This window comes from Rhinopithecus roxellana, chromosome 5 (assembly GCF_007565055.1).
Source record: "Rhinopithecus roxellana isolate Shanxi Qingling chromosome 5, ASM756505v1, whole genome shotgun sequence".
NCBI classification, from domain to species: Eukaryota; Metazoa; Chordata; class Mammalia; order Primates; family Cercopithecidae; genus Rhinopithecus; species Rhinopithecus roxellana.
In genome coordinates, this window is record NC_044553.1 from 498,131 (window position 1) to 570,219 (window position 72,089).

Below are 72,089 nucleotides of genomic sequence, written 5' to 3' on the forward strand. Positions count from 1 at the left end.
TTCTCTTCTTGTACCACATCCACAGTCAACTATGGATCTTTTTATGCAACTTTAAATTCACTTTTACTCTATAGAAATTATAGAACTGGAACTATATGTATGAACTTGTACTTGTTTGCCTTATTTTACTTATTCAGGTACTTGTTATTTTAAGCATGGTGTTGAGTGTATCCAGCAGTACTTGATTGTAACAGTGGGTATTATTCCAGTAAATGAATTTTGCACAATTTGTTTATCAGTTAAGCTGCTGACTAACACTTGGATCACTTTTGGTCTCTGGTTATAATAAATAAAGCTGCTACTTAGCTTAGAGAAGTGCCCAGCTGAGAAACACATGGTTCTTATTTTTACCACAACATTAATGGGAGTCAAAGTGGAAAAATTGCACATTAATCAGTTTGCTTCAATACATCAGATAATTAAAGTTGGGGAGCTCTGTGTGTGTATGTCAGTTCTTGTGTTTTTGTGTGAAAGAGAGAGAAAATGGAGGAGAGACCAAGAAAAAAAGAAACCTTACATGTCTGGACCATAACGTATGAGGTACTCTAGTAAATACAGGGCCTTAGTGCTTGATGGACAAGGTCCACATAAGATGGAGAGAACAGGCCGGGCGCGGTGGCTCAAGCCTGTAATCCCAGCACTTTGGGAGGCCGAGACGGGCGGATCACGAGGTCAGGAGATCGAGACCATCCTGGCTAACACGGTGAAACCCCGTCTCTACTAAAAAATACAAAAACTAGCCGGGCGAGGTGGCGGGCGCCTGTAGTCCCAGCTACTCGGGAGGCTGAGGCAGGAGAATGGCGTAAACCCGGGAGATGGAGCTTGCAGTGAGCTGAGATCCGGCCACTGCACTCCAGCCTGGGCGGCAGAGCGAGACTCCGTCTCAAAAAAAAAAAAAAAAAAGATGGAGAGAACCACTTGATGCACCCCCATATGGGTATATATTAGTGTTTACATAAATGCCATTTTCTAATCATATAAATACTCAGACAGATTAGAAAAGGTGTAGTGGAGGGGTCTGGTGGTGAAATATGATGGTGAAAACAACCCACATCTACAGCCCCTTTTCTGCCCTGCTTCACATGCCCTGATGCTGAGCCTTGATCCTGCTCATCCTAAGTCCCAACAGTCATCCTAAGACCCCGAGTTTCCCCGAGTGCCCCCGCTGGTCCTATGCACCTCTGCAGGAAGGTTTGTGTCTATGCTCACAATGCAGTCCCCTCATTGTTTCTTTTGCTTAAAAATGCATAGTTATGTATTCACTAAACACAGAGCTCAGTTGTAAGAAAAATTTTTTCTTGGATATGGATATGGACTCTTGAGAAGTGGGTTGTAATTTGTGCTCCCTTCACAACCCATGCACCTGATCCACTCCTGCCCATCTTCTCGGGGCAAGCAGATATAATTCTAGCAGGAAGCACTGTTATGATGGGGAATCCAGAGAGTGCAGGTGAGGGAGAGGGTCTGCGAGGACGTCTCAAGCCAAAAGTGCTCTGAGAAACATAGGTGGTGATGTTAACAGGTTCTGGACAACACGGTGAAATTCCCAAATACACATATTTTTGTGAGAATAAAGAGCTCACTTTTGTCCAATTTGTGAGTCTCCTAGAACAATTCAGTAGATTTTGAGGTTAAATTCAAAAAAAATTATCACATATTTCTTTTCTCAAGCTTGCAACCAAATAAAAAAGACAAACTTCTGTTAGAAAAGTGAACATTGAATTATTATCACTATGTGCGACAATGATTTTTAGAATAGGATTGACCTGTGATAACCTAGAGTGTCCTAATTCTTAGCCCACAATTAGACGTGAGCAGCAATCACAGGGAGTGAAACACCCGACAGTGAAGCTGCACCTGGGGGTCTCTGCAGGCCCCGAGTTTTACAGGAACAGCTCCTCCCTCAGACTCAGAGTAAGGACAATTTCTGGTCTTTATCTGGGGGAGGTGAGGGTGAGTGTGTGGAAAATATCGAAGTTATTCTAATCAAGATCTCTGCACATGGAGAGAAAGCAAAGCATATGAGAAACAACTGGTTTCAGTTTAGATCGAACAATTTCTCATGAGAAGGGCAATGTCATGTCTGGATCCTGCACAGAATTAAGAAATAATGAATTTGGGGTAAAGTTGAAAATTACAATTGTTTGCAGACTGTGTTATTAATTATCTATGTTATCTGAGAAAACGAAGTAAAAATCATGTTTTTTGTATAAAAATCCGCAATGTACTGGCCCTGAGAACGCACCTCCAATCCCTCCAACATCAGGGAGCCCAGTAGCCCAGGCCGCCAGCTGCTGGACTGCACTCTAACACCCATCACCTGGTGTGTGCCAAAGTCACCCATCCTGGGAGCTCCTCCAAGGCAGTGATGGCGCTTGGTGGAGGCACTAAGGCATGGCTGCTGCTGGGACACGTGGGAGTTCCCTGATGGACAACTGTGCTCAGGGAGGCACCAATGGCCTTGCCGGATTTATCTTGGACCACAGGGTCGTTAGGGAAGCTCCATCAAACTCCTACCATTCTCCAGCACTACTTGTGAGTCTGGCAATGTGGGGTGACAGTGTCTACAGCCTCACCCGGCCGCCCGTGCATTTTTCTGCCTCCAATATTTACCTCTGTTTTTGGGACATATAAGAATATTTCCTCCTTTAAATTAGTTTTCTAATCCAGGGACTCACGGTGGGCACAAAGAATAAATATACAGAGGCTGAGAGGGGAAATGTTAGAAGCAGAGGAAACTACAGACCCTGAAGGAAAGCAGCCCTTGCCCTCCCTCCATCTGCACCTGCCCTGGGGCTGCACCTGGTTTGGGAGTGCTGAGTGTCCCCTTCAACCCACACTCCTTTCTTCTTTTGCAGGAAATTTTGTGTCTGGACTCACACTGATGTGTCCTCACTTGGGACCTTATGTACAGCCATAGAGGGCCATGTCCTCGGCTCTCCAACTGTTCATTTTCAGATACAGCGAGTTCTTATCATTGTCTTTGGAGATCAAGAATCTGCCCTTCACATAGTCTACATGGTATATCCGACTTCCATCATATTTTATATCTATTACTCCCTCCAGCCCTGGAGGAGGAGACTCCCTGGAGTGTTGTGAACCCAGCTCATTCAGAAGCTACTGCAGGCGAATCTGGAGGCTACACAGGAGAGACTCAGGAACTTCCCAGGTTGTCTCAGGTCCTCCAGGGACTGAATCAGCTGCACCTCACACTGAACACCTGAAAATACGCACACATCCTGGTCAGAAACTGCCAAACATATCCACTGTTTCTCTCACTCATATCCACTCATTCTCACTCACTCTATTTCTCTATGAGTCACCTTTTAAAATAGCAACAAGAAAAATTCAGCTTAGCTCAATCCCCATAGAGTCCTCTGTGTTCAGTCCTGATTACCAGTTAGAAACTCCTGAGAATCCCAGGGCTGCGGCTCTTCTCCCAGAGCTGCAGGTCAGGAATTGTTTTCACCAGGAGAGGGAGAGTCCTGTTTTCATGCGTCCTCTTCTATAGTAAGCTCCAGGTGCGGGACGCCTGACAAGAAGGCAGTGCCTAGAGCAGATGGCAGACTGCCATTGTTTAGTGGCAATGGTAGCATTTGGAAAAATATTACTTATAAATTGACTGTGCCATAAAACTCATTTAGCAACTATGATTTTAGTTTTTACACATGTGTACAACTACAAATATAACTGCATTAAGGAAACTGTAAGAGATATAGAGAAATAGAAAACAATAAAAAAAAAAAAAAGAGAAGACCTTAATACCTCATGACCATAATGTATAGCAAATCCAGAAAGAAAATTCTTAACATGCCTCTGAACTTGAACAACACTATTGAACAATTTTACCTGAAAGACATGTATAGAATCTTCCAACCAAGAGCCACATAATTCACATCCTTCTCAGGCACACATTGAACATTCTCTGTGATATGTTGTATGTTACATCATAAAGTGAGACTTAACATTTAAAGAAGTAATGCCAGCCCTTCTCTAACTCCTTCAAAAACTGTGAGGGGTCAACCTTCCAAACTGTTTTTTTTTATATATCTAAAGAAACTTTATTTATCTGTTTCTCGGAGATAACACTGCAAACAGTCACAGATATGCATACAATACAATTATGTGTTGGCTATTTACAATTTACAGTAGTGATTTTTCCTCTGAAAAATATAAGTACAAAAGCTAAGTAAACAATGAGGTTCTGCCATTTGGGATTTGTTACAGTGTCATCGCTTAAAACTGGCCTTTCACAAATATTCAACAAATCAACCTGAATAAAATAGTCAATTAAATGATTTATTTTTTCTAACTTATTAGAAAAAAAATCCACCAAGTTTCACCTCAAAATATATTGCACAAATATAAAAATAAACCTAAAATTAAATAGGAAAGGTAAGTGGTTCTTCAAAAAGAATGAAAGAAAGGAATATAATGTAAGCCCATAAGCAAGGTTAAGTCATTCTAAATATCTTTTAAACAACATAAAATTCTTCCCAAGAGAAAACTGAAGAAAAAACTATCACCATTTCTCCACTGATGAAACGTATTTTAAAGGCAGTCTGCAGTATACCTTCTAAACTCTTTCTATGAGGCTACCATTATAGTTTTACCAGTAATAGACAAAGGCATCATGAGAAAAGAAAACTACAGACCAATATCATAAGTAGACATAACTTAATCCCCGATGATAGTAAACTAAATTCTAAAGTCTTTTAAAAGACCATACACCGTGAGCTACTCAAATTTATTCTTGAGATGCACAGTTGATTCAACATCCTCAAATCAATCAATTTGGTACACCACATTAAAAAACTAAAGAAAAAATATCTCAGTAACATTTCATCAGGACACAGAAAAAAAATTTTAAAAATCGGCGTTTCATTATAAAAACTCTGAACAAAGTAGGAAGACAAGAAAACAACTTGTACATAATAAAAGCCGTTAAGAAAAGTCACAGCTGTTATTATGCTTAATAGTAAAAGGTTAAAATGTTTTGGTCTAATATCTGTAACAAGGCGAGAATAGAGCTTGAGCATTTCACTTCCAGGCCTCAACATTTATTATAAACATCGAAAGGTATTGGCATAAATGCATATAGAGAGATTTGATATAAACCCACATAAGAGAGATTCGATATAAACCCGCATATTGATGACAAACTGATTTTCAGCATGAGAACTATCAATATAAAATGACTAAATTATAGTGTCTTCGAAAGAGGGTATTATGAAGACTGGTTTTCACATGAAAAGAATTAAGAATTTTAGGTTAGAATAAACACAAAAATTCACTCTAAATGTTTTAAATATTTAAATGTAATACCTGTAATTGTAAAACTCCCAACCTTTAAAAATTAGCAATCTTTTTCAGGATTTTACGTTCAAAGCCCCTACAAAAAAAGCAGAATTGAACAAGTGGGAGAATAGATTTCAAAAAAGATTCTGCAAAGCAACAAAATAACTACAACTTACAGAATTGGATAATATGCCATATGTCTGAAAAAGTTTAAATGTTCGAATATAAAAGAAACTTTTACAACTCAATAGCAAAAATAAAAATCGCCTCATTTAAAAATAATCCATTTTACACCTTTAACAATGTAAGAACCTAGAACTCATATTAAGTGTTTTCCTCCATGGGTAACGGTCCGTCTTATGGTGTACTTGGCTGGACAATGCTTTGTAGTTATTTGATCAAACACTAATCCAGGTGGTGTTGTGAATTTTGTAATAAAGGTTATTAAAACCGTAATCAGTTGACTCTGTGTTAGGTAGATTATCATTGCTAACCTGCTTGGCCCTGATTCCATCAGAGCAGACCTGGAGAAGGTCAAACGCCATAGTGATTAAGCAGCTTCAGCTGTTTCTTTGACTGCCAGCCTGCACTTACTGATGGCCGGCCCTGAGGATATTGGACGTTTCCAGTCATCCCCCAAAACTGACTTCCCCTACATCTCACAGGAAAGTGGTGTGTACATCTGCAGCTTGTCACACCTAAATATCAGACAGAAAGAGATTCTCCAAAACCAAATAATATTTATTTGAAAATGAGCATTGCAATGGGAATATGCATGGGCACATTTAAGCAGGCAAATGAAGACAAGTGTTTTTTTTGTTTGTTTTTTTTTTTTTTTTTTGAGACGGAGTCTTGCTCTGCCACCCAGGCTGGAGTGCAGTGGCCGGATCTCAGCTCACTGCAAGCTCCGCCTCCCGGGTTCCCGCCATTCTCCTGCCTCAGCCTCCCGAGTAGCTGGGACTACAGGCGCCCGCCTCGTCGCCCGGCTAGTTTTTTTGTATTTTTTAGTAGAGACGGGGTTTCAGCGTATTAGCCAGGATGGTCTCGATCTCCTGACCTCATGATCCGCCTGTCTCGGCCTCCCAAAGTGCTGGGATTACAGGCTTGAGCCACCGCGCCCGGCCGACAAGTGTTTTAAAAGAAAATCGAGGAGGCTTACACGAGCTGTTTTGAGACAATTATCCTGGGATAGAAAAATAACAAGGGTGGAATCAGTTTAAAGATGGACAGGGACTGGCAGGGCAGATATCCCCACAATATCCGTTCTTGTTATCAGGGATGTGCGCATGAGAACCCTCTATTCATGACCTTCTCCAGCTTCACCTGTAAAGATCATAACACAAGTGGCTCCATTTTGATTCCGACAACTTTCACACCCTCTTCCTCACGCCACTAGTGAGGAATGTTACTGTGTGAAGATTTTTCAGAACAGGATTAGAAACACACCCGTATCCCACATTAACCAAACAAGCTTGTCCCCTTCAGTCCCCACCGGGAACTTGCATTTCCAGATGAGTCTCCAGGCAACACAGTGGAGGGTCCTGAGTGACGAGGAGTGAAGAAAGTTCCACCAGCCTCTCCCGCGTGACTGCGGCAGCCACAGTCTGAGACCCACCTGAGCGCCAGGAAAGGGCTTGAGGCCTGGAATTGTGACCACAGGGAAAATATCTTCCTTTTCCAGAAAGCAGGAAAAGCAAATGGAAAAATGAGAACAACGACTACAAAAGAAAGTCAATGGATTAGGGACAAAAGCAGCACCAGATCAGCGCAGATGCTGATTTGCCTACCTCAGTGTCAGGAGAAGGGCCAGACGTGAAACCTGTGAGGTTCTGCATGACACTGACCCTGGCCCAGCCTCTCTATTGTCTGTGACCAGGATCCGTAAAGACTGTTCTAGTCAGTCCCTGTCCTGGGTCTCACTGGAGAAGACTCACTAGGAAGCCCTGAGCTTACTCACTGCTCTGATCCTGGTGACCGTGGCTTGAAGAATTTTCATCCCTGCAAGCTTCAATCTGCATTTTGTGCCGGTGAGAATAGCTCCCTATATTAAAATAATTCCTTTCAAATGCATAGCGAAGACATAGTTAGGCACAGATTCCTAAACTTAAGAGGTTCCCTGGGGAACTGTCAGAAGCTGAAGTCCCACATCCTGACAGGAAATCAGGCTGCGTGTGCACCGGCCTCTGGGTTGACTCTGATCGGTGGGTCCCGAGCGCCCCCTGGTGGCCCGGCGCGCCCCTGCAGGGAGGTTTGTGTCTGGGCTCACACCGACTTCCCCTCACTGTGTCTTTCGCACAGTAATACACGGCCGTGTCCTCGGCTCTCAGGTTGTTCATTTGCAGATACTAGCAGTGTTCTTGGAGTTGTCTCTGGAGATGGTGAATCGGCCCTTCACGGAGTCTGCGTAGTATTTCTGACTTCCATCAGACCATATAACTGCCACCCACTCCAGCCCCTTCCCTGGAGCCTGGCGGACCCAGCTCATGCCATAGCTACTGAAGGTGAATCCAGAGGCTGCACAGGAGAGTCTCAGGGACCCCCTCAGGCTGTACCAGGCCTCCTCCAGACTCCACCAGCTGCACCTCACACTGGACACCTGCAAACAGAGAGACACCAAGGTCAGAAACTGCCACACATACCCACTGTTTCTCTCACTCATGTCCACTCCCACTCAATCTGTCTAGTTCTCCATGAATCACCTCTTAAAATAGCAACAAGGAAACCCCAGCTCAGCCCAAACTTCATGGTGAGTCCTCCGTGTTCTGTGCTGATCACCGAATGGAACACCACGGACTTCCAGGGCTGGGACTCCTCTCCCAGAGCTGCAGGGTCAGGGCTGGGCTGGTTTTCATCAGCAGAGGGAGGGCCCTATTTGCATGTCCCCCACTATATAGCAAGCTCTGGGGTGGGACATCTGAGGAGAGGGCAGGGCTCAGTGCAGATGAAGTGACCTGGGGGAGACTGGAATAATTATATCATTCAGGAACATATAATTTTATATTATGTGGTTGTGCATTGATTAACATTTACCTCTCATAATCTTATTTTATTCTTACGTATTTACAGTATATATTTAATGCAAGTTTCAATGTTATATTTGATAGAAGATAATTTACATAGCGAACACAGCAGTTGTGCAGTATGTTTAAGATTACACATCTAAAAAAAAGTTAGTCCAATTATCTGGGACTGTGCTGTATTCACCAGAGGAGGCTGCTCTCCTGAGACAACTCCAGGGCAGCGTGGTCCACACCTAGTGAAGTCTGCATGATTCCCCATCTGTTATGTCAACTTTCTGTAATTTACCCTAAATATGTAGAGTGAATCACATTTCATGTGTATGTTTTCAGAAGTCAGTCATATTCTTTGTGTTAATATTGGTCTGTTTATTGCTCCATTTTAGTCAAATATTATTTCATCAGTTTGTTATTGCTTTATTCAAGTGCAATTAATAAATAATTAATTCAAATTTATAGTGAATGATTTGAAAAATGTTGACCTATGTTTGCAACCATTTACTCAGCACGTCAACCAGGTTTTGAATAATTAAATTAATCCTGAAATCTTTCTCTTATTTCTCTGAAATTCAACTCACATCCCCATTACTCCTAACAGCATATTCTCAGAAAAACTGAAATCTTCTCCATGTTAATTTACAATAGTGGCAACTTCTAAAATTTCTACAAATGTGTCATATAAAATTTACTGTTAATTCCTTAGTTTCTTTCACTAAGCACAATTACTTGAGAATTTAGCCACGTTTTTATATGAGTGAGGCATGCCTTGATTTCAAGCTGCATTAGATTCTAGTACATAAATATATGCCAAACTATTTAATTATTCACCTGTAGCCAAATGTGATTTCTTCTCACAGTTAATGGATTTGATAGAGAAAAGCAGCTACTAACCACGGGAATGTAAAAATGAGTAAACTATACTCTTATTCTGACCTCATTAACAACAAACCTGAACAACTACAAATAAAAAACAAAAAATCTTCAACATATCTGAGTTGAAATCAGAGAGAAAGCAAACAATAAACACAACCTGAAATCTGAGGCGAGAGGAGGCTGCAGAGAGAACCAGGACCCATATATTAGTGTACCTGGGGCAGATATCACTGGATGGTATCTAAGATCGGAACAGACTGGCTTGGAAATATTCAGTGAGTTGCTTGAGGATGCATATGCTCTTAGTATTAGATTTTGAAGCTGCTAGTGCTTGAAGAATTTTTCTACAGAATTATTATTAATATTCCTGCTGCACTTCATGCAAATAAACAGGCCAAGTTTAAGACTAAAGTTTATTTTGCAAATAACTCAGTCTTATCATTGTTTGCTTCTAACAAAAACCAAAACTGGAAGGAGAAACATTGTATTTCAAAACATATCACACACTTGTCTTTAAACACTAATCTCCTCAGTTGTTTAAGCATTTGCCTGCATTTTAGAGTAAGTCTGCTTATTCCTGAGCGGCAATCAATGATCTCTGGCTACAGCCCAGAAGAAACAAAAAGCGATGGGGAATATAAAAAATCTGGATCAATATTTTAATTCTAAGCAATTATCCTTCAAATCATGCCAGGTGATGGGAATAAATAGGGTGCCCCTAACCTGGCGGTTTCTTTGGGAAAATAAATCCCAGGGAGCTATCAAAAAAGCCAAGCCCCATGCACCCACATTTCAGCAGGCATAACTACAGTCACCAGTTATCTGGGCGTGTCAGCAGCCTTGGAATTGTTTTTCAAACTCTTTACCAACTTATTTGGTTCTGACACATGTCTTCTGATAACTCGATTTGTCTCTTCTCATTTTCAAACCATCAAATTCCAAACAGTCATGCAACTGGAGCCTGGGATAATGGCTTCCTTTTCCTGGGGTCACTTAGATAGGCCTCCAAGAGAGATCTTCCCCAAACAGCATCCCCCATCAGCTGGAAGCAGTTAAGATTGGTCTTTGGCTCTATTCTAAGGACAGGTAGATATACTTCTTCAAAGAGGAAAATGATAGAGGTAGCAGGCAGAGTATTCTCCTAGGCAGACAGGAGAGGGTCCCCATAGAATCTCCAATGCACCAAGGTCTTTGTGCACAGGGGCTTGCCTAGACATGCCTGCAGTGAAAATTGTTAAAGTTGTCTTTGTCTCTGATAAAATAGTTGTAATACCTAACCTTGTTTTAACATCAATAGACTCCCCCTTAGCTTCCTAACCTTGTTTTAATATGAATAGACTCTCCCTTAGCTGAGAAAACCTGACAGACTCCATTTGGCTCCTTCATTTGCAAGACATCAAGGACTCCTTACCCACCCCCTTCCTCAAGGAGTTAACTTGTGTAAGCTGACTCTCAGCACATCAAAGAGTCCCATTAACTGATAAGGCACTGTGGCAAGCAATGTCCACATTCCCCGGAATTCGCTAGGGAGATAGCACCCCTGTGTTTGTGTCCCTCAGAGCCCCCACACCTATCACCTTGTGATGAATTGAAAGCCCCTGCACCTGGAATTGTTTGTTTTCCTGTAACCATTTGTCTTTTTAACTTTTTGTCTGTTTTACTTCTGTAAGATTGGTACAGCTAGAATCCCCCCCTCCCCTCTCTAATCCAAAGTATAAAAGAAAATCTAGCCCCTTATTCGGGGCTGAGAGAATTTCAAGCTGATAAATATCATGTTCAAGCAAATGCTAACAGGCAAACAAAAAGCTAACATGGAGCTAAAAAATATACAGTGATTCAATACAGCAAACACTCTAGCTCAGCCCAGTTTACAATATTATCTAATCAAGGAGGGCATTGTCATTGTTCATGCAAGACAGTCAATCCCACTCGCAAACTTCTGGGAATGTTTAAAAAATGGCATCTCTACATAAAAATTATCAATTTTTATAAAATGTAAAACTTCCTTGGCCAAGGGTTCTCCCACTAGCACTATGGAACCATGGTCCACTCCTCAGGGTGCATCAGTTATTACCCTATGACTTGGCAGCTAAAAGGCCCATATGTTTATAGACTTTACCCCTAGAGATCATGTTTGTTCTATGGCATGCATGTGTTACAAAATACTGAAAGTGATTCCTGTGTGAAAGACACTCTAATAATGAAGAGTTTAAGGCGGCCTTTTTATTACGTTTTGTCCAGAATCCCCTGTGATCTTCAGCAAGGGAATTAGAAGGAACATCAGCAGAAAATACTGCTCTTGAATCATATCAGAAGGAATCTTATCAGATACTTTAAACTAATTCACTTCAGAAAACGTTCAGGCAGTTAATTATTGGGTTCGTATTTTACAACTAAAGACTCAGTGCAGGCCAGATGCAGTGGATCATCCCTATAATCACACCACTTTCAGAAGCAAAGTGAGGGAACCCCCATGAGACCTGGCAATCGCAGCCAGCCTGGGCAGCATAAAGAGAGGCTATTTCTATGAAAAAACGTTTAAAAAATAAGGAGGGTAAGGGTGGCGTGCCCATCTACTTGGAGATACTCAGGAAGCTAAGATGGAAAAGTTATGTGAGTCGGGAGCTCAAATTTACAGTGAGCTATGATCACACAACCATATTTTGTGCAGCAGAATGAGAGCCTGTCCCTAAAAACAAACAAAAAAGAATCAATTAAGAATTTTACACAACTGTAAAGCTACTCAAATAGGAGATGTTAAACTGAGCACCCTCATAGGTCCTCTGGTGTTTCTGATGTTTTTAAGCAGATGGCTGACCTAAGACCTGCAGAATAAGCTGATAGTCCTTGATTGTGAGAAACTTCTACCCAAGACATTAGACCAGGACCCTGTCTAATTCCCCATCCTCTCCTTCTTTTTCTCATTATTCTTTGCTTATATTTCTAAAGTCATCTCATTTCTGTAGACCTGGGTGTTGTCCACCCATACTGAACCCTTATCTTCTTTCTTATTAGTTACTTTTATTCTTGCTATGTAGAATAAGTTGTCACACTATTTTTTGATGCACGACTGCTGATGACTTAAGGCTCACTCCTCCAGGACCACAGTGGTCCTGCTGTACAGAGCACCCTCTGGTGTCCTGTTTTTCTTCGATGGTTCCTGAGAGGCCCTGGTGACCTGAGTGCCTCTACAATGGTCTTGAGTGGCCCTGGTTTCCTGAGGGACTCTGGGGTCCTGAGCAAGCCCGGCTGTCCTATGCACCCCTACAGGGAGATTTGTGTGTGAGCTCGCACCGTGGTTCCCTCACTGTGTCTGCTCTTAAAAATGCACGGCTATGTGCTTGCTGCTCACGTAGCTCAGCTGTTGGAAGAACTGATTTATGGATGTGGGTCTGGGGTTGGTGACTGGACTCTTGAGGAGAGGGGGGTAATGCATGCTCCCTTCACGACCTATGCACCTGATCCACTCCAGTACCTCCTACGGGGGGCTGATGGATCCAGCTCCAGCGGGAAGCACTGTTTATGATGGGGAATCCAGAGACAGCGCAGGTGATGGAGAGGGTCTGTGAGAGCTTCACCAGGCCAAGCCTGCACTAAGAAACACAGTTGGTTGCATGTACAGGTTCTGGATAACACGCTGAAATTCCTCAAATACACACATTTTTATGAGAATGAAGAGCTTACTTGTGTTCAATTTTTGTGTTTCCTAGAGTAATGCAGTGGATTGTGATGTTAGATTCACACAAATATATTGTCACATTTTCTCCATACTTGGAACCCTATAATAAAGAGAAACTGATGTCAGGAGAATGGGCATTGAACTCTCTCTGTCCATGATAATTGTGATTTTAAGATTAGGATTCAGATGTGATCATATAAAGGGTGTCCTAATTCTGAACCCACAGTTAGAGCTGAGCAGCAATCACAGGCATTGGAGGTCACTGACACGGAGAAATACCTGACTCTCTGAAGCTGCACCTGGGGGTCTCTGCAGGCTCTGAGTGGTCCAGGAACAGCTCCTCCCTCAGACTCAGAGTGAGGACAGCCTCTGCTCTTTCTCTGCGGGAGGTGAGCGTTAGTGTGTGGAAAGAACCTAAGTTACTTTAATCAAGATCTCTGTACTTGGGCAGAAAACAAAGAATATGAGAAAAAACTGATTTCAGACTTGCTAGCACAATTTCTCATGAGGAAGGCAATAATATGTCTGGAGTTTACACAGAATCAGGAAACTATACATTTGGGGTAACATTGAAAATTACGATTTCTTTACAGATTATGTTCTTAGTTATCTATGTCATCTGAGAAAATGATTTAAAATCATGGTTTTTATATAAAAATCCATAAAAAGGGTGCTGGCCCTGAAAATGCACCTCCCGGCCCTCCAGCATCAGGGAGCCCAATAGACCAGGCAGCCAGCTGCTGCACCATACTCTAACACCCGTCACCTGGTGTGTGCCAAAGACACCCATCCGGGGAGCTCCTCCCAGGCAATGGCTGTGCACAGAGGAGATACTGAGGCGTGGCTGCTTCTGGGACACAAGGGAGAGAGATTCCTGATGGACCACTGTATTCTGGGAGGCACCAATGGCCTCTCTGGACTTAACTTAGACCACAAGGTAGTTAGGGAAGCTCCATCAAATTCCTACCCATCTCCAGCACTAGTTGAGAGACTGGCATTCTTGGGTGACAGCGTCTAGAGCCTCACCCAGCTCCTGCGCATTTTTATGCCTCCATTACTTACATGTGCCTTAGTGACAAAATGAAAATGTTTCCTCTTCTTATAATAAACTTTTCTAATCCAGAGACCTCAGGGGTAGCCACAGAATCAAATGTAGAGAGGCTCGCAGGGAAACTGTTGCATGCAGAGGAAGCCACAGACCCTGAAGGAAAGCAGCCCGTGACAACTAGCTGCACCTGCCCTAGTTTTCTGTGGGTTCTGAGTGCCCCCTTTAGCCCAGCCTCCTCCCATATCATTGCAGGAAATTCTGTGTCTGTGTTCACATTGACGTCTTCTTACCTCGTGCCTCATATACAGTAATACACGGCCATGCCCTCTGCTCTCAGACTGTTCATCTGCAAATACAGTGACTTTTGGCACTTTCTTTGGAGATGGTGAATCTGCTCTTCACAGATTGTGCATAACATATCTGATTACCATCATACTATATATCTACTACTCACTCCAGCCCCTTCCCTGGAGCCTGGGAAACGGAGTTCATTCAGTAGCTGCTGAAGGTTAATCCAGAATCTGCACAGGAGAGTCTCAGGGACCCCCGAGGTTGTCTTGGGTCCTCTCCAGACTCCACCAGCTGTACCTCACACTGGACACCTACAAACACAGAGACATCCTGGTCAGAAACTGCTGGACATATCCACTATTTCTCTCAAATTTTTTCACTCACACTTCATCTCTCTAGTTCACCTTTTAAAACAAGGACAGTGAAAACCCAGCTCAGCCCAAACTCCATGGTGAGTCCTCTGTCTTTAGACCTGTTCACCAAATGGAAACCCCTGAGAATCCCAGGGCTGGGGCTTCTCTCCCAGAGCTGCAGGGTCCAGACTGGGCTGGTTTTCATCAGCAGAGGGAGAAACCTATTTGCATGTCTCCTACTGTACAGAAAGCTCTGGGATGGGAATCGTGAGGAGGGGCAGGGCTCAGAGCAGACAAAGTGCCCTGGCGGAGATTGGTAGTAATCTTATCACTCAGGAAAACGTCATTTTATGTTATATGATTGTGCCTTGATAATCATTTAGCAGTCATCATCTTATTTCATTCTTACGTATTTACAGAGTACATTTAATGCAAGTGTGAATGTTACATTTTAAGGAAGATAAATTACATACAGAACAGAGTGGTTGTACAATGCATTCCAGGTCACACAGCTGGATAGAGTTCACCCCATTATCTCTGCCTCTGCCTCTGGGCCACTAGAGGAGACTGCTCCCCTGAGACAACTCCAGGGCAGTGTGGGACATGCCTAGTGAGGTCTGCAGGATTGCACCCCTGCCAGGACATCTCTCTTTTCTTTTTTTGTATTCTGCTATTTTCCTAAAATATCTAGAGAGAACCACTGTTCATGCATGTGCATTTTCAAGAGTCTGAGACGTTTTGAGTGTTCATACTCATCTATTTTTTGCTCCTCCTCAACCTATTCATTTTTTCCTTTGCTACTGCTTTATTTAAGTACAATTAATAAATCATTAATTCAAACATATACTGCACAATTTGGAAAATGTCAATGTGTGTGTGCAACCCTTTGATCAGGGCTTCAATTAAGTTGTGTACAATTAAGTTGACCCCTAAATCTTTCTGTCACTTCCCTGTAATTTCATCTCACCACCCCATTACTTTCAACACCCAATTCTCACCAATTTCAAATCTTTGCTACTTGAGAATAGTTGTACCTTCTGAAGTTTATACAATTAGAAGTTTATGAAGTGCTCTCTTAATTCTTCAGCTACTTTCACTCAGCAGTTATTTGCGAATGTAACCATGCTTTTATGTGAATGAGAGATGTCTTCATTCTAATGCTGCATTGTACTTTAGTTCATAATTATATGTCAAATTGTTTAACATTCACGTGTAATGAATACAGATATTTGATTTGTTTTCTTAGTTTCTGGCTTTCGTATAGAAACAGCTACTCAGTGTGGGAATGTGAATGAAGAGAAAACCATGATCTTATTCTGTTCTCATTAACAACAAACCTGAAAAACTGCGAATAAAGGAAGAAGAAAAACCTGTACCATATCTAAGTCGGTTTCACAGAGCAAACAAGAGGTCTGAAATCTGAGGAGACAGACGCCTGCAGAGAGGACTGGGGCCAACATGTTAGTGAACTCAGGGCAGGTGCCACGGGATGGCACTAAGAGAGGAATGGGCTTGCCTGGAAATATTTAGTGATTTTTTTTTCCTGGATGCATGTGCTAATGGTGTTAGAGTGTGAAACTACTAGTCCTTGCAGGCTTTTCCCAGGAATTTGAAAAGTTCACAGTCAACTCCCTTATCTGCTGTTCTGTGCTGTTGACAGGAAGAGAAGAGCAGTAAGGACTGTTGAACACCTGGATTCACCTCCACCATCTCCAGGGGAAATCCACTAAAATCTGTGTCCTATATGCTGTGGCGGAGTCAACAGAAACAAATGAAAATAGAGGATTCCCAGGAAACTCCATCCATGTGAAATCCTTAATCTGCAGGGTAAGTACAATGGAGGAGAAGCTGAGGACACTGGTGAGAAACCACTGTGGTTGGGAAAAGACATTCTACCCCTGCGGGAAGAGGTATGGACAGGAAAATTTGGAAGGTCACCCCCAGAACCATGATTACTACTCATGCCTAAGAAGGAAGCTGATGCAGAAGGCTGGAGAATGCCCCCATTTGTTCAAGACCCTTCTCTACATGGTCATCTTGGTCTGCAGAATAATGATGTAGCAGCATCAGCTCCATTCTGGCCTCTGTCATGTGACAGTTTTTTGTGGATTTGCTTTCTGGTCTCACATGATTTGTTTCCTCTCTCAATTTCTAGCTCCATCCTCCTTTTAATTCTCAGTGTATTGAAGAGATTTATATTTAGCTTAGAACAATAAAACCATTGGAAGAAATTTTCATCTTAAAACCACCAAATCTAATGAGCTCTCTCCAGAGATGCCCATCTGTTTTTTTCTTCCTTTCCTATGGGGTATGGCCCTTGTTTCTACCTGAGTCTGGCTCTTATTTTCATATGCATGAGGAGTCCAACCATTACACACCCAGGAACATCTTGGAGAAACAGACCCTATCATCTGTCTCCTCAGCCCTCATGTGAACAGCGGCTACTCTGTCAGCTGTTGTATGTGCTTTAGGGCTTTCCATTTAAAAGTGTCTTTCACTAGCCCCCCAAATAAAGTTCCTGAATATTAAATACTTTCAAGATCAAGTATTCTTTTCTGTCCCTTTGTTGTTAATATTGTTTTATTCTATTAAAATCCATTGGAACCTCAGTGACAATAGAAGGGTCCAGCCTACCCATCCCATTGTCTGACTTCTGCCTGACCGATCCACCTATGAGCTCATTTACTCCACTGCTCTGCAGCTGATGGAGCCATCTGGACCTTCATTAATAACAGGTGTGTGATCCATTAGCGAACAACTGAGAGCAGCAAGTGCTTGAGCTCCTCAGAACACAGGTGTGGTCCTGCAGTAGAGTCTGTGTAACTGAAATCACATGTGCGTACAACGCATGGACTCAGCCCAGAAGGTGATGCCAGCTCCTGGCCATTCCTGGGTAGCCTGATGTGGGGTGCCCACAGAAGAATGGATGCAGTATACAGATTTTAGAAAGTGATGATATGGTGCTGGGGGCAGTGACAGCCAAATTTCACTAAAAGTCTATTCTGCCCTTGGTACTTGGGGAAGACTGGGAAGAAGGGAACAAATCTCAGACCCCATGTAGCTCCTCATTTAGGAAGAGATTCAGTCCCATTTAGAAAGTTGAAGAAATAGTCTATACTTTCAGGGATCATTTCTATAGTTCGTTCAATGAAGTTGAAGAAAAACAGTGATGCTGGTGATGTTGGTGTGGTTTCCTGTGACATAGTTAAGAGACAGCAGAAGATGGTCAGTGGTCAGTGTCCATCCAGTTGGTACTCTTTGTCCATTTGTTATGTCCAAATGAAAGATAAGGGACAAACGTTGTGGCACAGACACCAGGGCTGGTTTCAGAGATCTTGCCCAAAAATGGCCAATATGGTCATGACACATTTTTATATGAGAACTAGTATATTTGCCAATTTTATGTGGAAATCTGAGAGATGTGCCCAGCCTCAGGGCTGCTCCTCCCTCAAGGAGATAGAGCTAACAGAGTTATGTGGCATTAGTCTGTCTGGGTCTTCATAAGAAGACAACAGGAGTGACCGGGTGCGGTGACTCAAGCCTGTAATCCCAGCACTTTGGGAGGCCGAGACGGGCAGATCGCGAGGTCAGGAGATCGAGACCATCCTGGCTAACCCGGTGAAACCCCGTCTCTGCTAAAAAATACAAAAAACTAGCCGGGCGAGGTGGCGGGCGCCTGTAGTCCCAGCTACTCGGGAGGCTGAGGCAGGAGAATGGCGTAAACCCAGGAGGAGGAGCTTGCAGTGAGCTGAGATCCGGCCACTGCCCTCCAGCCTGGGCGACAGAGCAAGACTCTGTCAAAAAAAAAAAAAAAAAAAAAAAAAAAAAAAAAAAAAAAAAAAAAAAGGCAACAGGAGTGAGTGGCTTAAACAACAAATATTGATTTTCTTACAATTCTGCTGTCTGAATGTGGAAGATCAAGGTGCTGGCAGGGTCGATTCTTGGTGCGGCTTCTTCCTGGCTTGCACAGGGCAACCTTCTAGTGCACTACGTCTCCACATGGATTCTCCTCTGCGAGCACATGAAAAGTGAGAGGTCTCTGGAGTCTCCTCCTCATCGTATAAAGACAATAGGTCTATTGCATTAAGGTCTCACACATATGACCACATTTAACCTTAATTGTATCCTTAAAATTCTAACATAGATCCATTAGATTTAAGGTTTCAGCATATGAATTTCAAAGAGAGCACAATTCAACTGACGACACAAATCAAGAGATGGTGAGAAGCATTAGAATATATTTTTTAATGAAGAAGGTAAAATGGGCCCTGCAGAAACTTGTAGGAAAGTTCCCAGTAATTGGTGAAACTTCAACCGTAAGAGGAAAATTTGTCTTCCTCCGTTCTTCCCTGACACAAGGATGTGAGGAAGCAGAACCACAGATATCAAAGAAAGAGGAGCCCTGGGGACAGCTGAGGTGCTGGCGAGGAGGGAGAGCACTGAGCAGATGAGGAAGCCCCGCCCTCCCTGCACCTGCTCCTGACCCGGCCTCCTGCTCTGTGGTCCCCGCGCGCCCCCTGCTGGTCCTGAGCGGCACCTGCGCCCGCCCCCTCCGCCTCCCTGCAGGGAGGTTTGTGTCTGGGCTCACACTCACCTCCCCTCACTGTGTCGCTCGCACAGTAATACACGGCCGTGTCTGCGGCGGTCACAGAGCTCAGCTTCAGGGAGAACTGGTTCTTGGACGTGTCTGTTGAAATGGTGACTCGACTCTTGAGGGAGGGGTTGTAGTAGGTGCTCCCACCACTACCATAGATATGCCCAATCCACTCCAGCCCCTTCCCTGGGGGCTGGCGGATCCAGCCCCAGTAGTAACCGCTGAGGGAGCCACCAGAGACAGTGCAGGTGAGGGACAGGGTCTCCGAAGGCTTCACCAGTCCTGGGCCCGACTCCTGCAGCTGCACCTGGGACAGGACCCCTGTGAACAGAGAGACCCACAGTGAGCCCTGGGCTCAGAGACAGCCTCCCACATCGTCATATCTGCATCCCCGAGACACTCACATCTGGGAACTGCCACCAGGAGGAGGAAGAACCACAGGTGCTTCTTGTTCTTGCACAGGAGGTCCATGACTCTCAGAGAGCATTTCCCATGTGAGCTGGACCCTGAATTTAAGGAAATGTGTGGTGGTTTCCTGTGGGTGCCTAAGTGAGGATTTGCATGTGGGCGGTGCCTTTGTGTGGAGAGATGAAAAGGGATGAGGGCGCCCCGGTCTTTTGGGTTCATGCTGTGTGGAGGATGCTGGCTGTGCCCTCTGAGAACCCAGTTCTCCTCCTGGGGCCTCCCCTCACCAAGCCCAGATTCCTTGTCTTCCAGGCAGGGAAATGTGCTGAAGGAGCAGGTCTGGGAGATGAGTGTGATCATGGATCAAGGACAGATTTTGGAATAGGTTCAATGCTGTTTTACCCTTGAAGATTTATATGAAACCAACCAAACAGCCAGGTTATCTAAATTGTCAAATCTCCATTCAAAAATATTAGGGCAGCAGCTGAATATGTTAATCACAGTGAGTTCATACAAATCTAAATCCATACAATTTTCATTGCAATTCAGAACATCCATCATGGGTAGCGGGAAAATATCTGTCCCAGGGAGTGTGTCATTTAAGGAAAAAAAAAATCTGAGAGCTGCTCTTCTGGGACCTTTTGAAATTTGGGGTTTTGTCTGAGATCTCAGGAGAAGGTGGTGACTCATGTCTCCATCGTTCTCAATGTGTGACCCTGAGAATGTGGCCTGGCCTGTAAACACTTCTCTGTGAAAATATGTAAATTGGGGATTGCAGTGACGATTTCAGTCAAAAACTGTAATAGGTCAGCAAAGGAGGATAGTCTCATCACCAAGTTTAGTGCAATTACCTTTCCTGGGAACCAGAGTGGACCTCTGTGAGCCCTCCGCTCTGAGAGCACGTGGAACTCTGGTCCTTCCCTGATGGGTCATACCTGTGAAACACGGCTGGAAAATTACACTCAAGTCCAGAGTCCTTACCTACTTATTTACCAATTCAGATTCATCTGTCTCTGAAAGACTTTCTCCTCCATTGATTTGCATGAACATACCCTAGGGTGTGTGGTATTGCAACTTGGGCATTTGACATTAGTTTTGTGAATTATATAATAAATAATCTGATGTGGGTAGCAGGAGAATCACTAGAAGTTGGGAGTGTTGTATAATCAGGATAAACCTGGGCTCTCTCCTGAGGAGCTGAACAAGTGAGCTGACCTGTGGGACAACAGAGGGAGAGAGACAGACCTAACATCTAGAGCCACGTGAACTCCTTATCTCCCAGGGGATCTCTGGGCCTTTTGTTTGAACAGATCCAGAAAGACCTTCCTCACCCTCGGAATTATGAACATTGAGGGAAATTGAGATACATTTTTATTTATGGAGAATAATTCACAGGCTTGTAGACATCTATGAGGGTGCGTACAGGAATGCTACAATATGTTCACACAGAGAACAGAAAGAATTATATTTGGTAGAAAGACAACCAAAGAGTTTCTGAATTTGTAGGTATTGTTTGCCGCAAGTATGGCAGGTGGCTAGATCATGTTATAATGCTAGAGGTAAAACCTCCCAACATTGTTATAGAGACAAAATGCAAAAGAGTAAAGATTCAAGTGAAGTTTCTTTGAAAATCAACAGTAATGAACAGTCCAAAAGAAATCAACCATTATGGGAAGAGTGGTCATTAAATGAAATAGTAATTTCCGTCTGACAGCTCATTTTCATCTCTGCAAAGACTTCAGAGCATAGACTAAGAGCAGAGAGTGAACATAGGGCAAACAGGGACCAGATGTTTGAGGAGGATGGAGAGTGAGCTGGAGTCATTGTGAGCCATTCAGAAAGGTAGCAGTGTGCCAGAGTGTATTGAGTCCTCCTGAGTTAAGAGGTGCTGAATAATCACCTGTATCACTGCCCTCAGTGTATTTTATTCTCCAAATTCTCTTGGATGTTCAGATTTGAACACGTGGAGTGTTGATGGAAATCATCATGACTAGGAACTTTTCAGTGAAGATGTAGGTGACAATGTGCGTGTGATTAAATTGGGTCGTGCAAATATTATTATCCAAAATGTCAAAGTCAGTGTCTCTTAATATATCTTTCTTTTTTATTTTACAGGCAAAGACTTGTTCTGTTGCCCAGGCTGGAGTTCAGTGCTGTCTACTAATTTCATAGCATAAAAATGATCAGCCCAATTTATGTAGTCCTGTTATCTCCATCAAGGACTTAGGTCCATGTGGCCTGTGACATAGCTCTAGACACAGGAAAAAGAGGTGGTTTGTTTAGTTGATGTTGCTTCTTCAGAGGAGAGTTTAAACAATCAACTCCTCATCTCACCCAGTCTATTTTTATAACTGTGCGTGAAACTTGGGAATGCAGTCACGATTTCGTAAATAACGGGAGTTGACTGTGCCATGAAGGAAACAAGAATATGGGTAAATTTAAAGCCTGGGTACATAATCTGCTGAATTAACAAAGCCTAGAGCCAATCACATTCTGGCATCTTGTTTAGTTAGTTGTGAATTTATTTTCAGTTGGTTAGTTCAAGTTCCCATAATTTCTGCTAAAATAGTCAGATACAATAATCTTCAGATATTGAAATGAAAAAAATAACTAATTTGAAAATGAACCCGACTTCCAGGAGAGTTGAAAATTCCTTTGTGGTGAACGGTGTGAAGCACCACACCTGGTCTATACATATGTCTATGAGTATAAATTTATGTCCCTATAGCTATGTAGTTGCTGATGTCAACAAATGTTACTAAAACTCTGCAAGAATCAGTGAAAAGAATTAGGAATGTTTATTTCTTGAATGTATATACTTAAACGATACATATATACAGAATTTTAGTAATTCCTAAAATTTAATAATAAATTTATAATAAATACAAGTAATAAAATAGCACAGCCTAGAATGCTCCCGAGTTCTGCAAATACAAACCTAACTTTTTTTTCCAGCTGAGGAGAAAGGAAACCTCCCCCTGCACCTGCTCCTGGGACTGGTCCTGTCCGCAGTGGGTTCCGAGAGCCCCCTGGTGGCCGCGCGCGTCCCCTGCAGAGAGGTTTGTGTCTGGGCTCACACCGGTCTCCCCTCACTGTGTTCCTCGCACAGTAATACATGGCCGTGTCCTCGGTTTTCAGGCTGCTCATTTGCAGATAGGTGATGCTTTTCGAATCATCTCTGGAGATAGTGACTCTGTCTTTCACAGATGCAGCGTAGTCTGTTGTCTCACCATCAGCTTTGTTTCTAATTAATCCTACCCACTCCAACCCCTTCCCTGGAGCCTGGCGGACCCACTGCATGTAGTGGTCACTGAAGGTGAATCCAGAGGCTGCGCAGGAGAGTCTCAGGGACCCCCCAGGCTGTACCAAGCCTCCGCCAGATTCCATCAGCTGCACCTCACACGTGACACCTGCAAACAAAGAGACACCAAGGTCAGAAACTGCCACGCATATCCACTGTTTCTCTCACTCATGTCCCCTCACACTCATTATCTCTAGATCTCCATGAATTACCTTTTAAAATAGCAACAAGGAAAACCCAGCTCAGCCCAAACTCCATGGCTGGTGGTCTGTGTTCAGTGCTGGTCACCAAATGGAAACTCCTGGGAATCCCAGGGCTGAGCTCCTCTCCCAGAGCTGCAGGGTCAGGGCTGGGCTGGATTTATCAGCAGAGGGAGGACCCTATTTGCATGTCTCCTACTATATAGTAAGCTCTGGGGTGGGATGCCTGAGGAGAAGACGGGTCCAGATAAGGTGTCTGTGCCTTGCAGGAGTTTGGTGACGATGATGGTATTTGGAAAATACGCTGTCTTATTATAAAATTTTGCTGTGATAAGCACTTTGAATGGATTACACTATTTTAATTTTACTTATTTGTGTAAATTACATTTTGTCAGAATCAATGTTTCTTCATGTACAGATGTGGAAGTCAACCACACATGGAAAATTAGTGTTGCCACTTTGGGAAGCAGAGTGGAGATTTCTCAAAGAACTTAAAACAGAGAGAGCATTTTACCCAGCAAATCCACTACTGGGTCAACACTAATAAGACCTACTTTTTGAAAGCACAATAGGTGCCTACAGTCAATAATAACTTAATGTATATTTTAAAGAAATTTAAAGAATGTAATTGGATTTTTTTGTATTTCAAAGAATAAAAGATTGAGGGGATGGACACCTCATTCTCCATCATGTGCCTATTTCATATTGTATGAAAACATCTCATGGAACTGGTAAATATATACACCTATTATGTACCAACAAAAATTTTATAAATAATTAATTTTCTAATTGAAGGCAAATGTTCAAAGGAAATAAAATGATGAAAGTTTAAAGAGAGACACTTTCTAAGCAGTGAGTAACTACTGTGAAGCCCCTACCAATATGCACATACATGTTAGATTTTAATTTTTTTCTTTTTCTTCCATGCACAGAGAAGCACATTTTAATAAACAAATGTAAGGTTTCTTTTTAGTGGGGATGTGGTAACAGCAGCAGAGCAGATAAGGTGACAGCTCCTTCTTCCCTGCTACTTTGTGTGCAGGCCCCTGCTGTGTGAAGGTTGAAATAAGGCCCTGACTCAATCAGTAGAACTGTCACCACTCATACAAGGTGAAATGTCCTGGAATTAGAGGCAGATTCCACTCAGACTTCTTTCCCTACTGTCACACATGTTTTGGTACTTTTTGCAGTATCTTTTATTATTATTATCATTATACTTTAAGTTCTGGGATACATGGGTATACAGGTGCCATGGTGGTTGGCTGCACCCGTCAACCCATCATCCACATTAGGTATTTCTCCTAATGCCATCCCTCCCCCTAGCCCCTCACCCCTCAACAAGCCCTGGTGTGTGATGTTTCCCTCCCAGTGTTCACAGGTTCTCATTGTTCAACTCCCACTTATGAGAGAGAGCATGTGGTGTTTGGTTTTCTGTTCCTGTGTTAGGTTGCTGAGAATGATAGTTTCCAGCTTCATCCATGTCCCTGGAAAGGACATGAACACATCCATTTTTTATGGCTGCATAGTATTCCATGGTGTATATGTGCCATATTTTCTTAATCCAGTCTATCCTTGATGGGCATTTGGGTTGGTTCTAAGTCTTTGCTATTGTTAAGAGTACTGCAATAAACATACGTGCACATGTGTCTTCATAGTAGAATGATTTAAAATCCTTTGGGTATATACCCCATAATGAGATTGCTGGGTCAAATGGTATCACCTACTTTGCAAGAAAAATAATTTAAAAAACAATTAAAAAAAGTCTCCCGGACACAGCTGTATTCCCAACACTTTGTGAGGCCAAGGCGGGTGGATCGCTTGAGCCCAGGAGTCGGAGACCAGCTTGGGCAACATAGCAAAATCCCGTCTCTACAGAAAATACAAAAAATTATCCAGGCTGAGTAGTGAGCACCTGCCTGTAGTCACAGCTGTACAGGAGGCTGAGGTGGGAGGATGGCTTGAGCCCAGCAGGTGGAGACTGTTGAGCGATGATTCAACACTGCACTGCACCCTGGGCAGCAGAGCAAGAGCAAGACCCTGGCTTGAACACAACAACAACAACGACAACAACCACAACAACAAAAATAGAGTCAAATGTCAACACTTTTAGTTTTCCTTTCTTTCCTAAATGCAAATCTGTACTATGAAACAATAATCCATTCTAATTGTCTTAATAGTTTTGGTAGAACTCTCATAGAAAATAAAGATAGATATTTTAATACAGAGAAATGTATTTTATAATACTTCAGATATCGGTTTGACAGATATTGTCACCAAATTAAAAACAAATCACTGCCTGCATTTAGTCTAAAAGAAGCCCTAGAAAAGTATCAAGGAAGAATGCTTTCTAAAGATAAATATGTGCGTTCTAAAAATATGTATGTATACATTTTACTTTGGGGAATACATATTCTCAATTTTAACATAGGGACCCAGTAGAAATAATAATGGAGTGGACTGTTAAAAATCTCTTTCTGTTTGAGTCAGGAAGTTTAGATTAAAGGCTTACAATAAAAGTGTTTCCAAATCATATGAGTTGTTTAGTTCAAATCATTTTCTCTTGAAGGTACTTTTGATTCATGGCAAGAATTTATATTGAAAAAAATGTATATAAAAGTCAGCATGAACTTCTCTAAGTGGTTGAGATACCATCTAGTTTATCACAGACAAAAATTGTAGTATAAAATAAACACAAAATGTTATTTTAAATTTGATCTATGTTATGTAAAATAGAAAGAGAAATTTTGTGATTATTTTTCTAACATATGAAGCTAGCAAAATTATTAAAAATCAGGTAAGTTAGGGTGTGATTAGTCTTCCACTTATAAGTTATTTGAGTATAAAATTATGCTCAAATGCTGAACTAAGATACAAGTGTCATATTGAGTAATCACTCATGTACTTCTGTATTAATTTACTTTCTTAAAAAACCTGTATCCCATACTATAAAACAAAAATTTTTTAAATTTATTCTGACTATATAGCATAATTTAATGGATCAATGTGGCAAACTCAATATATTTCAGGCACAAACAAAAATATTTAATGGGCAGGTTTTATTTTTCATTTAAAATACATTATATTAATTGTCAAAACAATAAATTCGCTGAATGATTTCATAGCTTCACATTTACTTTTCTGCTGCAGTCAAAGCCAAAAGGCTATAATTTCCTCAAACTTTGAAAAGCACCACGAATCTTTAACAACAGGAGTAATAGGACTTGGAAAGAAATATTTATTGATTGATCCCAGGGGAACTTGTGTGGGGTTTTTTTTGAGACGGAGTCTCGCTCTGTTGCCCAGGCTGTTCAAGCAATTTTCCTGCCTCAGCCTCCTGAGTAGCTGGGATTACAGGTGCACACCACCAGACCCAGCTAATTTTTGTATTTTTAGTAGAGACGGGGTTTCACCATATTGGTCGGGCTGGTCTTGAGCTCCTGACCTTGTGATCCACGCTCCTCAGCCTCCCAAAGTGCTGGGATTACAGGTGTGAGCCAAGGCGCCCAGCCCCTGCTACTTTTAATTCATGTAAAAATATAACTTTATCTCTATTTCATTTCACACAGAGAAAGCAATTCTAAATGTGTTAAAAACTCATGAAAACAAAAAAAAAATGATGAAACATTGCAGGTTATATGTTTATGATTAGTATGAAAAAGGAAATCCTAGGAATAAAAAATCATGAGGTTTTAAGTAAAAGATTGATACGTTTCACTAAGAATTCATCAGTTTTTACTATGCAGAAAACAGAAAGGCTACCAACTAGAAATATATATATATATATATATATGGCAGTGTTAAAGGTTTTAATAAAAATATATACAAAGAACTCTTTTAAATAACCAACCAATGACATAGAAAATAAGTGGACAAAATTTTTAAGTAGTCATTTTATGGAAGAGGAAATCTGAATAGCCAACAGCCTCCTGGAAACTATACTGAAAACATCAACAATGCGGAAAATGAAAATCAAAAATCAATAAATTACATGCTCTAGTCAAACAAATGTTTAAGTTCTGGTTAGTTCAGAGGTTGGTAAAGATTATCATAATGGAAATCTCATACTTTGCTGGAAAAAAATGTAAATTTTATAAACCCATTAAAAGCAATTAAAAAAATTTTTTAAAAATCTAAACATAATGCATAGGAAGCAAACTAGTACACAAATGAACGTAAAGGTACTTGAATAATAAAGTTCACAACAGAAATGTTTATTACAGCAATAAATGGAATCAATCTAAGTGTTTCACAACAAGGAATGAAAAAATTTTTGTTACCTATTATTTATAGTTATAATTCCATTTAAATAATATTCAAAGACATATAAAGCTCAATAGCATTTTGTTTAAGGTTACATATTTATGTGTAATACATCTAAAAGCAATTGAAAAATGAGCATAAAAGTTAGCAAAATTATTTCTTCATGAGTACACAGAGAGTGAGATAGGATCAGATACACAGTTGGTTTAAAATTTTCAGTTTTTTCTGTGTGGGTGTGTGTTTGTGGGAGGTTGTATTCATCTGTATTAATTTTATTGCTGTATTTTATCCAGTATTAATCATGAAATATCCTTTGTATATATTTAATATTTAAATAAAAACAAAACCTTCCAAATTAAAAAACTTTATTAAAAAGACATTCTAGCACATAGCAACACAATATGATCATCATATCTATATTTGTACTTTAAAGTGTTTTTTTATTATAAGCCTTTCTAGACACACCAAACTTGGACGACTACTATTACTTCACTTGGATTTCTTGCAACAAGGGATTATGTCAAATTTGACAAACTAAATAAACAAACCACCTAAATGAAGCTTTGTGGACAATTTAGAATATTCTAGTCTTTCTGATGTCTCACTTTTAGAAAAACTGGATCTATGCTTGCAAAGAATTAAGAATTTTAGTTTGGAATAAACACAAAAATCAACTCTAAATGGGCCAAATAGTTAAACGTGTGGCTTCCAATTGGAAAACTTCCCCCACCCAGAAAATAATATTAAGAATGATTTCCGGGCCGGGCGCGGTGGCTCACGCCTGCAATCCCAGCACTTTGGGAGGCCGAGGTGGGCGGATCACGAGGTCAGGAGATCGAGACCATCCTGGCTAACACGGTGAAACCCCGTCTCTACTAAAAATACAAAAAACTAGCCGGGCGTGGTGGCGGCGCCTGTAGTCCCAGCTACTCGGGAGACTGAGGCAGGAGAATGGCGTGAACCCGGGAGGCGGAGCTTGCAGTGAGCCAAGATCACGCCACTGCACTCCAGCCTGGGCGGCAGAGCGAGACTCCATCTCAAAAAAAAAAAAAAAAAAAAAAAAGAAAAGAATGATTTCCTATATTTCAAATTAAAGGCACAGACAATAAAAGCAGAACTGAACAAGTGGAACTACAACACAGCAAAAAGAGTCTGCAAAGCGCGGAAGTAATTCTAACCTACAGAATGGGAGAATATAATTGCAAGCCAGGCATCTGAAAAAGGGCTTATATCCAAAACACACACACAACTACAACTCATTAGCAAAATCGTAATTGCCTGATTGTAAAGTGGTCAGTTTTACACCATGAAAATTTAAGAATATAGATGTCATTTTAGAGATTCTTCCCTCTGGGTAATGGTAAGTTTGATGGTACACTTGGTTAGGGTAGACTATGTATTTATTCAATCCAATATTAATATATGTGGTGTTAGCCAGTTGCAGTGGTGCATGCCTGTAATCCCAGCACTTTGGGAGGCTGAGGCGGGTGGGTCATCCGAGGTCAGGAGTTTGAGACCAGCCTCACCAATATGGTGAAACCCCGTCTCTACTAAAAAGACAAAAATTAGCCAGATGTGGTGGCATGTGCCTGTAGTCCCAGCTACTGGGGAGGCTGATACAAAAGAATTGCTTGAACCCAGGAGGCAGAGGTTACAGTGAGCCGAGATCATGCCATTGCACTCCAGTCTGGGCGACGGAATGAGACTCCATCTTAAATATATATAATGTTGTGAATTTCCTTAATAGATGCTATTAAACCTGTCATCAGCTGACTCTAGGTTAAGTAGATTATCATTGATAAAATGGGTGGGCCTGATTCCATCAGAGCAGAACTGGAGAAAATGAAATTCCATGGTGTTCAGCAACTTCATCTCTCTCTGGGACCTCCAGCCTGCACTTACTGAGGGATCACTTAGGGAAATTGGATATGCCTAGCCATGTCTAAAAAGCGTCATCCTCTACAACTCACAGAAATGTGGCATGTCCATCTGTAGCTTGTCAACTGAATAACAGGCGGAAAGAGACTCTAAAATATAATATAATAATATAAAATATTATGTTATTAAAATATAATAATATATCTTCTAGGATGTGTATTGCAATTGAAATATGTATGGGTGCATTCAGGTTGGTATGGAAAGAAAAAAATTAAGGAAAAATGAGGAGGGTTACATCAGTTGTTTTGAGACAGTTATCCCGGGGTAGAAGGATCAGTAACGGGGTGACATCGGTATAAGGTTGTACAGGCAGTTTGCTGGGCAGATATTCTTGGAGAAGTAATTATTTTATGGTTGTGGTGGCCTCGGTGCAAAGTTGTGGTTGTGCAGAGTCTATTTATGATAGTTCTTGTTACCAGGAATATGGGTGTTAGAACCTCCTTCATGGCCTTTCCCAGCTTCGTCGCCTTCCCCAGCTTCATAAGTGGCTCCATTTTGTTTCTGATAAATTTTGCAACCTCTTTCTAACACTGCTTCTGAAGCAGATGAGTCTGATAGTTTGCACAGAACAGGGTTAATTCCACATCCACATCCCATTTTGATCAAATATGTTTATCCCTTTCACTATTAACGACCAGTTGCATTCCCAGATGAGTCTACACACAACACAGTGGAGGGTCCTGAGAAAATGGGGAGAGAACGAAGTTCCATCAGCCTCTCCCACGTGGCTCCAGGAGCCACAGCCTGAGCCCCACCTGAGCTCCAAGAAAATGCCTTGAGCCCTGGAATGTAGACCATGGAGACTATCTGTTTCTTTTTCAGAAAGCAGGAAAATAAAATTTTAAAGGAAGAACGAACACTACAAAGAAAGAACGAAGTCTGCGAGCAAAAGGAGCACCAGGTCAGTGTGATGCTGATGGGCGTTAGTGTCAGGAGAAGGGTCAGACGAGAAACCTGTGAGCTTCTACATGACACTGACCCTAGCCCAGCCTCTCTATTGCCTGCGATCAGCATCCCAAAGACTGTTCTAGTCCAGGAATCTCCCTGAGGCTTCTGTCCTGGGTCTGATTGGAGAAAACTCACCAGGCACCCCTGAGATTCCTCAGGACTCTGATCCTGGTGAGGACTTTTCATCTCTGTAAGCAACAGTCTGCATTTTGTGCATATGAAAATAGGTTATCATAATAAATAGTCATTTAAAAATATGTAGAGATGACATTACTAAGCACAGAGTTCTGAACTCAGAGAGGTTCACTAGAGGAACTGTGAAAAGATGGCGTCCCACATCCTGACAGGAAATCAGGCTCCGTGTGCACCGGCCTCTGGGTTGACTCTGATCGGTGGGTCCCGAGCGCCCCCTGGTGGCCCGGCGCGCCCCTGCAGGGAGGTTTGTGTCTGGGCTCACACCGACTTCCCCTCACTGTGTCTCTCGCACAGTAATACACGGCCGTGTCCTCGGCTCTCAGGCTGTCCATTTGCAGATACAGCGTGTTCTTGGCGTTGTCTCTGGAGATGGTGAATCGGCCCTTCACGGAGTCTGCGTACCGTGTGCTACCACCACCACTACTAATGTATGAGATCCACTCCAGCCCCTTCCCCGGAGCCTGGCGGACCCAGTGCATGTAGTAGTCACTGAAGGTGAATCCGGAGGCTGCGCAGGAGAGTCTCAGGGACCCCTCAGGCTTTGCCAAGCCGACCCCAGACTCCACCAGCTGCACCTCACACTGGACTCCTGCAAACAAAAAGACACCGAGGTCAGAAACCGCCAAATGTATCCACTGTTCCTCTCACTCATGTCCCCTCACACACAGAATTTCTACTTCACCCTCAATTACCTTTCAAAAGAGCAACAAGGAAAAACCCAGCTCAGCACGAACTCCATGGTGTGTTCTGTGTGTTTAGTGCTGATGGCCGAACAGAAACACCTGGGAATTCTGGGCCTGGGCTCCTCTCCCAGAGCTGCAGGGTCAGGGCTGGGCTGCTTTTCATCAGCAGAGGGAGGGACCTATTTGCATGTCTCTTGCTATATAGCAAGCTCTGGGGTGGGACGGCTGAGGAGAAGGCAGTGCTGAGAGCGGATGAGAGTGTCCCGGAAAACACTGGAGTCAATTCTATCTCTCAGGAAATATAACTTCAGATTATGTGATTGTGCCTTGATAATCATTTAGTATTCATCATCTTATTTAATTTTTACATACTTGTAGAATGTACTTAATGCAAGTGTGAATGTCACATGTTTAGAGAAGATAATTACATGCAGAACGGAGCAGCTGTGCAATGTGTCCAATATCACACATCTGGACAGAGTTAGCTCTATTATCTGTGCCTGTGACGCTAAACACTGGAGGAGTCGGCTCCCCTGAGACAGCTCCAGGGTGGTGTGCGACATGCCTAGAGGGGTTTTCAGGATGTCCCACCTGTCATAACAACTTTATAGAATTTTGCCATTTGTAGTGTTTACCTGAAATACACAATCAGTGTTCACATGTGTGTATTGTCAGGAGTCCTGTGATTATTCAAGTGTCAATATTTATCTTTCTTGCTTTTTCCCCAGCCAATATATTCATTTTTGTTACTGCTTTATTAAAATCAATTAATAATGAAAACAAATTGATAGTGCAGCATTTGGGAAACTGTTGATATATGTGTGCAGTCATTGAATCAGCACTTCAGTCATGCTGTTAGCAATTAAATTAAACTCTATTTTTTTCTATCACTTCTCTGTAATTTCATTTCACCACTTTGTTACTCTTACCACCCTTTTCCTCAGAAAATTCAGATCTTCTTCATGTTAATTTACAATAGTTGCATCTTCTACAATTCATACAAATAAAATCACTTGAGATTTTCTGTGAATTCTTCAGCTTCCTTCACTCACCACAATTATTTTATAATATCCTCATGTTCTTATGTGAATGAAGCATGCCTTGATTTCAACGGTTCATTGTATTCTGGTACATTAATATTTATCAAATTGTTTGACAATGCACCAAATAATGGATGCCTAATATGTTGTCTCAGTTTCTGAATTTTATTTAGAAATTAGATACTAAGCATTATAATGTAAAAATTGAGAAATTAATCTTATTCTGACCTCGTTAACAAAAACCATGAATAACTACAAAAAATAAACCCTTCAACATATCTGAGTTGATGTTACAGAGAAAAAAAAATCCCTGTATTCTGAGAAAATAGGGGCCTGCAGAGAGAACTAGGGTCCATTTATTAGAGTAACTGGGGCAGATGCTACTCACAGCATCATATTGAAGAAGGAAAAAGCTAACCTGGAAAGGTTTCGTGAGTTTTGAGGATGTGTGTGCTGATGGCGTGTGAATGTGAAACTCCTGGCATTTGCAGGCTTTTCCTACAGAATTGAGGAAATCCCCAGACAACTCACTCACCTGCTGTCCTGTGGTGTGGACTGGGGAGGAAGAACAGCAGCTCCATTCAATGCTGAGTCCCCCTTCACTATATGTAGGAGACATTTATTAAATCTTGTGTCCTGTAGGCACTGGTAGAATCAACTAGAACACAAGGAAACAGAGGACAACAAAGAAACTCTACCCAGAAACACCTCCCATCTCTTTCCTGAGGAATGAAATCCTGAATCTGCGGGGTAAGGACAGTGGGTCAGAAGCTGAGGACGCTGATGAAAATCCACTGTGGCTGGGAAGAGACACTCTGACACTGGGGAAGGGAAGGAACAGAAACACTTGTAAAGCCATGCTTCAGAGCCAGTCACACCACCCATAGCTAAGAAGGAGTCTTAGTCAGAAGGTTGGAGAACGTGCCCCTGTGTCCAAGCCCATTCACCACACAAACAATCACCAAGTAAAAGTGTCAGCAGGATGCACCTGTCACAGCTGAAAGAGGCTGTCTCTGGGGAGAATGAAATGTGAAAACCCAAAGCCAAACAGGGACACAGAAGCAGGTATCACTGGAGGAACTTGAAGCTCTTGTGAACAGGAGAAGCTGACTTCAACTCTGATAGCTGTGGCAACCATACACTTGAAATCCAACCCTGAGTAGATTCACAGAAACGTGGCTAATAAAGGCCCAGCAGAATGTAATATGTGATCATCTCCTGGAAGAAAAAAATAAATGCAAGAAAATAAATTATCAGTGAAATGCAAACTGAAATTATACATGCATTTCACTTTTATAAAAATGTGAAAGCAAATAAAATTATGTCATTAAAAAAGATCCTGAAACATGTTAGCAAAGTTTCTCTACGAGTAGCCATGGGATATGCACTCAAAACATAGATCTATACAAAGAAATTAAAATTGTAAAAAAGGGAAAATCAAGAGGAAGTGCAGTTATTATCTTTGTAATTGCTATAACATATAACTATATAAAGCAATAAAATATATATTATATTTTATATGTAAGTGCCAACTGAGGATAAACAAGAACGACTGGGGAGAAGGAGGAATTCAAAGCACACAGTTACACTATCTCTGTACTTCACATCAAGGCCATCACAGTATCTGCATTAGAATCTAATTATATGCAATTCTTATTGTAAACCTTATGGCAACCAATACCATATTTATAAAAAATGAAATAATCTGTTAATAGAGAAATAAACATCATTATAAACTACGAATTTAAACAAAAAATAACAGAAAAATTAATATTACTTTTAAAATAGAATATATTATAGTTGATTTCGATAAAACAAGACTCACCTATTAGCTTTGTACAAAAAAGTTATCCGATACATTCACAAATAGAAAAGATAAAGATGGGAAAACACAGATTATGAAAACATAAACCAAGAGAAAGCTATAGTAGCTGTGCAAATTTCAGAAAAAGTAGACATCAAAAAACACTTTTAGGACTTAACAGGTATTACATAGGATAAAGTTACCAGTTTTTTTGAAAGACACCAAAAAAGACTTAACAAATGTATAATAGATGAAGAATGCACCATTTGTTGTGATTTACAGAACAAACGTGATAAAGAAGTAAAGATGTCAGTTGGACCATGCACGTAAGAGTGTCCTAGGGACTGTGAACCTTCTTTGTAGTCATGGAGGGCACCACTGAGAACTTCCTCTCGAATTTCTTCCTGCAGCTGCCCACACCAATCCTGATCCTGGGGCCTGCTGGACCAGGCTGATGCTGCAGTCAGTGAAGGTGAATCCAGAGTGTTTGCAGGAGAGACTCAGAGAACCCCTGGCTGTACCATTATTCCCGCTGTCTCCTTCAGAGAACTTCACACAGGACTTCTGCAAACACAGAGGGAACAGACTGAGAACAGCCCCATCTGGAGCAGCCAAAACTGAGCCTGATCCACAAGGGCCCTAATATTAAGAGTGATTAGAAGGAAAGCCCAGATCAGCACAGACCCCATGGTGTGGACACAGAGGAAGGTGCAGGTGTGGGGTAGCTCCTCACCAGGTCACTAGAGACAGGGGATGAGCTGCTCCTCATGAGCGTGGGAATGACCACATTTCCATGTCTCCTCCCTGTGGACATAAGTTTGCTACTCAGCAGTTGTCATCCCCCCTCCGCCTGTGGATTTCAGGGAGGGCAGGTCAAGAGATTCCTGGGACTGGATGCTCAGAGTTAATCTGCAAACTACACTTTCTTGTTCCCTGATGAGGGCCCTTTTCAGGTGTCTTTATAGAGTGAATGTTTATTAACAAAATAACCCAGTAAATACATGAAAATAAACTTTTCCAGAGAAGTCATATATCTGCCTGTAGTCTCTGCATGTAGAACTATAAACCACTGCTTTTAACAAGAAGGCAAAGGCTTCAGTTAGAATTAAAAATAAAATGCAGATCTACACGTTGTTAGGGCTGGAGTTCATAACTGCTTGCATTCTGAGCTAATTTTGCCACACAGCAGTTCAGCATCAGACAGACATGCTTATGTGAAGGAGTCGTTGTGGGGACATTTGTGGTTTTCTGAGGGAAGAGTCCACAAAGCAATGCGTGTGCTTGTCCGAGGGAGGAGTACGCACAGGGACAGATGTGGGCACATATCTAAAAGTAATTGCCCATTTAGGGACAGTCTGAGCTAGTCTGAACTGGAGTTTGGGGAAAGCTTTTCTCGGTTAAGGGAAGATGAGAAACCTCTGGGTGACCTGCTTGTCAGGAAGGAAACTGACTCACATGGGACCCTGCTGAAAGAAAGGTATCTCGTGAAGGGAAACAACTTATATGCAAATGGGGAAAGTTACCTTATTCTTTATTGCCTGCATCTCATGCCATCCCTGCCCACACTGAGTAAAGTTGCCAGAGACTTCTATACAGTCTGCATTTCATTTTGGAGTTCATGACAAGCTACATACTTTTTAAAGTTGTATATATTTAGGTTCACTCTTGGTGTCATTAAATTCTAAGTGTTGACAAATTAAGTGTGTCATGTGTCCAACATTGCATATGATTTAAAATAAGTATCACCACCCTTAATCAGTGCTCAATTCACTTACATGATACCCTCTTTCTAAATTCCTGGAAAATCTTCATATGCTTACTTTATCTATAAGTTGGTTTTATGAAATTTTAAATAAAATTATATAGTATATTTGAAATAACTACACTTTGAAAGGTGACACACACAATCTCTCACCTAAATAACGTTGGTAATTAGGGGATTCTGTAGGTCTAAACTGTAATGAAACTGCGTAGAAGCACCGTGCTTTAGTAGATAAACATGCTTCCAAACAAGCACAGCTTAAATCTGATACCGCTGTGCATGTGACCTAAGATTGTGCAACTAAATAATTCAATGACATGTGATGGAGTGGAATTCTTCATATTGAGTGGATGGTCATGAGCAGGCAAGGAAGAAAAGTTAAAAGTCTGTATGTGGTATTACAGTAAGGTAAGTATATCGGTGTGTTCTCATGTTTAATGCAATATAGGTACAGAAGATTAGATATATGGTTTCCATGTGCCCGTAAACGTGGGTTAATATTCAAATGCTACTGTTAGCTTAGAGTCCCTAGAATCCCCGACACCACATGAACAGTACACACACCCAACATCATAATTTTGTACTTTAATACAATTCTCCAAACCAGAGGCCAGAAATCCTTGGAGTAATGGCTGATTCTATGTATGGAAAATATAATACAGGAAAATGAGTTTAGAATTTCTTGTAATACTAGGAAATGGGGAAATGTTAAGAAACAAAAGGATGAGTTGTATCATAAAGATACAGAGTGCAGGCTGGGCGCGGTGGCTCAAGCCTGTAATCCCAGCACTTTGGGAGGCCGAGACAGGCGGATCACGAGGTCAGGAGATTGAGACCATCCTGGCTAATACGGTGAAACCCCGTCTCTACTAAAAAATACTAAAAACTAGCCAGGCGAGGTGGCGGGCGCCTGTAGTCCCAGCTACTCGGGAGGCTGAGGCAGGAGAATGGTGTAAACCCGGGAGGCGGAGCTTGCAGTGAGCTGAGATCTGGCCACTGCACTCCAGCCTGGACGACAGAGTGAGACTCCGACTCAAAAAAAAAAAAAAAAAAAAAAAAAAAAAAAAAAAAAAAAAAAAGATACAGAGTGCAAAGTAAATGAGCTCACACCCTCTAAATTAAAGTCTGGTTACTTGAGCAATAAAATGAATAATGTAGCATGGATCTACACCAGAGTATGAAGTAAACATCCCTGAACCATTTCTGAAATTAATAGGTAATTAAATCAAGGAAAAATAGAAAGAAGGACACATCTCCCTTATAGAATAATCCAAATGACTTAAGTTGATAGTCCTCTCATCAAGTGAGTGAAGTTTAAATACTCACTAGTTAATTGTAGCATGAGATTAGAGCATGGAAAATATTTTCAGTGTTAGTGGATTTTATTCTGAGTTTTCAGACATAATGCAAAAACATGAATCAAGAAATAATAAAACTTGACATGTTACTTTATCCAAATTTACACACACATGCACACACACAGACACAGAGATAAATATAAACTGTTTCTGCGGCACACACTGATGAGGGAGTGAAAAGACAACCACAGACTTGGAGAACACACTTGCAAATCACATATTTGGTAAACGGCATTTTTTAAACTTGGTAAATAATTTTTATCTGCAATTTTGTATTTTAGATGCAGAGGAAGCCACAGACCTGAAGAAAAGCAATACTTGACCTCCATCTTCACCTGTCCCAGGGCTACCCCTGTCTTATTTGGGTGCTGAGTTTCCCTTTCAGCCCAGCCTTCTCACGTCTCTGCAGGAAATTTTGTGTCTTGTCTCACACTGACTTCCCATCACCTGGTTTCTTAAATACAGTGATACACGCCCATTCACTCTCATAGCAAGTTCTCGAAATTGTATCTGGATACAGTGAGTCTACCCTTCAGAGAGTGTGCATAGTATATCTGACTTCCATTATACTTTATATCTACTACTCAATTCAGCCCCTTTCCTGGAACCTGGTGGACTCACCTCATTCAGCAGCTACTGAAGGTGAATCCAGAGATGGCACAGGAGAGTCGCAAGAACTTCCCAGGCTATGACAGGTGGGACACATACATCATGAACTACTAAGTAGCCATAAACAGGAATGAGATCATGTTCTTTGCAGAGACATAGATGGAACTGGAGGCCATTATTCTCAGCAAACTAACACAGGAACAGAAAACCAAATACTACATGTTCTCACTTTTAAGTGGGAGCAAAATGATGAGAACACATGGACACAGAGGGAAACAACACACACTGGGGCCTCTTGGAGGCTGGAGGATGGGAGGAGAAAGAGAATGAGGAAAAATAACTAAAAATTACTAATAAGCACTGGGATTAATACTGGGGTGTATTAGTTTGTTTTCACACAGCTCATAAAGACATACCTGAGACTGGGAAATTTATACAGAATAAAAGGTTTAATGAACTCACAGTTCAACATGGCTGGGGAGGCCTCACAATCATGGCAGAGGTCTAGGATGAGCAAGTCATTTTTTACATGGATGGCAGCAGGCAAAGAGAGAGCATGTGCTAGGAAATGTCCCCTTATAAAACCATCAGTTTTTTTTTTTTTTTTTTTTTTTTTTTTTTTTTTTTTTTTGAGACGGAGTCTCGCTCTGTCACCCAGGCTGGAGTGCAGTGGCCGGATCTCAGCTCACTGCAAGCTCCGCCTCCCGGGTTCATGCCATTCGCCTGCCTCAGCCTCCCGAGTAGCTGGGACTACAGGCGCCCGCCAGGTCGCCCGGCTAGTTTTTTGAATTTTTAGTAGAGACGGGGTTTCACCATGTTAGCCAGGATGGTCTTGATCTCCTGACCTCGTGATCCGCCCGTCTCGGCCTCCCAAAGTGCTGGGATTACAGGCTTGAGCCACCGCGCCCGGCCAAAACCATCAGTTTTTGTGAGATTTATTTACCATGATGAGCACAGCAAGGGAAAGACCTGCCCCAATGGTTAAATTACCACCCAATGGGTCTCTCCCACAATGTGTGAGAATTCAAGATGAGATTTCGGGGGGGACACAGCTCAACCATATCATTATGTCCCTGGCCCCTCCAAAATCTCAAGTCCTCATATTTCAGAACCAATCATGCCTTCCCAACAGTTCCCCTAAAGTTTTAACTCATTTCAGTGTTAACTCGAAAGTCCACAGTTCAAAGTCTCATCTGAAATATGACAAGTCTCTTCTTCCTATGAGCCTGTAAAATTAAAAGCAAGTTAGTTACTTCCTAGATACGATGAGGGTATAGGTATTGGATAAATACAGCCATTCCACATGGGAGAAATTGGCCACAACAAAGGAGCTACAGACCCCATGCAAGTCCAAAATCCAGCAGGGTAGTCAAATCTTAAAGCTTCAAAATGATCTCTTTTGATTTCATGTCCCAAATTCAGATCATGCTGATGCAAAAGGTGGGTTCCTATGGTCTTGAGCAGCTCTGGCCCTGTGGCTTTGCAGGGTATAGCCTGCCTCACAGCTGCTTTTACAGGCTGGTGATGAGTATCTGCAGCTTTTCCAGGCACAGAATGCAAGCTGTTGGTGGATATATCATTCTGGGGTCTGGAGGATGATGGCCCTCTTCTCGCAGCTCTACTAGGTCATTCCCTAGTAGGGACTCTGTGGCAGGGTTCAAACCCCATATTTCCCTTCCACACTACCCTAGCAGAGGTTCTCCCTGAGGGCCCCACCCATGCAGCGAACTTCTCCTTGGGCATCCAGGCATTTCCATACATCCTTCGAAATCTAAGTGGAGGTTCCCAAACTGCAATCCCTGAATTCCATGCACCCACAGGCTGAACACCACGTGGAAGCTACCAAGGCTTGGGGTTTGCACTCTCTGAAGCAACAGCTCAAGATATACCTTGGCCCCATTTAGCCATTGCTGGAGTTGCTGGGATGCAGGGCTTCAGGTCCCAGGGCTGCTAAGGCTGGGAGTGCCCTTGGTTTGGTTCCCATAAGAATTTTTTTCTGCTAGACCTTTAGGACTCTACTGGGATGGGCTGCTGTGAAGACTGCTGACATGCTCTGGAGACATTTTCCCCATTGTCTTGAAGATTAACATTTGTTTCCTGGTAACTTATGCAAATGTATGCAGTCAGCTTGAATTTCTCCACAGAAAACAGGATTTTCTTTTTTATCTCATTGTCAGGCTGCAAATTTTTCAAGTTTTTATGGTCGGCTTTCCTTATAAAATTGAATGCTTTTAACAGCACCCAAGTCACCTTAGGAATGCTTTGCTGCTTAGAAATTTCTTCCATCAGATACCCTAAATCATCTCTTTCAAGTTTAAATTTCCACAAATCTCTAGGGCAGCGGCAAAATGCTACCAGTCTTTTTGCTCATTCATCAGAATCATCTTTGCTCCAGTTCCCAATAATTTCCTCATCCCCAACTGAGACCATCCCAGCCTGGACTTAATTGTTCATATCCCTATCAGCATTTTGGGCAAAGCCATTCACCAAGTCTTTCCAAACTTTACCACCTTATTCTGTCTTCTTCTGAGTGCTCCAAACTATTTCAACCCCTGTCTGTGACCCAGTCTTCAAGCCACTTCCACATTTTCAGGTATCTACAGCAGTGAGTCATCTACTGGTACCAATTACTGTATTAGTCTTTTCTCACTTTGCTAATGAAGACATATCTGAGACAGAGTAATTTATACAGTCAAAAGGTTTATTGGACTCACAGTTCCACATGGCTACAGAGGCCTTACATTCATGGCATAAGGGAAGTAGGACTAAGTCACATCTTATATGGATAGCAGCAAAGAGAGAGCTTGTGCAGAGAAACTCCTTGTTGCAAAACCAGCACATCTCATGAGACTTATTAACTATCATGAGAACAGCGTGGGAAAGGACTGCTCCCTTGATTCAATTACCTCAATCAGGTTCCTCCCACTACACGTGGGAATTCAAGTTGAGATTTGGGTGGAGACACAGCCGAACCATTTCACTGGGTGATGAAATAATCTGTACAACAAGCCTCCATGACACAATTTATCTGTGTAACAAACTTATACATCCTACACATATTCCCCTGAACTTAAAATAAAAGTTAAGATAATTAATAAATAATGTTTGTATATGCATATATATTATATACTTATATATACATATTTATATATTATATATGTATAAAATATATATTTACAGATAGAGTAATATAAAACAAGAAAATCTAAGAGGAAACAAGCTTGGCCTAATTTTCTTTTTCTATAATAATTAAAACAATTTATTTTTAGAACTTTGTGTATACAACAAAGTGCTTTTTTTCAGTTCATATGGTTGCAACCGCCCTTATGAAAGATATAAACATCCCTGGCCTGACTGCGTAAATGTTGAAGGTAGACCTGGTTCTGGATTCTTGAGTCAGAATCTTCCAGTTGTCCACACCCTCACAAGGCCAGAGAAGCGAGAGGAGATTTCTGTTCTGGAAAGGAGTGAGTGGACGGCACAACTGGTTTGGAGACACGACATACTGCGCCTGCATTTACAGAAGCAACGCACACAGGGAACGTCCTAGCGCCATCTGGTCTCACACACACGCTTGGGACTCATGGTGGGGGACTCCGGCCTCGGACAGTCCTAGTTGTCACTGCCCGGCTTGAGAGGCCTGGGCAGAAGTCATGCAGGTCCTGGATCTTCCCGTCCAGCACCTCCAGGAAGCTCTTCACCCTCCACCTCCAGGTGGCGCTGTCGGGATTTGCTGTCCTCAGCCTCTGTCTTTAGGGAACGCGCTTTGTCTTCCAGGATTTGATCTTCTCTCTGCCGCCTCCATCTTCTCAGAGACACAGTCTCACTCAGACCTGAGCTGAGGTGTGAGTTCACTTTGTTTTCGGAGATCTTCCACCTCTATCTCCTTTTCTCGGAGCTTGGCCCAGCTCCTCGATCCTCCTCCTCAGCTGCGTGTTCTTCTCCTTCTCTCTGTGGGTCTCACGGCCTCTTCCTCTGCTCAGCGCTGGCCGCCGACTTCTGCAGCGCCCTGGGCAGCCGGGCGTCGCTCTCCCGCCGGGTCTGCGGCTCCATCTCCCGCCTCTTCTCGTGGGCAGCGCCCTGCGTCGAGGCCGCCTTCAGCTTGTGGTTCCCAAATTGCAGGTGCCTGTCGGCTGCAGCGGCGTGAGAGGCCTTTCCATCGTTCGTCCCCTTGACACTGGATGCCGGAGTAGAAGATGGGTTCTCGGGGATGATCACTCGAGGGCTCCATGTCCTCCTGGGTCTTGTTTTTTCCTATCTTGGCAGCTTCTTCCACCTCCCGGAATTTCTCTGCAAACTTTGTCAGCTGCTACTCAGTGCAAATCCCCAAACCAAACGCTGTGTCAGCTCTGCTGTCGGCCCACTGCCCAGACGTCTGTGACGTGTTGGTGAAGGTCATACTTGGTGCGATTGTGCTCTTTATGGTCACCTTGGCTCCGTCCACACTAACCATCCGAAAGCTGTTCCTTGTGACATCATAGAAGCAGGAAACGGTGACCACCTATTGCTCGCAGGCATCCAGTTCTTGGTGTTTGGGTCAATCTGGAAGACCCGCCCTCGGGGGTGAAGATGGGCTGTTCTCCCATCTCCGGCGCTGCTCAGGCAGCCTCTCCGACCAGGCCTCTGGTGCTCGCTCTCCGCCCACTGTGCATCCGCTCCCTGTGCAGCACATGTGGCGGCCCCTGCGTGTCTGGCTCAGCTCTGGCGCCACTCCATTCCGCCAGGTGGGCCGGGCGGGGGCTCTGGAAAGAATCATTCTAAGAATTAAATTAAAAGAATAATCTGTGATAAGGAGACGTCAGAATTCCATCTCAGAAAAAAAATTGAAAATATGTAATACATACAAAGTCCTGAGAAAAAAACCCTGAAGCACAGGAAGGTCTCATGTAAAAGTAGTTCGTAATATGTTTATTGCTAAAATTATTACCTTTATGTTGTTTTGAAAAATTGAAGCAAAGCATAATGAAATTGTTTTGTGCTTATCTAGTACAACAGCCTGGTTAAGAAAACTGAAGAGCCCTGTAATCACGAGGAGGAGACGTAATCCACAAGAGAGGCTCTAGTTCCTGTGTGGACACACACATTTGCCTGCTGCTGCCCATCTAGGAGCTGCTTCCTGAAGTCTTCAGGAGGCAGGAGGGTAAATGAGTTTCTCAGGATAATCTAATCACATCCTGACTGGGAGAAAACATTAATGACCTAGGACGGATTAGAAAATACTGTAGTTAAAACTTCATTGAAAATTGAGACATTTTGGTTGTATATATTTATAGGGAATAAAGCTATGTCATGATTTATGATTGCAAATCAGAGTAATTGAATCAAGCTAGTTGACGTATATTTCGCCTCAAATCCTTATTTCTGTGTGTGTGTGTGACAGGGACATTTGAAACTTGTTCTTGGCTATTTCAAAAAGACCAATACACTATGTTTAAGCTTACAAATAGACATCAATTTATGTAAACTATAGAGAATGATCAAAAGGAGTTATGGATTACTATAATTTATATTAAGTTAATCATTGAGCTTCATTCTCTAGGACATATTTTATGATTATATATTTTCTATTATTTTATTATAATAAATATAAAGACTACACATGTATGCATAACTTTGTGTATTTACACATATGTCTATAGATATAAATTAATGTCCCTGTAGCTACGTAATAGCTGATATCAACAGATGTTAACAGAATTCTAAAAGAACAAGTGCAAATTATTAGGAAGAATTATTCCTTGAAGGTATGTATTTTTAAAAACCACCCTTACATATAAATTAGAAAAATACTAAAACACAATTCTCAATAAAAAAATTCATGACAAATAACCATAGTAAAATATCGCAACCTAATAAGACTCCAGAGTCCTGCAAAAACAAGCCTGCCTCTTGCACCTGAGAAAGGAAACCTCCCTGCATGGCCCTGCGGGGAGGTTTGTGTCTGGGCTCACACTGTATTCCCCTCACTGTGTCTCTGGTACAATACAAGGCCGTGTCCTCAGTTTTCAGGCTGTCATTTGCAGATGAAGCGTGTTCTTGGCATTTTCTCTGGAGATGGTGAATTGGCCCTTCTGGAGTCTGTAAGATATGTACTACCACCCTTAGAATTAACTTGTCCAACCCACTCCAGGCCATTCCTGGAGCCTGGTGGACACAGTTCATGTAGTAGCTACTGAAGGTGAATCGAGAGCCTGCACAGGAGAGTCTCAGGGACCCCCACCAGGCTTTGCCAAGCCTCCCCCATACTCCACCAGCTGCACCTCACACTGGACACCTGCAAACACAGACACCCTGGTCAGAAACTGCCGCACATATCCACTGTTTCTTTCACTCATGTCCCCTCACACTCAACATCTCTCATTTTACATAAATCGCCTTTCAAAATAGCAACAAGCAAAACCCATCTCAGCACAAAATCCATGGTGAATCCTCTGTGTTCGGTGCTGATCACCGAATGAAAACACCTGGGAATTCTGGGGCTGGGCTCCTCTCTCAGAGCTGCAGCGTCAGTGCTGGCCTGGTTTTTATCAGTAGAGGGAGGGCCCTATTTGCATGTCTCCTGCTATATAGCAAGCTCAGGGGTGGGACAACTGAGGAGAAGGCAGTGCCCAGAGCAGATGAGTGGGTCCTGGAAAACTGGGGCTAATCCTACCTCTCTGGAAAATATAGCTTTAGATTATGTGATTGTGCCTTGATAATCATTTAGCAGACATCAGCTTATTTAATTGTTACGTATTTGCAGAATATATTTAATGCAAGTGTCAATGTTACATTTGTAGAGAAAAATTACACACAGAACAGAGCAGTTGTGCAATGTGTCCGATAACACACATCTGGCCAGAGTTAGCCCTGTTATCTCTGTCTGTGCCTCCAAACACTGGAGGAGACTGCTCCTATGAGACAGCTCCAGGGCAGTGTGGGATATGTCTAGAGGGGTTTGCAGGATGTCCCACCTGTCATAACAACTTTATGGAATTTTGCTTTTTCTAGTGTTTTCCTGAAATATGCAATCAGTGTTCACATGTGTGTATTTTCAGGAGTCCGTGATAATTCAAGTGTCAATATTCATGTCTTTCTTGTTATTTCTCAGCAACTATATTCATTTTTGTTGCTGCTTTATTCAAAACATCCATCAATAATGAAATCAAATTGACAGTGCAGCATTTGGAAAATGTTGATATGTGTGCAGTCATTGAATCCACACTTCAATCATGCTGTTAGCAATTGAATTAGCTCTCTTATTTTTTCTTTCACTTCTCTGTAATTTTATTTCACCACCTTGTTATTCTCACCACCCTATTCTCAGAAAAATTTAGATCTCCATGTTAATTTTCTACAAATTATGTCACATGAAATTTCCTGTGAATTCTTTAGCTTCCTTCACTCAGCACAATGATTTGATAATATCCCCATGTTCTTATGTGAAGGAGGCATGCCTTGATTTCAATGGTTCATTGTATTTCAGACATGAATATTTCTCAAATTGTTTAACAATGCACCAAGTAATGGGTATTTGATTTGTTGTCTTAGCTTCTGAATTTTGTTTAGAAAGCAGATACTAAGCATGGGAATGGAAAAAAATGAGAAAATGATGACCTTATTCTGACCTCATTAACAAAAAACTTAAACGACTACAAAAAATAAACCCTTCAACATATCTGAGTTGATGTCACAGAGAAAAAATCCCCCTGAAATCTGAGAAAATATGTGCCTGCAGAGAGACATTGAGTCCATCTATTACAGTACCTGGGTCAGGTGCCACTCATGGCCTGGTATTTAAGATGGAAGAATCGAACCTGGAAAAGTGTAATGAGTTGTTGAGGATGTGCGTGCTAAGGGTGTGAGAGTGAAACTCTGGGCACTTCAATGCTTTTCCTACAGAATTGAGGAACTCCCCAGACAACTCACCCACCTGCTGTCCTGTGGTGTGGACTGGGGAGGAAGAGCAACAGCTCCGTCCAATGCTGAGTCCCCCTTCACTGTATGAAGGAGACATTTATTAAATCTTGTGTCCTTCAGGCACTGGTAGAATCAACTAGAACACAAGGAAACAGAGGACACCAAGGAAACTCTACCCAGAAACACCTCCCATCTCTTTCCTGCAGAATGAAATCCTGAATCTGTGGGGTAAGGACAGTGGGTCAGAAGCTGAGGACACTGACGAAAAACCACTGCGACTGGGAAGAGACACTCTGACACTTGGCGAAGGGAAGGAACAGGAACGCTTGGAAGGCCATGCTTCAGAGCCAGTCTCACTACCCACAGCTAAGAAGGAGACTAGGTCAGAAGGTTGGAGAACGTGCCCCTGTGTCCAAGCCCCTTCACCACACAACAATCACCAAGTAAATGTGTCAGCAGGATGTACCTGCCACAGCTGAAAGAGACAGGCTCTCTCTGGGAAGAATGACATGTGAAAACCCAAAGCAAAACAGGGAAACAAAAGCAGGTATCACCAGAGGAATCTGAAGTTTTTGTGAACAGTAGAAGCTGACTTCAACTCCGATAGCTGGGGTAACCATACACTTGAAACCCAGCCCTGACTGGATTCACAGAAATGTGGTTAATGAAGGCCCAGCAGAATGTAATATGTGATTGTCTCCAGGAAGAAAATAAGTAACAAGGGAAATGCAAACTGGAATTCTACATACATTACAATTTCATTAAAAGTGAAAGGCAAGTAAAATTATGTCATTTAAAAAAAAGATCTTGAGACAATTTGTCAACACATTCATATTTCAGGGCAAATTTTACGAAGTTTCTCTGCTAATAACCATGTGATATGCACTAAAACAGATCCATACAAAGAAATTAAGATTGTAAAAAAGAGGGAATATCAAGATGAATTGTAATTTTTATCTTTGTAATTGTTATAATGTATGGGTATAAACTGATGCAAAATTATGTATTTTATTTTATAGCATATATAAGTGCAAACTGACAGTAAGAAAGACTGGTTGGAAGGAGGAATTCAAAGTACACAGTTACATTATCTCTGTACTTCAGATCAAGGCCATCATAGTATTTACATTATAATCTTATTACATACAATTCTTATTGTAAAATTTATGGTAATCAATACCATATTTACAAAAAGTGAATTATATAATCTGTTAATAGAGAAATAAACATCATACAATGCTAATTTAAACAAAACTAAAAGAAAAAATTAGTTTTAAAATAGAATTTATTATAGTTGCTTAAAAAAAGCAAGACCCAACTGTTAGCTTTGTACAAGAAAGTTATCCTACATATTTACAAATAGAAAAGATAAAGATGGGAAAACATGGATTATGAAAATATGAACCAAAAGAAAGCTATAGTAGCTGTGTAAATTTCAGAAAAAATAGACATCAAAAAACACTTTTAGGACTTAACAGGTATTACATAGGATAAAGTTACCAGTTTTTTTTTAAAGACACCAAAAAAGACTTAACAAATGTATAATAGATGAAGAATGCACCATTTGTTGTGATTTACAGAACAAACGTGATAAAAGAAGTAAAGATGTCAGTGAGAGCATGCACGTAAGAGTGCACGTAAAAACTTCCTCTTGAATTTCTCCCTGTTGCCACCCATACGAGCCCTGGTCGTGGAGCCTGCTGGACCAAGCTGATACTGTGGTCAGTGAAGGTGAATCCAGAGGCTTTGCAGGAGAGGTTCAGTGAACCGCTGGGCTGTACAATTTTTCCACCTCAGACTCCACCGGTGAACTTCACACAGGTTTTCTGCAAACACAGAAGGAACAGACTGAGAACAGCCCCATGTGGAGCAGCCATAGCTGGACCTGATTCACAAGGGACACTAATATTGATGGTGATGAGGAGGGAAGCCCAGATCAGTGCAGACCCCATGGTGAGGACACTAAGGAAGGGCACAGACATGGAGTGGCTCCTCACCAGGGCCTGAAGGAACAGGGGATGAGTTGTCTTTCATAAGGAGGAGAGGAGACACATTTCCATGTATTTCTTTTTGTGGTCATGGGTGCACCGCTCAGCATTGCTCATCCATCCTCTGTGTCTACATTTCAGAGAGGGCAGGGTCAAAGCATTCTTGGGTCTGGATGCACAGAGTTAATCTACCCATCACTCTTTCTCAGTCTCTAATGTGGACACTGTCCAGGTATCTTCATAGCAGCAAACATTATCGACAAATAAGACCAGTAAGAACATAAGAAATACATTTCCAGAGAAAACAGGCATCTGTCTGTGATCAGTACATTTAGAGTTGGAAACCACTCTTCCTGACAATGAGACAAAGTTAAGTTAAAATGAAAAAAAAAAATGTGTATCTACATCTTGTCTGGAAGGAGTTTTATAATTATAATTATCTTGATATCATTTTTCCATAATATTATTCAACATTGGATATATGTTCTTGTGTCAGCAAACAGTCAATGTGAAAATGTGTGTACTTATCTGAGTGAAGAGTTCACATGGAGACATGTTTGTCTGAGACAAGAGTCCACATGAGGAAATGTCTGTTTTCTGAGGAAAGTGTAAATGTAAGGACGGAGAGTCCATGTGGGGACATGTGGGTTTGCCTGAGGGAAGATTCCACATGAGGAAAGGTGTGTTTGTCTGACAGAAGAGCCCACATGCTGACAGGTGTGTGTACCCATCTGAGGGTAAATGTCCACTCAGGGACAGTGTATGTCTGAACTGAGCTGAAGTTTGGGAAAACTTTTCTCAAAGAAAGAAAAGAATGTTCTGGGTTGTTTGCATGTCAGGAAGAAAAAGCCTGGGCCACATAGAAAATAGATTTTGTCTTAATTAAAGGTCTTCATTGAATGGAAACATCATATATGCAAGTCAGGAAAATTACTTCATTCTTTGCTGCATGTATCTCATAACATTCCCACGGTCCCAAATACATTATTAGATAATTTTATAGAGTATGCATTTAATCCAGAGGTTAATGAACTGCTAAATATATTTTAATTGTATATATTTAGGTTTATATTTCCCATCACAAAATTATGAGCTTAAATTAATTGTGTCACGTCTCAACCATTGCATATCACTAGAATATTCTTACTCTTCTTAAACTGAGCCTGTTTTACTTATTATACACCCACCCTCTAAATTCCTGGAACATCCTTTTACTTGACTCTAGTTTTGGCTTTTACAGAATTTCAAACAAATGAAACAATACCGTGTAATTGAAATGACTTCACAGAAGAAAGTGGAAAATAAAGTTACTGACATAAGAAACTTTGAAAATGAGGAGATTCTGTAAGTTTTAATTGTAAACCACACATAAGCACTCTATCTAGTAGATAAACATGTTTCCTACAAGGGTACAACATTACATTTCTGATGCTGCTCCGCATGAGTCCTGAAATTGTACAGCTAAGTAATAAAATGGCATATGGTGGGATGGGGTTCCTCACTTTGCAGTGGGTGGTTATGGACAGTCAAGGAAGGAAGACTAGAAAGGTCCATGTGGTAGCATAGTTGGGTGGAGAGTCCAGTGTCTTCTCATTTTTAATGTAATCAAGTTAGAGAAGATTAGATACATAAACAGTTTTGAAGCATCCATAAACATGGGTTCATATAAACATGCACATTTACTAGGCCAATTCATTGAGAGGTCCCAGAAGTACTTACACCTCATTAACAACACACATACCCAGTATCACAATATTTTATTGTAATATTATTCTTTAAAATCAGAAACAAGCAATCTTTATAAAAATGGCTAATTCTATGTATGAAAAAGGTAATATGGAAAATGAGCTTAGAATTTATTATAATATCCAGGAAACAGGGAAGTGTTCAAAAACAAAAGGATGAGCTGTGCTGTAAGGATGCAAGATGCAAACTAAATCAGCGCCCAGCACCTAATAAAGCTGTGGCGATTTGAACAATAAAATGAATAATGTAGCATGGATCTTTTTCAGACTATGGAATAGACATCCATAAACCAATACGGATATTAATAGATGATTAAATAAACAAACAACGGGAAGAAGAACACATCTCCTTACAGAAGTGTTCCAAATATCTCAGGAGGATAGTCCTCCAATCAATAGGTGAAGGCTAAACACTCATGAGTTGATTGTGGCCTGAGATTAGAGACATGGAAAAAAAATCACTAATAGTGTATTTTATGGTGAGATTTCACATATAATGCCAAATACATGATCTATGAATGAATAATTTTTTGGTCTAAATTTGTTTAAACACACACACACACACACACACACACACACACACACACAAAGATTTTTCTTCAATATCCACTGATAAGGGAGAAAAAAGCAACCATAGACTGGGAGAAAATACTTCCAAGTCACATGTTTGTTAAATCAATCCTTTTCATTTTTTGTTTGTTTGTTTGTTTGTTTGTTTGGAGATGGAGTCTTGCTCAGTTGCCCAGGCTGGAGTGCAGTGGCGTGATCTCAGTTCACTGCAAGCTCCGTCTCCTGGGTTCATGCGATTCACCTGCGTCAGCCTCCGGAGTAGCTGGGACTACAGGCGCCGCCACTACACCTGGCTGATTTTTTATTTTTATTTTTATTTTTAGTAGAGACGGAGTTTCACTGTGTTAGCCTGGATGGTCTCGATCTCCTAACCTCGTGATCCGCCCGTCTCAGCCTCCCAAAGTGCTGGGATTACAGCTGTGAGCCACCCACCCCGGCCAATTTTTTAAATTTGTTAAATGACTTTTATAATCAATATGCAAGTAAACTTACAACTAATCAAAAGAAAACAATGCAGTTAAAAATCAACCAAATATCGGGAGAGGCATCTCACCAAAAATTATATAAAAATTGTTAAATATGATTTTTTATTAAGAATATGTGCATTTAAAGAAAAATTAGATACAATTACTCACCTATTAGCATGGTTAAAACTCACAAATCTCATGAGGATAAATGGCAGTATGAATGTGGAAAAACAGGAAATGTCATGCATTGATGGTAGGAATTCAAAATGTTACATGCACAAAATGATAGTTTTTGGCATTTTTTAAATAGAGATAAAAGTAGAGTTAAAATGTGAACTTGTGTTTGGGTTCCAAAATATTTACAACATTGATTCAGAAATTGATGTTTACAAAGATCGATTCAGAGGAAGTTCTGTATCAGATTTCTTAATTTGATTCATTCTACAATCTCTGAAATTTGCTTATGGAATAAATGCTATTTGAAAAATCTCTCAAATAACTAAAATCCCATCCACTCAAGCCCTTGTCCAAAGTTCTGTGGTACCCAATGCAAAACATAGCTGGTAAAGGTATATCTGGAAGCCTTCCAGGAGACCTTCACTGAGGACCCAGGCTTGTTCACCTCAGCCCCAGACTGCACCAGCTGCACCTGGAAGTGGGCACCTGTGGGGAGGACACAGGAATGGATGAAAGCCCACTTGACTGAACTCAATCCCCTTCTCATCGCTGGGACTTGGTAACCCCTTATCTGTAGCTGCAGCCACCAAAAGAGAATCCTCCAGGGTCGGTCCATACTGAGGAGCTGTGCTCTCAGGGGCTTCTCTGGGAGAGGGATGTGGTTATTGGGTGATGCTCTCAGGGCTGAGATATATCCATAATTACCTCGGTGGATCTCAGGTTATTTGTATATTCATGAGTCAGAGCATTTCATAGCTCAAGACCCTGATTCAGGATAAGAAACAGTAAATGAATGACACATCAGCCTTACACGAGTGGGATTCTGACGGTCCAAGCACTAATCCTGTTTGAAGAAATGGATGCCCTACTCCATTTACAAACTTTTTGTGGCCAGTCGTCCTTTCACTGAAAAGCAAGCACCCAGAGGACATGCTCCTCACTGTGAACCCACATTTGATTAGCATGGAGACCACATGGATGATTCTGGAACCGTCACTCTTTATGACACTGACCAGATGCCTTAACCCCATTCTGATCCCATCAGGCATCAGCCACAGCTCACGTTGACTCTGAGAAAGTGAGTGCTGATGTCCCACGTGAGTGTCCAGCAGGTCCCTCTAAGATCTTCTGTGCACTCCTGAGACAGTGTCTCCAGCACCTGCCTGACATCCTGATCCACCAGGATCTTCAACAGAACCACCCTTGGTTTACAGATTTGCCCTGTGATGCATAAATAGAATTGATTTTCTCATCTCACGGACAATAGGAATCAAAAGATGGAAGAGATATTTGGAGTTCTTTATGAATTCACTACTCCAAAAATAATTGGCAAGGAATTTGTGTTTTGAATAAGTCTGGGTTTCATTTCCTACTCCATTTAATAGAATTTCATGAAGTTTTTATGTACTTTCAGTTCATATCCATAGATCCTCATCTTCACATATTGGTTTCTGACTCACTGGGTCTGTGTACCTGCCACACTCTCAGATCCATCACTGCCCTGTCAAATGCACAATGTAGGCAACATTACCTAACACTGAAATCTGACTTTTTATTCGTAGGAATACAGTGGTTCCCACAATTCTGTATCCATTCAATTAGTAGAACTATTCCTATTCTTTATATAATCACTATTAAGATATTTATAGTCTTAGAAACCCACTTTAAAAATAGTTCACATTGCCTTAAATTATATGAATGGTTCTGATGTAACAGAATATTTAAAGGCACATCAGCAACTTGTTGAACACATAGTTTTTGTTGTTGTTGTTGACAAAGGAAGATACCTGAGAGGAATCTTCCTCCCCATCCTTCTGTACACCTGCTCTGGGGTTGGAACCTGTGCTTGGTGGCTCCTGAGTGCCGCCTCCAGCCCAGCCTTTCCTTGCAATGAGGTTTCTGCAGTGGCTGTGACCTTGACCAGGCGTCTCCAGGGGAAAAGCTCAACTTTCGTCTTTACTGCCTTTTGTGATTTCAGTGTCCCTGGACTATTTACTTACATCTTCCCTGGACTATTTGCCTGGATTTGCTTACATCTTACCTGGATTAACTATTTGTTTACCTCTTACCTAGGCTATTTACTTACATCTTACCTGGATTATTTGCTTACATCTTACCTGGACTATTTGCTTACATCTTACTTGGACTAATTGCTTACATCTTCCTTGTCTATGCACTATTTACTTACATCTTCATATAATCATGGAAGAATGGGGGAGGGATCTGGCATGGTAGATTTGTCTTTCTTCACATAGGACAAGGTGCTGGAAAAGTTCTTCCCTGTAGGATCTTTTAGAGAAGGCTCTTGGTATATTTTACAGTAATTATAACTTCCCCACTTCTGACCCATAGGAAACATATTTGGATTGTATGTTTTCAAATCTGGAGGTTTCTGGAGGGAAAGTCCAGAAGACTGAGGAGCGTACGGCCCTCTGGAACTGTCACTTCACCATAGTCCACATCTGTCTTTCAGACATCTATAGTGCTTACCATGTAAGTGCCTCAACAGCTTGTGTGTGTGTGTATATATATATATATATGTATATGCATGTATGTATGTATATGTATGTGTATGTGTATATGCATATATGTATTTATGTACATATATGTATGGATGTATATACATATGTATATGTATGTATATGTGTACATATATGTGTGTGTTTGTGTGTGTGTGTGTATATATATTCCTCTGCGGCTTCTGTTCCAGTAAAGCAAGTGCCAACTGCCATTCTGGACATAACTGTCTCTCCCGTTTTGGGAGAGGGCAATTTTTGATTGGAATTTCATTTCTTTGATGAATTCCCAAAGGTATTGAAGATCAGATTGTGCAGATGCCTCATGACATAAGAATGAGGTGATGACTCTTGTAATCTTTACATTTTGGAGCAAAGACCAAAAGTACAACCAAAGGTCCTCTTCATGTGTTACTGGAAGCAGGATTCTAATCTGATTACATAGATGTGACACCTGGTCTGACATAAATGAACAGGCAGGAAAACAGAGAAAGGACATAGCACAACGCTTATGAAAAAGTCTCAGCAATTTTAATTTTCTTCTGAGGAAGCTGAAATTGTGCAAGTAAAACAGTGTGACTGGTCATGTCTCAGGTGATGTTGTGTTCTGGAAAGTATCTCCAGTCCTGGGCTGGATCCAGTAGGTGCACTCAGGCCCCAAATCCTAAAGCAGGGACTTGTATTCCTTAAACAGATGATATTCCAATGAGAAAGCTGTTCTCAGGTGAGCTGCAGAGCAGGGAGGAGGAGACGGAGGTGTCCTTGGCTTCCCAGAATTGCTGAAACTTGAAGACCAAGGCCACCTCCTCATAGATGGAGCAGAGATCCACCTATGAGTACATTACATCCGCTCTGTCTTCAGGAATCTTGGGCTGTGGGGGAGGTGAAGGAATGTGATTTATTCCTTTCTGCTAATGCAGTGTGCTTCAGAGAAAATGAATTGAAAATTTAATACATATGCTTTTTGCCATAATAAGGGAGAGAATATGAATAATTCATGGCAATGCAAGTGGTCACTTCAGAGCTGGCAGAAGGAGCAAGTGCACAACTGAGAGAAGGAAGCACCCTGCCCCAGGAAGCAGGTGCACTAAGACCATCCCTTGAGAACTGCCCTCCAGATGCCACGTGTCAGTGGAACCTGGGCCCGTGCCTGGGATCTTGTGCATAGTGTGGAGAGCAGAGCACAGCTCCATTCCTCCTCACTGTGTGACCTAGGATGTGACCTCTTCCTCTGAGCTTCATTCTAACTAGGTGTTAAAATCAAATAACAGCAGTAACTTTACCTGTAAACTTTCTGGTAAGAGCCAGTGATGATCAGAATTGTTATCACTGTTGTTGCCCAAACCCTTAAATATCATAAAAATACCTGTGTGACCCCTCATCTCAGACCTCAGATGACCACCTCGCAGACAGCACACCCGCATTGTTTCTGTCACAAACGTGGTATTAGAACTGGAAAGTATGTGTACCTTGTTATAGAATTTATATCTTAGTTATGTTACATTGGATGAAGTTAGAATTAGTAAGTGACAGTTAGAATTTTAGGTGGTGGGATTTCTAAGCAAACTGTCGATGGTGTGCCTTCATTTCTCCTTGCTTATTATAGATAATGTGAGAGGAGAGAGAAAAATTAAAGAGAAAACTATTGACCAATAGTCAGGTGTTTTATAAACAAAGGAGATTTTCACATCTTCTGGAAACCCCATTAAATTAAATAAATTAAGGAATTTTAAGACACTTTTCCACATTCTAGATGCATGTCTAATACAGATTTAGATTTAAATGCACAGAGATAATGCAGAAAATGGAAATTCAGCAACAGATCAGTTTGCCAAATAGGCAGATATAAACTAGTTTGTAATTTTACCTACATACTCAAAGAATAAACCCCAGATTCAAATAACAAATGATACAATTTCAGTGTTAGGTGACTGGTTGAGAGAAGCTTGAACTAACATTATTTTGATGAATCATACATCAATAACAAAACTTTGTCCAGTGGTCCAAATTTTCAAGGGGCTGCTTGAGTAAATAGTTTCTACCTCTCCTACCTGTGATTTCTGGCAGAATCCATCATCCTCTAAAACCCAGGGACCATTAAGAACAGAGACAGAAATTTGAATACCAGGAAGTTTTGAGAGACCCAAATTACTGCCTGGACTGATTGGTGAGGATGATCTCTACAAGCCTCGTTTTTGAAGAGTGTATGGTGGCTTTTGTTATAATGAACAGGTAGCAGCAAAGACAGTCAAGGAAAATGAAGAGTAGGGGAACATGGTCCAAACAGAAGAACAACATAAAGATCTAGAAACTCATATCAATGAAAACGAAGCATATGGATTACCTGGAAGAAAATTTAAAGTAAATGTTAGAAACATGTTCAATGAGCTAGTGGCATCATGCAAGAACAATGTGACAATTTTAATAGAGATAAAACATTTAAAAGATGACTAAACAAAACTATTGATACTGAAGAATACAATGAGTCAGACAACATTTTTAAGAGGATTTTAGACCAGACTAGATCAAGTCATAAAAGAAACAGTAAACTCAAAGAAAGATCATTTGAAATAGTAGAGACAGAGAAGAAAAACTTAAATGAAAGAAATAAAAAAGAGTTAAAGACTTATGAGTCAGGAAGCACAGTGAAAATGAAATCATGCATTGAGGAGTTATGCAAAGATAAGACAAAAGGGATAGTGAAGGAAGAGGGTGAGAGACAGAGAGAGAGACAGAGAGAGAGAGACAGAGCTAGAGAGACAGAAAGGTTTTTAAAGAAGTGATAGCATAGAAACTTTCTAAATCTGGAGAAGCAAATATTCGTCCACATCCATGAAGCTCTATACATCTTAAATAAGTTAAACCAAATGAGAAAAATCAGAGATAGTTTGAAACCACATTGCTAAAGGAAAGGTTTTTGAAAACAGAAAAAGAGCAGATTTAGCAGATTTTTCAGGAGAAGATATTCAGTTCCGAATGGAGAGGAATTATATTTGATAATGTATAATTTATTGATAGAGATTATTTCTGAGAAATGTATTTCTAGTCAATGTCATCATTGTGCAAGCATCACAGGGAGAACTTACACAAACCTACAAGGAATATCCTACTACACATAGACTACGTGGAATAGCACAATGTTTCCAGACAAGTAACCTGTATAGCATGTTACTGCACCAAACACTGCAGGGAACTGAAACGCCGCGAGAGTATCTCTCTATCTAAACACATCTAAATATGGAACATCCTTAGTGAAAATATGGTATTACAATGTTATGTGGCCACAAACATATATGTGGTCTATTGTTGACGGAAACATTGTTAGATGGCCCATAACTGTATTCAAATTGCTGGGGTAAAAACACTGAAAAACGAACAAAACTCTGCCAACGAAGAAACTTTACCATGTAAATCATTTTGTAAAATAAAGGATAGGTAAGACCTTTCCCAGAGAAGCAAAAACTAAAGGAGTTCTTCAACACTGGGCCTGCCTTAAACACTAAAGGGTCTCAACTAGGTCTGCAAAATAATGACATAGCTGCATCATCTCCATTCTGGCCTCTTCCGTGTGACAGTTTTGTGTCAATTCTCTTTCTGCTCTCTCAGGACTTTTTTTCTCTCTCATCTTCTAAGTCCATTCTCCTTTTAATTCTCAGTTTGTTGAAAAGATTCATATTTAGCTAAGAACATCATAAACTTTGGAAAAAAATTTCATCTTAAACTCAACAAATTTAATTACCTGTCTTCACGGATGCCCACCTGTTCTTTTCTTGTTTTCCTATGGTATGTGGCCCTTGTTTCTACTTCAGTCCAGTCCTTAATTCCATACGCATGAGGCATCCAACCATCACACACCCCGGACCATCTTGGAGGAAGGGACCCTACCATTTGCCTCATCAGCCTTCAGGTGCACAGTGGCCATTCCTTCAGCTGTTGTATGTGCTTTAGTTCTTTCCATTAAAAAGTGTATTTCACTATCCCCCAAATAAAGTTCCTGGACCTTAAAAAGTGTTGTGGTGTTGGGGGCATTGACAGCCAAATTTCACTGAAAGCCTCTTCTGCCCTTGGTAATTGAGGAAGACAGGGAAGAAGGGAACAAAACTCAGACTTAATGTAGCTCCTCATTTCGCAATAGATTCAGTGCAAATTTAGAAAGTTGAAGACATAGAGTAATGTTGGTGTGGTTTTCTGTGGCATGCTAAGGAGACAGCAGAAGATGGTCAGTGGTCAGTCTCCATCCAGCTGGTACCCATGGTCCATTAGTTAGGTCTTCAGAAAAGATAAAGGACAACTTTTGTGACAAAGCCCCAAGGGCTTTATTAAAACACTTTGCCCAGAAATTGGTCAACAGGGACATGACAAGTTTTTATATCACAGCTACTATTTTTTGCCTACTTTCTGTAGAAATCTGAGAGATGTGCCCAGCCTCAGGGGGCTGATTCTCCATCCAGGGGACAGCGCTAACAGAGTTATGAGTTATGTGGTATTAGTCTGTCTGGGTCTTCCTAAGAAGACAACACAGAGTGGGTGGCTTACACAACAAACATTGATTTTCTTACAATTCTGAAGTCTGAATGTTGAAGATCAAGGTGCTGGCAGGGTTGGTTCTTGGTGCAGGCTTCTTCCTGGTATGCACTGGGGCACCTTCTAATACACTGCGTCTCCACATGGCCTCTTCTCTGCGTGCACGTGAAAAGTGAGAGGTCTCTCGTGTCTCTTCCTCTTCTTATAAAGACAGCACATCTATTGCATTAGGTTCTCACAATTCTGACCACATTTAACTTTAATTGTATCATTAAAATTCCTATATAGATCCATTGAATTTAAGGTTTCAGCATATGAATTTCAAAGACGGTACAATTCAATTGATGACACAAACCAAGAGATGGTGAGAAGTATTAGAATAGATATATTTTTAATCACTAAGGAATAATGGGCCATGCAGGAACTTGTAGGAAAGTTCCTAGTAATCGGTGAAACCTCAATTGTAAGAGGAAAATGTGCCTTCCTCCTTTCTTTTCTGGCAGGAGAATGTGAGGAAGCAGAACCACAGATATCAAAGAAAGAGGAGCCCTGGGGACAGCTGAGGTGCTGGTGAGGAGGGAGAGCACTGAGCAGATGAGGAAGCCCCGCCCTCCCTGCACCTGCTCCTGACCCGGCCTCCTGCTCTGTGGACCCCGCGCGCCCCCTGCTGGTCCTGAGCGGCACCTGCGCCCGCCCCCTCCGCCTCCCTGCAGGGAGGTTTGTGTCTGGGCTCACACTCACCTCCCCTCACTGTGTCTCTCGCACAGTAATACACGGCCGTGTCCGCGACGGTCACAGAGCTCAGCTTCAGTGAGAACTGGTTCTTGGACGTGTCTTTTGAAATGGTGACTCGACTCTTGAGGGACGGGTTGTAGTTGGTGCTCCCACTACTACCATAGATATACCCAATCCACTCCAGTCCCTTCCCTGGGGGCTGGCGGATCCAGGTCCAGTCATAACCATCGCTGATAGAGCCACCAGAGACAGCGCAGGTGAGGGACAGGGTCTCCGAAGGTTTCACCAGTCCTGGGCCCGACTCCTGCAGCTGCACCTGGGACAGGACCCCTGTGAACAGAGAGACCCACAGTGAGCCCTGGGATCAGAGACAGCCTCCCATATCGTCATATCTGCATCCCCGAGACACTCACATCTGGGAGCTGCTACCAGGAGGAGGAAGAGCCACAGGTGCTTCATGTTCTTGCACAGGAGGTCCATGACTCTTAGAGAGCATTTCCCATGTGATCTGGACCCTGAATTTAAGGAAATGTGTGGTGGTTTCCTGTGGGTGCCTAAGTGAGGATTTGCATGTGGGTGGTGCCTTTGTATGGAGAGGTGAAAAGGGAAGAGGGAGGCCCCAGTCTTTTGGGCTCACCCTGAGAGGAGGATGCTGGCTGTGCCCTCTGAGAACTCAGTTCTCTTCCTGGGGCCTCCCCTCACCAAACCCAAAGTCCTCCTCTTCCAGGTAGGGAGATGTGCTGAAGGAGCTGGTATGGGACATGAGTATGATCATGGATCTAGGACAGATTTTGGAATAGGGTCAACTGTTCTACCCGTGAAGATTTATATGAAACCAACCAAACATCCAGGTTATCTAAATTGTCAAATCTCCATTCAAAGTGTTAGGGCAGCAGCTAAATATATTTGTCACAGTGAATTTATATAAACCTACATCCATGCAATGTTTATTGTAATTCAGAATATCCATCATGGTTAGAGGGAATATATCTGTCCCAGAGAGTGAGTCATAAAAAAATAAAAAAATCTGAGACCTTCCCTTTTGTGAACGTTTGAAATTTGGGATTCTGTCTGCAATCTCAGGAGAAGGTAGTGGGAGGTATCTCCAACCATCTCAATGTGTGATGCTGAGAATGTGGCCTGACCATTACACACTTCTGTGTGAATAGATTTAGATTGGGGATCACAATGACAATTTCAGTCAAAATGATAATAGGTCAGCACAGGAACATAGTCTCATCATGAAGATTAGTGCAATTGCCTTTCCTGGGAACAAGAGAGGACATCTGTGAGATCTCCCCTCTGAGAGCACAAGGAACTCTGGTTCTTCCCTGATAGGTCACATTTCTGAAACATGGCTGGACAATGACACTCAAGCCCAGAGTCCTCACCCACATATCTATCATTTCAGGTACACCTGAAAAGACTCTCTCCTTCATTGAATTGCATGAACATACCTTAGAGTTTGCAGTATTTCATCTTGGGCATATGACACTAGTTTGGTGAATTATATAATAAATAATCTATCTCCATGGATGTGGGTAACAGGAGAGTCATCAGTAGTTGGGTGTGTTTTAACATCAGGACAAACCTGGGCTGTCTTTTTAGGACCTGAACAAGGGAGCTGACCTGTGGGACAACAGAGGGAAAGAGACAGAGCCAACATCCAGAGCCAGGTGAGCTCCTGACCTACCAGGTGGTCTCTGGACATGTTGTTTGAACAGATCCAGAAAGACCTTCCTCACCATCATGAGAATTATGAACACTGGGGGAAATTGAGATAAATTTTTATTTACAGGGAATAATTCATAGGCTTGTGGACATCTATGTGGGTGTGTACAGGATTGCTAGGATACGCTCATACACAGAACAGAAGAAATAATTCTATTTCATGAAAAGAAAACCAAAGAGCTTCTGAATTGGTAGGTATTCTTTTCCGCAAATGTGTCAGGTCACGAGATCATGTTATGATGCTGGAGGTAACACTTCCCAACCTTGTCCTGGAGACAAAATGTAAAAGAGTAAAGATTCAAGTGAGATTCCTTTGAAAAATACAAGTAATGAACAGACCAAAAAGTATGAACCATTACGTAAAGAGTGCTAATGAAATGAAACAATACATTCCATGTGGAGGTGACGGGGAAGTTCCATCTGACAGCTCATTATCACCTTTATGGGCACCGAGTGCCCCCTGCAGCCCAGCTCCCACCCTGAAGGGAGGTTTCTGTCTGAGCTCTGCGAGTGAGCTGGAGTCATTGTGAGCCACTCAGAAAAGTAGTTGATTCTACTTCTTCAAATGGGAATTTAAACAATCAACTCCTCAGCTTACCCAGTCTATTTTTGTAACTGTGCGTGACCCTGAAAAATGCCATCACCATTTCTTTCATAATGGGAGTTGACTGTGCCATGAAGGTAACAAGAAGATGGGTAAATTTACAGTGTGGGTACATAAACTGCTGAATTATCAAAGCCTGGACCCAATCACATTCTGTCATCTTGTTAATTAGCTGTGAATTTGTTTTCAGTTGTTTAGTTCAAGTTCCCATAACTCACTTTCTGATAAAATAGTCACATACGATAATCTTGAGATATTAAAATGAAAAAAAAATCACTAATTTCAAAATGAACCCAACTTCCAGAAGAGATGAAAATTCCTTTGTGGTGAAGGGTGTGAAGGGTGGAGACATGGTTGAATACTGAGGTTGTGTTCACAACTGTATTATTTTAATTAGGGAACTTCTGTACGTCCCTTATATTTATTAGAAACTCCCATTGAGAACCTTGATGTAATTAGTTGATGGGTCACACAAAAACAATGAAGCTGAAGGTTATTGAGCAGGAATTGCTATTACAACTTTAGCTTTCCTTTAGAACACATTCCTCTACCTGATGTGAAATTAGCCCAGGTGCACTGATGAGCGTTTTACAGTTAACCAAAGACCGGGAAATGGGCACTCATGTATGTGGAGAAGAGCATGGCCTGGGATGCTTTGCAAACAAAGTGGCTCCTCACGTCTTCTGGAAAACCCATCAAAAAGGACAAGTTAGGGATCTCTTAGGAGCACCTGTCTATCCCACATTCATGGCTAATATAACAGTGGAAGTTGATGCAAAATGAGATCACATGGAAGATGTGAAGATCACAAAGAAACTGCTGCACCACTGTCTCAACTCAGCACAGCTATCTCTTCCCTCAGGGCTTCTGACTCTCTCAGGATGTGGGTTTTCACACTGTGTCTCTCGTACAGTAATACACAGCAGTGTCCTCAGCCTTTAGGCTGCTGATCTGCAGATGCGCTGTGCTGACAGAGGTGTCCATGGAGAAGACAAACCATCCTGTTTAGCCCTGGGCATAGGTTGGGTTCCCAGTGTTGGTGTTCATCCATCCCATCCACTCAAACCCTTCTCCAGGGACCTGTCTCACCCAATTCATACCATAGGTGGTAAAGCTGTAACCAGAAGCCTTGCAGAAGACCTTCACTGAGGCCACAGGCTGCTTCACTTCAGGCCCAAACTGCACCAGCTGCACCTGGGAGTGGGCACCGGTGGAGAGGACACAGGATTGCGTGAAGTCTCACTTGACTGGCCTGGTTTCTCTCTCAGCCCTGGGACTGGGGAGCCCCTTAACTTTTGCTGCTGCCACCAAGAAGAGGAGCCTGTATAGGTCCTGTCCATGGTAGGGTGTGGTCATGAGGAGAGGTGTGGTTGTTGGGTGATGCTCTCAGGGCACAGAGTTATCTGTATTAGCCTCAGTGATTTGCATATTCTTGAAGGATGCTATTTAATAGCCCAATTCCTGACCCAGTATGAGAAAGAGCAAATGCATCACACATGGACGACGCAGTTGTAGAAGCTGAGGGTTCAAGCCGTAATCCTGTTAGAGGCCATGTGTCTCCTACACATCCCTGAACTCTGTGTTGACAGAGCTTCCCCCACTGTAGAACAAGCTCCCCCAGGACACACACCTCACTTTGAATCAACATTTGAATGAATCAGGGGCAACTTGAACCATTTCTAGACTTTAATATGTGAATGCGTTATTTTGGGAATGAGTGTGTTTGTCCAAAAATTGCACTGAAGTGGTTCTTATTACAACATCCAGTTTGATAAATCCTCATGATTGAATGGAATATTTATACAAACATCAGAAGTCCTTGTGAAATACTTATATTAGACATTTTGAAAGGAAGTCTGGGGCCCTGAGAGGAACCCCTCCCCAGCCTCCTGTGCACCTGCTCTGGGGCGGGAGCCTGTGCTGGGTTTATCCTGAGTGCCCCCTGCAGCCCAGCCCCTACCCAGCAGGAGCGTTTCTGTCTGAACTTACAGAGTATATTCCTACCAGTGTCTCTAGCCCAGTATAAAGCGGCTGTGCCCTGGCTCAGAATTCTCCTTTAGTGACACAACGTGCTTCTCCCACCATCTTTTGAAATACTGAATTGGCCTTAGGAAACCCAGAACTCTACAGGGGACCCAAAGAAAAGATCTCCTGCATCACTGGGGAGCCCTTTCCTGGAGCTCCAGAGGCACTGAATCGTTTGACATATGGTGAACCCAAAACTCCTCAGGGATTTGGCGGGGGACTCTGATTTCCTTTAGGGTCCTGCAGTTGATTATTGCACCTGAGAATACCTGCAGGTGCAGTTGCACGTGGACAGAAGCCCAATTCAACTCTAGTATTCAAATCACACACACACACACACACACACACACACACACACACACACACACACTGTGGCTAATTTTAACATTAATCGGCCCATTTTTTCCTTTCTTTTCTGGTATCCATGTCAAGGAAAGCACTCCCTACACTGGCACTAAGGATGAGTATGTGTCTACTTTCTGCAAACAGAAGTAAAGAAAATAGAATACAAGTAGACACCTGGAAAGTGCATGCACATTGAATTCACCTGGTCTCACTTTGGAACCCTGCAGACGTGCCATGAAAAGTAAATTTGAGGCCAATGAGGGTGAAATCATTTCCTTGGTGCTGAAGTTGCTATTGTCAGAGCCTTCAAATTGCTCTATTTTCCTGAACATTTTTTATCCTCTTTTCCTCCTCAGATAGAGTTTGTGCATTGCCACACTCTCATATTTAATCCATATTGACTAAACTATGAGACGTAATGTGTGGAACACGGAAGCATTACATGTTCTTACAGATGAATCTTAATACTCTGGTGATCTTCTTTCTCTGGACTGTGCCCGATACAGGAAGTCTCCAGGTGTGAAGCTCATTTTTGCTCTTTTCTCGATGGAACATCACAGGACAATTTTTGTAAATGTGCCCCTTTTGGCTTATTGTAGCCATTTTCATGATAAAGGAAGCCTGTAGGTATGGGCTTGTAATGGGGATAGATTACCTTTCCCCACATACATAAGGATGTAGAAATGGGCTGTCTGCCTGAAGAAGGTCTCAGTGTTTTATCAGAGATTTGATCTCCTGGTAATACAGCCATGCAGGGATCTAGGTGGATTCTCACCCTGCGAACCTGGAGGTTCCTGGAGGAAAGGGCGATAAGAGTATGGGGGGGTGGGGCCCCCAGGATCTCTCACCCTCATGCTAGTCCACACATGCTCTTTATGTTTATTTAATTCAGATTTTCATACAACAAATCACACAGCCAGGCTCATTTAAATTATCCATATTCAGGCCAAATGGGACCAGCAGCTGAGTATAATAATTACATTGAACTCAGACAAATCTGGGCCCAATCCAATGTTTACCGTAGCTCAGAACACCTATAATGACTTACTTAACTTGGAGATTATTTCTTCCTTGAAAGAACTGTAAGGGTTGCTGTGGAGCCTCTGTGGGGTTGGATTTTTTTGAATCAGCCTGTCATGCAGGGTATTCTGAGTGATGTAGACCTTTACACTTAGAAGGCAATTATTCCTAGTGACATGGAAATGGCTGGCAGCCCTCAATTCAGTTAATTCCTTTGGTTCACCTAAGTGTCTACAAGTATCTGACGAACCTCAGAACTCTTCTTCATGGATGACTCTGAAGATTGTCAGTCAACTCAGTGCTACAGACAGGCAGCTAATGGAGGATTCTCAGTCCACTGCCACTATGAGCATTTAGGTAAATTCCACGTGTATGCTATTGTGAATAGTGCTGCAGTGAACCTACATGTTTATATTCCTTTAGGTATCTGTCCAGCTGTAGGATTGTTGGATCAAATGAAACTTCGGTTATAGGTTATTGGAGTGATCACCACACTGCTTTCCACAATGGTTGAACTAATTTATATTCCCACCAGAAGTGTATAAATGATCGCTTTTTCTTGCAACCTTAGCAGCATCTGTTATTACTTTTTTTAAGGTTAGCCATTCTGACTGATGTGAGATGGTACCTCACTGTAGTTTTAGTATGTGTTTCTCCAATGATAGTGATATTCAGCATGTTTCCTATGCTATTTGGTCACATGTATGTCTTTTTGTAAATGTCTTTTCATGTCCTTTGACCACTTTTTCTTTCATGTATGTTTGTTTAATTCCATGTATATTATAAATGTTAGACCTTTGTCAGATGTATAGGTGGCCAACACTTTACTTCCCATTCTAGAGGTTGCCTGTTTACTCTGTTGATAGTATGTCTTGCTATGCAGAAGCTCTTTAGTTTACTTAGGTCCCGTTTGTCAATTTTTGATTTTGTTAAAATTGCTTCTATCGTTTTCAGAATAAAGTCTTTGCCAGTTCTTATGTACTTAATTGTATTGCCTAGGGTATTATCCAGAGTTTCTATAGTCTTAGGTTTTACATTTAGATCTTTAATTCACATATTATTATTTTTTCAATTGATGCTGAAACAGCATTTGATGAAACTCAACATCCTCTCAGGAAAAAAAAAAAAAAAAATTAAAAACGGGTATAGAAAGAACACATGTCGACATAATAAAAAGTTGTGTTCCAGAGACTTGCAGGTAGTATTATAATGAATGAGAAATAACTAAAAGTATTTTCTCTAAGATCTGGAATGTGACAAATTTCCCACTTTAACCACTGGTAAACCGTAAATGCTTCTGCTGCCCCCACAGCCGGCTCTTACCTGCACGCGCCACCTACTACCCTGGTGTTCAAACTGCATGACCTAATACAAAGTCACTACCACCAGTGCACAGCAGTTGAAAATGAGATTAGCTTCTCAATACTTCTGTGATTCCAGCTCCGCAAAAGACCACGGGTCTGCTCACATGCTCAGTATGTTACTACTAAAGCTGGAATTTGGAAAAGGCACAACACTAAACCTATTAATAACAAAATAAATCACACTGAGTAGATGCCCCTCACCTGGCTGTTTCCATCAAGGTTGGTGCTTTTGCTTGCCAGGCTGAGTGGTTCATGTTTGTCACCCTCTCAGGAGCTCAGCAGAGAACTCAGGTCACTGTGCATTTCATAGACCAGTCCATTGCCTGAGGCAACGGAGAGCTTCTCCCTGTGCACAGATATCAAGCATGTACTCATCTGCTTCTCCCGCAGTCAGCTCAAATCTGTAAGGCCATCTACTAACGTGAACGGTAAACTTAACAACCCAATATAAAATCTTCTGAAACAAATGCATCCCAAATGAGAAACAGTTCCTGAGGCCTCCACTATCTAGCACCTGCAGTGAGCCTGCTCACAGACCCAGTACATTGTTTTACAACCATCATTTCAGAAAGCCACTAAATAATGACCATCTATAGAGAAGAAACAATTACAGAGTCTTTGCCACTGAGTAAACCAAGAACCAAAAAAAAGACCCACCCAATATGCATGATATTCAAATTCTAAAGGGAATGAAATTTTCATTAAAATCAAAATAAGTTCAAAAATAGTAAGAGATAGTTTAGCCAATGAAAAGCAAACAGATAAGCAATTCTGGAAGTATGAAAAAGCAGAATTATAAGACCCCAGATATCACTTAGCTCTCCAGCAATAGAATCTAAACAACATGATATATTTGAAATCTCAAGTAATTCAAAAATGTTTATTTTAAAGAAGCTCAATTAAATCCAAAAGAGAGTTGAGAACCAACACAAATAAATCAGAACCACTCAGGCCAGGCATTGTGGCTCATGCCTGTAATCCTAGCACTTTGGGAGGCCGAGGAGGGGGGATCATGAGGTCAGAAGTTCTAGACCAGTCTGGCCGACATAGTGAAACCCCATCTCTACTAAAAATACAAACCATTGGCTTGGTGTGGTGGTGTGTGCCTGTAATCCCAGCTACTCAGGAGGCTGAGGCAGAATTGCATGAACCCGGGAGACGGAGCTTGCAGTGAGCCAAGATCACACCATTGCACTCCAGTCCAGGCGACACTGCAAGACTCTGTGTCAAAAAACAGAAAGCAAAAATCAGAACAATTCAAGATTTACTTAAGACTTTGATTTTTAAAAAATAATCTTCAGGGAATAAAAACTTTATTGAATTATAATTAGAAAATACAGTTTAAAACTTTAACAAAGGACTACACTACACTGAAGAAAGAATATCAAACCTAACAGATATTTCAAATTAACCCAGTCAGATAAAAATGAACAGAATCATCGGGAAGTATAGGATTATGTAAAACAATTGAAACAGTGGATCATGGATATTCCTGAGGGAGAAAATTAGTAAAAATATTTAGAAGACAAAATTGATGAAATAATTGAGGAAAATATCCCTAGTCTTGCTAGAGATTTTCACATGCAGATAAAAGAAGTTCAGAAAACTCCATGACAAGACACTGGAAAACAGACATAACCAGGATCTACAGTCCTCAGACTATCTAAAGGAAATAGGAAGAAAAACATTCTAAAATTCACAAAAAAAGTGTCTAATAATTTATCTGAAATTCTATTAAACTAACAATGTACTTCTCAACATAAACTTATAAGATAGAAAAGATTGAACTCTCAGTTTTAGACTACTTAAAGAAAAAATAAAGGAAAAAAATTCTATGTCAATAATTAATTTTGTATCCTGCTAAACCAAGCTTCATCAATGAAGGAGAAATAAAGTAGTTATTTATTTATTTATTTATTTTATTTATTTATTTTTTTTGAGACGGAGTCTCGCTCTGTCGCCCAGGCTGGAGTACAGTGGCCGGATCTCAGCTCACTGCAAGCTCCGCCTCCCGGGTTTACGCCATTCTCCTGCCTCAGCCTCCCGAGTAGCTGGGACTACATTAGCTGGGACTACAGGCGCCGCCACCTCGCCCGGCTAGTTTTTTGTATTTTTTTTAGTAGAGACGGGGTTTCACCGGGTTAGCCAGGATGGTCTCGATCTCCTGACCTCGTGATCCGCCCGTCTCAGCCTCCCAAAGTGCTAGGATTACAGGCTTGAGCCACCACGCCCAGCCGAAATAAAGTATTTCTAAGGTAAGAAAATGTTAAGGATATTTATTTGCACTAGACCAGAACTATAAGAAATGCTCAAGGGAGTCCTAAATATGGAAGCCATAGGTCAATACTCACCATCATAAACAACACAAAATTATAAAATTCACTCATAAAACTATTACACAATTAAGACTACAAAGCCACTACTTAATAATTAACATGACAACAGGATCCAAACCTCACATATCACTATTAAGTTTGGATATAAATAAGTTAAATTCTTCACCTAAAATATATACATTGGTAGAAAGAATAAAAAAGAGTTTTGAAATTTATGCTGCTGACATGAAACTCACTTAATTGGTAAAAACACATACATTCAAGATCAATAGGGTGAAAAAAGATATTTCATGCAAATGGAAACCAAAAGCAAGCAAGAGTAGCTCTGCTTATATCATATAAAACAAACTTTCGGTAAACATCAGTAATTAAAGACAAAGAAAGTCATTACATAATGATAAAATGATTGATTAAAAATACCAATTCTAAATATATATACGCTCTACACCAGAAAACCCATGTTCATAAAACAAATACTATTAGACCGAAGGAAGAACATACATAACAATACAATTGTGATGGACTTCAATGCCCATCTGACAATCCTAGACAAATCATTAAGAAAATCAACAAGGAAATACTAGACTTAAATTGGACTCTAGACCAAATAAACCCAAAAGATATTAACAGAACATTCAATTCTGATGACTGCAGAATATACATTATTCCCATTAGCAAGGAATATTTTCTAAGATGGATTATATACTATGCCAGAAATAAAAGTCTCAACTTTTTAAAACATGAATTACCTTGTCAGACCACAGTAATGTAAAGCTAGAAATCAAACCCTAGAAGAATACTCAAAACTACACACACACACATGAAAATTATACATCCTGCTACTGAATGAACTTTGGGTCAATGATAAAATTAAAAAGGATATTGTAACATGCTTTGAAATGTATAAAAATAGAGAAACAGCATACCAAAACCTTTGCAGCAAAAACCTGTGCTAAGGGGGAAGATTATAGTGTTAAATGACCTCATCAAAAAGATCCAAAGATTACAAATTAACAACCTAACATTACATATCAAAGAATTAGAAAAACCACAACAAACCAAACACACAGTAGAAGAAAACAAATAACAAAGACCAGAGCAGAACCAGATAAAGTTAAGAACCAAGAAATACAAAGAACCAACAAAATAAAACATTGGGTTTTTGGGATGATAAACAAAACTTACAGACCACTAGCTAGATTAGGCAAGTAAAGTAGACAATTTAAATAAGCAGAATGAGAAACAAAAAAGAAAAGATTACAACTGATGCCACAGAAATATAAATGATCAACACAGACTACTATGGACATCTCCAGGCTAACAAACTAGAAAATGTAGGGTGAACAGATAAATGTCTGAAAACATCAATCTCCCAAGATTGAAACAGGAAGAAATAAAAATCCTGAAGAGACCAACAAAAATTAGTGATATTCAAGAAGTAATTTTAAAAAGTCTCAACAAAGAAGCCCTAAAACAGATGATTTTAAACGGTGAATTCTGCCCAATATACAAAAAGATCTGCTAGCAATTCTACTGAAACTTTTTCAAAAAATTGAGTAGAGGGTGTTTCTCCCTAACTCATTCCACAAAGCCACTAACAGCCTGATACCACATCCATGCCAGGACCCAAAAAGGAATACTACAGATCAATATCACTGATCTATAGATGTAAAAATCCTCAACAAGACACAAGAAAATTGAATCCAATCACATATCAAAAAGATAAAATGCCACAATCTACTAAGTTTTGTTTCAGGGATGCAAGGATGGCTCAGCATTCATGTATCAGTAACTGTGATCCATCACATGAACAAAACTCAAAACAAGAAACATACAATCATGTCAATAGGTCAAAAAAACATTTGATTAAAAAAAAAAGCATTTGATAGCATTTAGGATTTCTTTATGATAAAAACCCTGAACAAAATTAGAATAGAAGGAAAACATACCTCAAATGAATAAAAACCATATATGACAAACTCACACACAACATTATACTGAATAGGAATATGTTGAAAGTATTCCTCCTAAGACTCAGAACATGTCAAGGATGCCCACTTTCACCACTGTTAATAATTATAAAACTTGAAATCCTGGCCAGAGAAATCAGGCAGGAGAAAGAAATAAAGACACCCAATTTGGAAAAGGGAAAGTCAAATTATTTTGTGTTTGCTGATAATATGATTTTGTACTTAAAAAACTAATATTCTTTAGAAATACTCCTAGAGTTGGTGTATTAATTCACCAAAGTTTTAAAGTAATGGAAAAAACATACAAAAGACAGTGGTATTTTTATACACATGTAACAATCAAGCAGAGAACCATAGATGTGTGGAACAGAATAGACATACCAGAAATAAAGTCACAAACCTGCAACCAACCGACTGTGACCAACTAGACAAAAAGCATATCCTGGGAAAAGGTCACCTTGTTCAATAAATTGTGCAGGAAAAACTGAACAGCTATTTGCAGAAGAATAAAACTGGACCTATATCTCTCACTATGTACAAAAGTTAAGCCAAAACCTATAAAATACTTAACTGGGAGACCTGAGAGTCTGAAGGTTGTAGATGAAATCCTAGGAAATATTTTTCTGGATATTGTCCCAGGCAAGGAATTCATGACTACGACCTTAAAAGTAAACAGTACTAAACCAAAATAGACAATTTAGACTTAATACAAATAAGAAGCAAAGCATGTGCTCAGCAAAATAAAAAATCAATAAAGTTAACAGAAAACCTACAGAATGATGAAAAATATTTGTAAACACTACGTCTGACAAAGAGCTAATATTTGGAATGTGCAAGAAACAAATACAACACAAGAAAACACAAATAACCTCATTTAAAAGTGAGCAAATAACAGACATTTATTTTTCAAAACAGGACATAAAAATCATCCACCAGCATGTGATAAAACAATCAATGGCATTAATCATCACAGAAATGCAATTTAAAGTCACAATGAAAAACCATATTAAACCAGTCAGACTAGCTATTATTAAAAAGTTAAAAATAAAAACTAAACTGAACATAAACAGATGTTGGTGAGGATACAGAGAAACCGTAGTGCATATACACTGTTGGAGAAAATGTAAATTAGGACAAGCTATGTGGAAAACAGTATGGAAACTTCTCAAAGAACTAATAATCAAACTAATATTTGATTCCGCAACCCCACTACTTGGTATCAGCTCAAAGGAAAATAAATTTTATATTAGACAGATGCCTGCTTTTATGTTTATTGTTGCGTTATTCACAGCAGCACATATATGGTACCAAACTTAGTGTCTATTTATTATGGTCAGATAAAGAAAACATGTTGTACATGTATTTGTGCATATATATACACACTTACACACCCTCACAAATACACTATATATATTTGTGAATATATATGTACACACATTTAATTACTACTCAATAAAAAATGAAATGATGTATTTTACAGTAGCATGGATGAAACTTTAGGCCACCATCTTAAGTTAAATAACTCAGAAGAGTAAAGTGGAATACCACATGTTCTCACGTAAGTAAGAACTAAATAATATGTGCCCAAGAATATAGAGTGTGGAATAATAAATACTGGAGACTTGGAAGGTCTGGAGGGTGGGAGCAGTGTGTGGGGTGAGAAAATACTTAATGAGGACAATATACACCATCCAATGATGACTCCCCTTAAAGCCCTGACTTCATCACTAAACAATATATCCATGTAACAAAATTGCACTTTCACCGATGAATTTATACAAATAAAAAGATAAGTGGATGCATATTCCAAGTTATAATTGACCCATATTAGAATGTCTTACAAATACAGCATTACAACTTCTTTATTTGGAGTGTTCTATTTTTTTTCACTTAGAAGAGAAAGGCAATCTCAATTCTCAGGGTAAACACACTTTGAAGAAGCTGTTGTGCGATACAGGAAGGCAGCTGTCCCATCAGCAACAAGAGGCTTTGTGCCTCAATGCTAATGAATTCAGGTTTATTCTTCCTCCTCCTTGTCCTCTGCATGTCGTAAATCTAGTTAAGAAATCACAGAAGTCTAGCCTCCCTATCTGATGCCAGTGTGAGGTTTAAATCATGCAAGCTCCTTCTCCTGAGTAGAAACACACCCCCTGACCCCATCACCAAATCATTATAAAGCCCTGAGCCAGCCTCCTTTCCTGCTCTAATGAGGAAATTCCAGTTTGTAATTTCTTGAGAAGCCTGTGCTGCTCTCAGCAGACACCCGAAAAACAGAGTTAATAAAACTTTTTATATTCACCTGGGGTGTGAGTGTGGAACCATCAGACTCGACATCCACACTAAACATTGGTGGAGTCTTTCTTCCTTTGCCAGGGATCACCTACAATTGGAACGGTGGGCTTTGGGTCCCGACAGTG

The 72,089-nt window shown here is 41.1% G+C and overlaps 2 pseudogenes and 1 gene segment (V, D, J or C); all 3 read right to left on the reverse strand.

Annotated features, from left to right (window-relative positions):
- Positions 1-7,275: 7,275 nt before the first annotated feature.
- LOC104664705 lies at positions 7,276-13,040 on the reverse strand (annotated as a pseudogene).
- Positions 13,041-18,451: 5,411 nt separating this feature from the next.
- LOC104662351 lies at positions 18,452-58,767 on the reverse strand. The segment is given in 3 exon segments: positions 18,524-18,570; positions 19,154-19,474; positions 19,558-19,689. Coding segments are annotated over 3 exon segments (420 nt in total).
- Positions 41,238-42,372, reverse strand: LOC104677862 (annotated as a pseudogene).
- Positions 58,768-72,089: the final 13,322 nt, after the last annotated feature.